Genomic DNA, 72089 nt, shown 5'->3' with positions numbered 1-72089 from the left:
TCATTCTCATTCTGTCTATCCCATTGTCTTTAGCCTCCAGGTTTTTAAGTGCAATGTGTCCAGAAGTTGTGAAAGATAAACAGATCTAATTAGCTTTTTTTTTTATCAGTTTCTCTCTCTCTCTCTCTCTCTCTCTCTCTCTCACACATCCTTTTTTTTCTTTCCTTCTTTTTTTCTTTCTTTTATTTTCCTTAGCATAGAAAAACATCAAGACAATTGGAGGGGGGGAGGGGACAAGATATACTCTTCATTGGCCCTTTCACCACGAGGACGCTCCCCTGAACTGAATAAAACGGTCTGACCGAAGCAAGACAAAAATGACTCAGTTTACCCTCCGCTCCAAAGCAATGTTGTTGTTGTTGTTGTTGTTGTAGTTGTAGTTGTAGCTGTTGTTATTATTATCATCGTTGTAGTTGTTGTTATTGTTGTTGTTGTTGTAGCTGTTGTTGTAGTAGTAGTTGTTGTTGGTGTTGTTGTTGCTGTTGTTGGATATATTATTATCTCTATACTGATCGACTTCTTGCTGCCTATTTACCACAATATTATCATAGAAACAGAGGCAACGCTACGCTGTTGCAACCCTCCATCTGACCAAGCACGTAACCCCCACCTCCCTGCACACCTAACCAAGCGCATAACGGTATTTCGAGATTTCGAAGGATCTTAATTTTACGTGTGTGTGGACGAGCGAATGAGAAGACAAGTGTTGGATGCAAGAGTGTTGAGACGGTGGGGGAATGGAATCCCAGACCATCACTTAGTGATGGCCAAGGTAAGGCTGCAAAGAAAATGGGTGAAGAGACGAAAGGGAAGACAGGAGGAAACAGCTCCTGTGAGAAGAGTGGAGAAGTTGCAAGATAGAGAGAAAATGGCAGAGACAGAGTATAAGAGCATAGTGGAAGAAAGACTGGGAAGGTATGAGTTAGAGCAGATGGAAGGGATGGATGATGTATGTAAGATATTCACGGAAGAGATAGGCGCAGCGTGTTGGGTGGTTTGTGGAGTAAGGAGGAGATGCAGGGGTGTGCAAAGGACAGCATGGTGGAATGATGAGGTGAAACGAGCTGTGGAACAAAAGAAGGAGGCATATAGTGAATTGCTAGTGAGTAGAGGTAGGGGAGAAGATGAAAGAGAGAAGAGAGAGGTATATGTGACCAGGAGGAGGAAGGTGAAGAGATTGGTGAAGAAGAGTAAGAAGAAAGTGGATGAAGAGTTTGGGAGGAATCTGAGTGTAAAATGGAGGGAGAGTAAGAAATTGTTTTGGAAGGAGGTAAAGAAAGTAAGACAGAGTGAAAGGGAAAATAGTAGGGGAGTGAAAGATAGGAATAATAGATTGTTGGTGGAAAAGAGAGAGAAACTGAAGAGATGGAAGGAGCACTTTGAGGATTTGTTGAATGTAGAGAGTGAGAGCAGTGCGAGTATAAGTGGTTGGGGAATGGCTGGGAGAAGAAGAGATGAGAGAAGGGAGGAAGAGATCGTAGGGCGGAAGTAGTGGAAGCAATGAAGATCACGATGGGAAAGGCCCCAGGAATTGATGAAGTGTGTGGTGAAATGCTGAAGTATGGGGGTGAGATTGCTGGGGAGTTGATATGGAAGTTGTGTAGATTGGCTTGGGAAGAGGGAAGGGTTCCAGAGGACTGGAAATCGGGTATAATTGTACCATTATACAAAGGAAAAAGGGAGAGAGAAGTATGTTGTAACCATACTAGTATTGCCTTCTTAGTGTGACTAGAAAAATGTATGGTAGAATACTCACTGATAGGGTTAGGCATATAACAGAAGAGCTATAGTAGCCGCAGCGAGAAATGAACGCTGTGGTGGGGCAGCCGGTCATCCGGGGATTCCCCCACTGTAGCCATATCCTCATGTCACCGACCATAGAGGTAGGATGTCACCGACCATCGGCCACCGCTGCAGCCCCGCTCCATGATCCTTACCCTGTGTCTCTGGCTTTCTCTTTCTCTCTCGGTTTCTATATAAACTGCTGTATTTCCGAAACTAATTATGAAATTATTATGACTTTTGTTCCACACCACCACTGAGGTAAAAATCAAGGAGAGTTTTCTGTATAAAGGTTTCCCCCCCCTTGTCTGAGGGCACTCTGGCGAGTGTATAATTATAGGTCAGGCGGAGGTATCGGCAAGGCCGCACTCCCCCGCTCATATGCCACATTTAGGAGGGGGTGGAAACCTTTATACAGAAAATTCTCCTTGATTTTTACCTCAAAGGTGGTGTGGAACAAAAGTTATAATAATTTCATAATTAGTTTCGGAAATACACCAGTTTATATAGAAACCGAGAGAGAAAGAGAAAGCCAGAGACACAGGGTAAGGATCATGGAGCGGGGCTGCAGCGGTGGCCGATGGTCGGTGACATGTAGATATGGCTACAGTGGGGGAATCCCAGGTCATCCCGGCTGCCCCACCACAACGTTCATTTCTCGCTGCGGCTACTATAGTTGGAGAAGAACAAGAGGGATTTAGGAAGGGAAAAGGGTGTGCAGATCAGATATTTGTTCTGCGATGTTTAGTGGAGAAGTATCTAGAGAAGGGAAAGAAAGTGTATGCTGCCTTCATGGACTTGGAGATGGCGTATGACAGAATAGATAGGCAAGGTATGTAGATGGAATTAAGAACATATGGAGTGGAGGGGAAATTGTTGAGTGCTGTGAAGAGTATGTGCGAAGGAGCTAGGGCACCGGTGCGAGTGGATGGTGAGCTGAGTGAGTTCTTTGATCTAAATGTGAGACTAAAACAAGGATGTGTGATGTCTCCATGGCTGATTAATATATACATGGATGGGGTTGTAAAGGAGGTGCAAGGTAGGGCAGTGGATGTGGGGGCGGCTCTAATGAACGAAGGTGGGATGTGGAAGATTCCGGTGTTGCTGTTTGCTGATGATACAATATTGTTGAGTGAAGATGAATGGGAGTTGCAAGGTTTGGTGAATGAGTTTGGGACAGTGCGTAGGAAGAGGAATCTGAAAGTTAATGTAAACAAGAGTAAAGTTATCGTGTTTGAGAGGAATGAAGTCACAGAATGCACAGTGAGGTAGGATGGTGAGGATATGGAGAATGTGAGTGCATTCAAGTACTTGGGTAGTGTGATGAGTAAGGATGGAACTTTGGGGGATGAAGTGCGTGAAATGGTACAGCAGGAAGGAAGGTTGTTGCTTCACTGAAAGCAGTGATGAGAAATAGGGAAGTGAGTATGGACGTTAAGAAGTCACTGCATGATAGTATTGTGATCCCTACCCTGACGTATGGAAGCGAGGCATGGACCTTGCTGGAGGGGAACAAGTCAAGAGTGAGAGCAGTGGAAATGAGTTACTTGGGAGGAGCATGTGGAGTGACATGGAGGGACAGGTTGACAAATGAAGAAGTGATGGAACGTTGTGGGGTGGATGTGGATGTGGCTGAGAAAATTAGGAGAAATACACTGAAGTGGTTTGGACATGTAGAGAGAATGGAGAATGAAAGACTGACTTAGGGGGTGTATGTAGGTGAAGTGGAGGGATGGAGAGGGAGGGGAAGACTGAGAATGAGGTGGAGGGATGGAGTTGAGAGGTATATGAGGGAGGGGAGAGTGAGCTAGGGGGAGGGCAGTCAAATAGTGGGTGACAGAGCGACTTGGAGGCGTTTTGTCTGTGGCCACCCTTTTCGGGATTAGGGCGTCGGGCTATAGATAGATAGATAAATGGATTAATTTAGCGATCGGATTGTCGCCACATGGACAAATAATGGAGGCCACAGCATGTTTCATAAATACAATTTTTAACACTAGTTTCTGCAAATATTTGTAGAGGTGAAAGAATGTCATTCTGAGTAGAAAATCTTCTATACACATATGCATTTTATGGCATACTTCAGGCGTGAGGTGGACTTTAAATATTAGGCAACGTATCAGTGTCACATCACGGAGACGAGGCGGGCAGGGGAGGAGGAGCGAGGCTATCCAGGCGCCCTTGCAACTCGGTGAAATTATGATTTTTTTTAATTATGATTTTTTATGCAAGTTATGGAATATTTCAGTACCGGTATCCTCAAATGGGAAATCACGCTATTAATAGGCATTATGTAATTCACCGATAAGGATTACACGAGGACAGTATGGTTATAATTAACGAGAAAAATAATGTAAATGTTACGTGGCAACATTTATTTGCCCCGTCATGTTGAAAAACTGTAGAATGTTCGAACATTGGGAGGTTTTATGTATGGGGAAGGGGCGCTATTATTTATTTAATATCACTACTTTGACTCTATTGGATACGTTTATGTGAAGCTACAGAAAGTGATGAATGTTTTTGGCGTATCCAATAGAGCCAGGATTGAGGGGGCTTGAATGATGAGTGAATGGAAGCGTGGCCCATTGGATTGGGCAAATTTGGGCTGTCTGGACATTGCTACTCCTCACCCTGCCCTAGGGTAGGAAAGGAGGTCCGGTGATGATGATGATGATGATGATGATCATTACTTTATTATACAGTATATAAATACAGTGTGTGTGTGTGTATATATATATATATATATATATATATATATATATATATATATATATATATATATATATATATATATATATATGTGTGTGTGTGTGTGTGTGTGTGTGTGTGTGTGTGTGTGGAGAGAGAGAGAGAGAGAGAGAGAGAGAGAGAGAGAGAGAGAGAGAGAGAGAGAGAGAGAGAGATAAATAATTACATATATATAATTATATATAATCTTCCACAGGTATACCCACTAATGTTTAATAATATTCAGCTTAATCCTGCATCATCCTTGAACATGCTTGGGGTTTCATTTACTCGGGTCTTATCTTGGAAAGATCATATTACATCTCTTGTAAAATCTGCTTCCATGAGATTGGGTGTGCTAAGCCGACTCCGTTCTTTCTTTACCCCTGCACAATTGTTGACTCTATACAGGGGTTTTATCCGCCCCTGTGTGGAGTACAACTCTCATGTGTGGGGAGGCTCCCCACATACAGCTCTTCTCAATAGGGTGGAGTCAAGGGCTTTTCGTCTCATTAACTCTCCTCCTCTTACTGACTCCCTTCAACCTCTGTCTCTTCGCCGCACTGTTGCATCTTTATCTCTTTTCTATCGCTACTTTAATGGTCACTGCTCCTCTGAACTGTCTGCATGCATTCCTCCACCTCTATGACGGGCGCGTAGCACCCGTCTAGCAGCAAACTCTCATCCCTTTTCTGTCCAACTCTCTAATGCAAGAGTTAACCGTTACTCCCAGTCCTTCATTTATGCAACAGGTCAACTCTGGAACTGTCTCCCTCTGTCTGTATTTCCTGCTGCCTATGATCTCCAGTCTTTCAAAAGCAGTGTGTCCAGGCATCTCAAAATGAACGGATCTTGAATTTGGCTGTCTCTTGTATTTTGTTTTTCTCTTGGAGGGAACTGTTACTGCGGGCTCATGGCCTTTGGTTCCTTCTTCCTCGCATAAAAAAAAAAAAAATGAAATTTTGCGTCCCTAAGAATTTTGCGCCCGGGGCAACCGCCCCTGTGGCCTCCCCCACGCTACGCCACTGACTACTACAACTACTACTGCTGCTGCTGCTGTGCTGCTGCTACTACTACTACTACTACTACTGCTACTACTACTATTACTACTACTACTACTACTACTACTGCTACTACTACTATTACTACTACTACTACTACTACTACTACTGCTGCTGCTGCTACTACTACTACTGCTGCTGCTGCTACTACTACTGCTACTACTACTACTACTACTACAACAATAATAATAATAATAATAATGGTGGTTTAGAGGGTAATTAAGGCCCTTCAATCGGACTGAGCCGGTGAAGGTCTATATCCAAGGGGTGTTTTCATTTTCTTTATGCGAGGAAGAAGGAACCAAAGGCTACGAGCCCGCAAAACAGTTCCTTCTAAGAAAAAATAACAAAAACAATACAAAAGAGTGCCAAATTCAAGATCTGTTCATTTCGAGATGCCTGGACACATCGTGTTTGAAAGACTGGCGAATAGAGGAAGTAGGAAATACAGACAGAGGGAGACAGTTCCAGAGCTGACATGTTGCATAAATGAAGGCCTGGGAGTAACGGTTAACTCTTGCATTAGAGAGTTGGACAGAAAAGGGATGAGAATTTATTGCTAGACGGGTGCTACGCACCTGTCGTAGAGATGGAGGGATGCAAGCAGACAGTTCAGAGGAGCAATGACCATGGAAGTAGTGATAGAAAAGAGATAAAGAGGCAACAGTGCGGCAAAGAGACAGAGGTTGAAGGGAGCTAGTAAGAGGAGCAGAGTTAATGAGATGAAATGCCTTTGACTTCATCCTATTAAGAAGAGCTGTGTGTGGGGAGCCTCCCCACACATAAGAGTTGTACTCCATACAGGGGCGAATAAATTCCGTGTATAAAGTCAAAAGGAGCCTCTGTGGTACAGTGGTAAAGTGTGCGTTTTCGTACACTGGAGAGCGAGGGTTCGCGCCCCACCAGGGTAAAAACTTTGGGAGAGTTCTCCTGGCCACGTACTGCTTGGCAGACATCAGGGGTGCTGTGGTTGAACCAGTGTCGCATACCATAAAGTATGTTTGCACCCAGTCGGCTTGCGTGGGCCGATTACACTTGGTTCACAAACTACACACACATCCAAAGCCACTCCAACACTACAATTACACTTACAAGCACTTCACACCTTACATACAGTCTCTACCAGACAGCCTAAGCCACATGGTAGAGATACATTGGCTGTATCGTCCTCACTTAGGTTGGGATAGGCCGGTCCTGCAGTGGATACTCAAACGGCTGATGATGATGATGATGATGATAATGACAACAACTGTGCAGGGGTAAAGAAGGTACGGAGTCGGCTTAGCACACCTAATCTCTTAGAAGCAGATTTTACCAGAGATGTAATATGATGTTTCCAAGATAAATCCCCAGTGAATGAAACCCCAAGCATCTTCAAGGATGATGCTGGATTGAGCTAGATATTATTAAACATTAGTGGGTACACCTGTGGAAGATTCTGTCGGGTCGATTGGTGTACAAACTGAGTCTTAGATACATTAAAAACAACAAGATTATTTTTACCCCAGTCAGAGATACAAGCCAGGTCAGACATTAGGAGTGCCATAGCCTCATCCCTTGTCTGATGAAGTAACTGCTGGGATGGATGTTGCGGGAATCGAATGGAAATGTGAAGGGTGGAATCATTAGCATACGAGTGGATAGGGTTAGATGTACATACAACTTAGATCATTGATGAATAAAAGGAAGAGAGTTGGTGATAGGACCCTGAGGAACACCACTGTTAATGGATCTAGGAGAAGAACAATGGCCGTCTACAACAACGGCTATAGAACGACCAGAAAGGAAGTTAGAGATGAAGGCACAGATAGAAGGATGGATACCGAAAGAGGGCAGTTTGGAAATTAAAGATTTGTGCCAGACTCGATCGAAAGCCTTTGAGATGTCAAGTGCAATGGCAAAGCTTTCGCCAAAGTCCCGAAAGGAGGATGACAGGGAGTCTGAAAGGTAGGTAAGATGATCGCCAGTGAAGCGTCCCTGACTTAACCCATACTGACGATCAGAAAGAAGGTTGTGATAGGAAAGATGCTTTAAAATTTTTCTGTTAAGCATAGACTCAAAAACGTTTGAGACACAGGATGTTAAAGCAATTGGACGATAGTTAGAGGGTTGGGAATGGTCTCCCGTCTTTGGGACTGGCTGAATGAGAGCAAACTTCCAGCAAGAAGAAAAGATACAAGTTGAAAGACAAAGACGAAAGTTTACCTAGGCAGAGTGTAAGCACAGACGCACAGTTCTTGAGGACAACAGGAGGGACTCCATCAGGCCCATATGTCTTGTTAGTGCTGAGGCCAGTGATGGCGGAAAATACATCAGCTGAAGAAATTTTAATGTTAGCCATGAGGAAGTCAGGGGGGGAAGTGAAGGAGGAACAGCACCGGAATCGTCTAAAATGGAATTGGAGGAGAAAGTCTGAGCGAAGAGATCTGCTTTATCGTTAGAAGAAATAGCTACAAAGCCATCAGAGTAGAAAAGAGGAGGGAAGGATGATGAGGTAAAGTTGTTAGAAAGGGTTTTGGCAAGGTACCAAAAGGAGCTGGAAGAATTCGAGTTGGAGAGTTGAGAGCATTTAGTGTGGATGAAATTATTTTTAGTAGAGCGAAGAACAGACTTAGCACGATTCCGGGCAGAAACATAAGAAAGATGTGATTCAGGGGTGGGTTGGCGCTGGTACCTTTTATAGGCCCTCTCCTTGTTGCAGACAGCATTAGAATAAGCGCGATTAAACCAAGGCTTTCTTGCATTAGTCAAAGGATATGAGAAAGGAATGTATGCTTCCATGCCCGAGAGAATAACCTCTGTAATGCGCGAGGCACACTCAGATGGCTCCCGGCCATGGAAGCAATAATCATTCCATGGAAAATTAAAGAAGTACTGCCTGAGGGCCTCCCAATCTGCAGCTCCAAAGTGCCACAGTTGCCATTTCTTTGGAGGGTCCACAGGCTGTACCGGAGCTATAGGATAGGTTAAGGTAATAAGGTTGTGATCGGAGGAGCCCAACGGAGAGAAAAGATTACCAGTGTAAGCAGAAGGATTAGTTGTAAGGAAGAGGTCAAATATGTTGGAGCTCTCTCCAAGGCAGCCAGGGATACAGGTAGGTTGCTGTACAAGCTGCTCTAGGTCATTAAGGACTGAAAAGATATAGGCATGTTCACCAGGTGGATCAGTGAAAGGACATTGAAATCTCCTAGAATGGAGATTTCAGAGAAAGGAGAAATGGATAGAATGTGTTCCATCATAGAAGTAAGATAGTCGAAGAATTTTTGATAGTCAGTAGATTTAGGAGATAAGTAAACAGCGCAGATATATTTGGTCAGAGAATGAGAGGAAAGCCGAAGCCAGAGAGTAGAGAATTCAAAAGAATCGAGTTCAGGAACACGCGAGCAAGTCGTTGCGTACATATACACAACAGCCACCTTTGGCTTTGAAATGAGTAAAGAGAAAGTAGGAGGATACAGAAAAAGGTTTGCTGTCAGTTGCCTCAGACAGCTGAGTCTCGGTTAAAAAGATAAGGTGAGGTTTAGAGGAGGAGAGGTGATGTTCAACAGAGAAAGAGTTAAAGGAAAGGCCGCGAATGTTGCAGAAATGAAGAAGAAGGGAGTCAGACAGTGGTTCCAGGCAACTCATGGAGTCGTCACCGGGAGAGGGGCGGATGGTGGGGGCATTTGTGGTCCCCCCCCCCTGAGGACTCCGAGGCAAGGTCTAAGTAAGCCATTTTTCTTTTAATTTAGAAAATGGAAGTGTAGTGTTTACTGTGCATGTAGTCTGGTGTAGACTATTAGAGAAATTTGTGTTAGAGAGCATGCTGGCCTACTCTCTGTGTTACTGAGACACTGAAAATTTTCAGCAAAGGGGGATGGTCGGGACCTAGTCCCGAGGGCTGATGGTGGGACCTAGTCCCGAGAGCTGATGGAACGGAAGCTCCAGCTCTCCCTGTCATCAGCTTTCCACCCACCGTGGGAGTACTGCCCTGCTCGACTGGTGCTACAGTTGGGGTTCCTTGTTCACGTAATGCCACTCAGGGATGAGTGAGGCTGGTCACTCTCATCTTAAATGTCAGGACCAACTTACCTAGCACCGGGCTCCTACGCTCCTCATGAGGCAACGTAGGATTGGATGATGGAAAGATGGATGGATAATAATAATAATAATAATAATAATAATAATAATGATAATAACAATAATAATAATAATAATAATAATAATAATAATCTCTATCTATCTATTGCCAGACGCCTCAATCCCGTTTGGGGTGGCCACAAACAAATCGCCTCCAAGTCGCCCTGTCCCCCGCCATTTCACTCCCCTGCTCCCAACTCACACCCCCCTCTCTCATATACCTCTCCACCCCATCTCTCCATCTCATCCTCGGCCTCCCCCTCCCTCTTTCCCCCTCCACCTCACTCACATACACTCTCTTCGTCAGTCTTTCACCCTCCATCCTCTCCACATGGCCAAACCATCTCAGTGTGTTCCTCATAACGCTTCCTATCACATCCACATCAACACCACAACGCTCCTTTATATCCTCATTCGTCAGCCTGTCTCTCCATGTGACTCCACAGGCTCCTCTTAAATAACTCATTTCCACTGCTCTCACTCTTGCCTTGTGTCCTTCCAACAACGTCCAAGCTTCACTTCCGTAATTATTATTATTATTATTATTATTATTATTAATATTATTATTATTATTATATTGCTACTGCTACTACAGTACCACCACCACCAACACAACTACTACTGCTGCTACTACTACTATCGGTACTTCTACAACTACTACTACTGTTCTTTGAAGACATCCTGTAGCCGAAGAGTTAACGAAACTGGCAATTTTAATTTGAGTATGACCTTGACTCTGTGTGTGTGTGTGTGTGTGTGTGTGTGTGTGTGTGTGTGTGTGTGTGACAGAGGATCTGTGGTGAGGGTGTGGGGATGACTATGAAGGAATATTCAGACTTCCCCCACCCCCCTTCCCTCCGTCTCCAGCCTCTCCCTCAGTCTCTCCCCCTCTCCCTCTCTCTCCTCCCACCTCTTCCTCCTCCCCTACTCTTCCCTCTCCCCCTTCTGCCCTCCCCCCTGGATACGTCTGTGTAAGGCCATGATGAATAATGCAGTTGAGTACACTACAACAAAAACAGGTTCTGGCCCCCTGGTGGTGGCGCCAGGAACAAGCCATGTGTTGTGCTGAGTACTCTTCTGCGTTGTACTTACATGTTTTTCGTCACGTACACACACACACACGCACACACACACACACACACACACGACTCTAGGCATAGGAACAGATCGTCCCCTGCAAATCTCCCTACATGGTACACACTCTCACATGTCACCACTTCAGCACCTATGCCCACCGTCCATATTCCTCCTTTGTCAGGGCAACAAAAGAATACCCATTCCTTCCAGGATGGGGGTGGACCCCATACGGACTGATACAAATGCATACAAAGTTTCATACATATACAGTCATGGCAAGGATATAGCCCTGGACTTCCAATCAGTATGACGTGAATTCTACCCTGCTTGGGGCCTCGTTGCCGTGTCAGACATAACTCCTGCAAGTACTGTATAGCTCGTGCACTGTGGTAAATAGATCCGCAAGAGTTCAAAGCTCGAAGGGGTGAAGATTAGACGATCCCTTGCTCCCACGCCTGAATCCTGCCTGCTTATGACTTGGTAGTACGTCGGTGCTTCTCAGAGGCAGCCAAGGTCAGCCTGTCGATGCCCTGAGGTTAGGCTACTAAATAAAGACGCTTGTGTACTTAAGATAGCCACAGACTCTGAGGACTGATATTGACGACGACGACGACGACGATGATGATGATGATGATGATGATAATGAATATTGTTGTTGTTGTTGTTATTATTATTATTATTATTATTATTATTATTATCATTATTATTATTATTATTATCATCATCATCATCATCATCATTATTATTAGTACAATCATTCTTTTACTATGAGTATATAACCGGACGGTTCCACTGCATAACATGCTAAAGCAGATGGGGTTCTCGACCGACAACTGAGATTAACGACTGTGTGTGACTGTACCCACCAATATTCCTAAGATTAACGTCAGTACGTTTGTGTGTGACTGTATCCACCAGCATTCCTAAGATGGAACCTTGAGGCGACCAACGGTACCTTCCTACCAACCTCTACCTGCATCCCTGCCAACCTTACTCCAGATCCCGCCAGACATCACTACACTCCTCACATCGCCTATACTCCTTCTACTCAAACATGGCAGGGATTTTCGTCCTTTTAGAGGTTATTCCATGTACCTCAGTGGCTGAAAAGACGATGCTACAGCTCTGCATCCCTTCCATAGTACTTCGTGATTTTGGACTAGGTTAGTAAGAAGGGTGTGGGCGTATAAATTGCCATCTTTCCATCTTGAATGCTGAACTATGGTATGAAATCAACACTAAGAGATGGTGGTGGTCACGAAGAAGTGCAGTGGAATGGAACGCTCCCTCCCACGTTACATAACTATATCCTGTTCACCTTAGCAAGTCTCTCTCTCTCTCTCTCTCTCTCTCTCTCTCACCAGCATGGTTCGTAGGTCTGGTTGTGGGGAGCATATCTAAACAAGAGCACTCACACAGCGCGTACCTCCGCTAAGGCAGCATCATCCTTCCTTTGATGCTAACCTTGACCTTTGACCTAGTAAGCCCAAAATTTGATAACTCGCTCCTTTGAACGTCCTAAATAATTGTTTAAAAATTTGTCCAATTCCATCCAACTGATTTTCCAAAAACTTGCAGAACAAAAAGACAGACAGTAAGACAGACAGACAGACAGACAGAGAGGTAAACAGGCAGACTGATAGACACGGCCAAACACAGACAAACATATTCAGACAGACAGAGAAATAGACAGATAGTAACAGTCAGACAAACAGACAGACAGTCAGATAGACAGGCAGACAAACAGACGGACACTAACAATTAGACAGACAGACGGACAGATAGACCAGATGGACAGTCACACAAACAGACAGACAGGCAGAGAATAGTAGTCAGACAAACAGGCAGGTACTCAGACAGACGCAGACAAACAGTAAGTCAGACAAAAGGGCAGACAGACAGGCGAATAGATACAAAAGCAAACAGTAACAGACATACAGATGGGCAGATAGATAAAAACGCAAACAGTAACAAACAGACAGGCAGATAGACAGAGATAGATCAAGAAGAAGAGTGACAGCCAGCCAAGCAGATAGAGAGGCAGGCAGTAACAGTCAGACAAACAAACAGACAGACAGACAGAGAGAAAGACCAACAGACAAAAAGTAACAAGCAAACAAACACACAGATGGGCAGACAGTCACCCGGACTCAATGACACCCAGGCAGCCAGCAAACGAGCCAAGCCAATAACATACCTTGGAGAGAATAAAAAATCGCCAGCAGGACAAGGCGCTCGGTGTTTGTATATTTAACCACTCAAAGCACAGCCGTTTTCTAGGTATACAGATTTAGTGGGTGTTTTTCACGTAATTCTTTCGTTGTGTCATTTTGTAAGATGTCTAAGTACTTCAGTCGCGTTTATACTGTTGATTAGGGCACCAAGAGACCACTATTCTCTATCCATCTGGCTATTTGGTATCTATCTATCTTTTTTTTTTATGGCCAGACACCTAGAAATATCCTTAGAAGTGAAGAGGCTAAGGAAGGCTATGTCTAACCCCTCCAGTTCGAAAAATCTCTCATAAGCCTATTAAAATCGTCTAGAGGGAGCAAAAGAAAAAAAAAAGAAAAGAAAAAGAAAAGAAAAAATAAAAAGAAAGAAAAAGAAGTAGAAAAGGAAAGGGAAAGAACAGAAACTGGCGATGCAAATATTTTGAATAAGTGCGTTGACATTTCCTGAAGTTTGTTTCTTATATTCCAGTATATTCATGTGTTTTTATTTGTAACTCCTACCAAATATATGACTCACAAAACAAACAGGCTAAAGAGCTCGTTCGACCCGAATTTTCTCTGAACCATAACCGCGAACAAAGTCGAGCAGAATGCGTGTTTGTACTGGGAGGGTTGTATCGGTGTCTGGTGGTTTTGTGCCTGTTTTCGGATGGCAAGTCGCTCGTTTTTTAACACTTTGGGGGGCTATTAAATTATCCGTAAGGCCTTCACTGAAAATCTGAGGCAGGTGTTTTGAATTACCTGGCCCAGGCTACTTGGTCTGGAAATAATGACGTGAGGCAGTGGCGATGAGAGTTACCAAGAAAATGTGATAAAACCACAACACGGAGAAGAAAGAGAGAGAGAGAGAGGGGGGGGGGATAGATCCTTCGGAAAATGACAGATATGATGAAATTACTAGATTTGACAATTTTGCGGATTTTTTTTTTTTTTTGGGGGGGGGGGCGAATGAACAAGCATCCTCCCAAAATTTTAAGAATACATAAGGGAAAAATTGAAGCATCTGAAACACGTACAAGTAGAGATGGAGCTTTCACTGTATTTTGCCAGTTGTAAATATTCTTAAACGGAATTGGGAAGACAACCTTTTCTTTGAGCTCTATTTTGGGATACTCTGAATACCAAGAACGCAATCAGGTGATGTGTGCGCAGCTGTTCGTGTGGTTACTCATTATTGTACAGCTGTTCAACGCTAATTTCTGACTCGCTTCCACAGCGTAATGCGCAGTTCATCGTTAATTACGTCTTAATATATATAGGCACTTAACTAATGAGGATAGCCATCATCATCACCATCTAAGCCTGGTTGCCCCATGAGGAGCGTAGAAGCACCGGGCTAGGCAAGCAGGTCCTGACATTTAAAATGAGAGTGATCAGCCTCACTCATCCCTGAGTGGCATTACGTGAGCAATAAACCCCAACCACCCCTTGGATATGGAAACCTACACAATCTCAATACGACTGGAGCACCTTAATTACCCACTAAACCACCAGGTGCCACAATTTGGCTATATGGTTACCACCCAGCTTAGTAAATGGATTCCTGGTGTACAGGAAACCATTTGGCTTGTCAGTCAGTGTAGAGTCACCCATAGGCAGAAGGAAGAGGAAAGAATGAAGGAAAAGACAGAAGAGGGAGTGTAGAGTCACCCGTAGGCATAAGGAAGAGGAGAGAATGAAGGAAAGAAAGACAGAAGAGGACGGAAGGAATGAAGGAAGGAAGAGAGGAACGGGGAGTCACCCGAGAGTAGCACTACATCAATTGAGTGGACGGTAAGCGCCCCCACCTACCACTAGAACCTGTAGAATTTCATAACTATGTGACTGTCTATTGCCAAAGACCATACCCATTACACACACACACACACACACACACACACACACACAAGGATAAAGATAAGCTGTGAAGATGGTCACACCTGGTACAGCTATTTTGGTCAGATCAGGTCAGGTTGAATCAAATGGTGGATCCCCACTCTACCCTCTCTTCCACAGGGGCAGGATGTACTGTACACTTATTTGTATGTATAAACATACTGTACATATGTACACTAGCACACATATAGATATAAATACACACTTACTACAGTATTTATATAATACCGATCGCTTCATGATGTATATCTAATCTCTTTTTTTTAGTTATTTATACTTCTGCTTTCGATCACGTTCCTAGGGAGTTTATTCCAGTCATTTACGATGAAGAAGGAGAGAGAGAGAGAGAGAGAGAGAGAGAGAGAGAGAGAGAAATGGAGAAATGAATTCCCCGAGCTAGGCAACTAAGGCCATATAGCCCCGCTGGGTTACAGGAGGGCGCTACCCCTCCCGGCAACGGTAGCCCGGGAGAGAGAGAGAGAGAGAGAGAGAGAGAGTGAGAGAGAGAGAGAGAGAGAGAGAGAGAGACTTGCTAAGGTGAACAGGATATAGTATCAATATTAGCCTTTCATACTTGCAGCTTCATGACGTTTCCTCGAGCTGTGGTTTCGGTAATAACTGTAAATGGATTGTTTGCTTCAGTATTACTAAACCCGTTAAGTATCTGATAACCTTCAATTAATTTACCTCTTATTCACCGTTTTCCTATCTATCTATCTGTATACCTAGGCCGCTTCCCCCAAGGAAAGGGAGGTAGCCGAGACAGGACGACACACACCCCATTTACTCATCCATTCAATCACATTCATTCGCATCTTAGCCCCAAAGGGGAGAACGGACAGATCCTCACCGCACCACACTGGACAAGGGTCAACTGCGCAATGCAATCAGTGACATCCGCAGCAGGGCCCAACAGCAGAACTGGTTTACCCCTGCCACATCATAACAGACCCATCCCCTTACCCGCACATGACCTGACTAGCTGATCAGACCAAATGCGGGAGAATATCCCCTCAGGGCTGCGTCATCACTTATTCATTCACAATTTCTCTCCATTTATTTCTGTCACGCACAGCCACTCTTCCTTGCTCAACAGACATCCCTCTCGCATCCAGCGCTCTCTTCACATTGTCCATCCATCCTATTCGTGGTCTTCCTCTCAGCCTTACACCTCTCACATCAGATCTAGATATCTTTTTCACCAATCGCTCATTATCCATTCTCTCCATATGTCCAAACCATCGCAACACCCTCTACTCAACTCTACCAGCCATCTCCCGAACAACTCCAGTTCTCCTTCGCACTTCATCATTTCGCACCCGATCCATACGCGTCACTCCACACATACTCCTCAGACACCTCATCTCCATTACATTCAAACTTTTCCTCTCTGCTACACCCATATTCCATGTTTCAGCCCCATATAACGCAGTCGGTACCACAACACCCTCATACAGCCTTCTCTTTACATCCATTCTAAGCGAACGACATTTAAACACTTTTTTCATTCCTCCCATCACCTTTCCTACTTCATTTATTCTAAACTTCACTTCTGCATCTATTCTTCCATCCACAGCAACATGTGACCCTAGATATTTAAAACAATCTACCTCCTCAAGCAACTCACCATTCAAAACTATATTCATCCCCCTACCATCTATCAACCTCGTACACTTCATCACTTTACTTTTATTCTCATTTACTTTCAATTTCCTCCTTTCACACACCCTTCCAAACTCCTCTACCAACTGTCTCAATCTCTCCTCTGAATCAGTTACCAGTGCAGTATCATCTGCAAACAGCAGCTGCTTCAGATTCCACTCTCCACCATCAACATTCACCAGACTCAGACCTCCACCTAAAACTCTTGCATTCACCTCCCGTACAACATCATCCATGTAAATATTAAACAACCAAGGCGACATCACACATCCCTGTCGCAGCCCCACTCTCACGGGAAACCAATCACTCACAGCATTTCCCACTCTTACACACGCTCTACTATTTACATAAAAACTTTTCACCCCTTTTAGTAACCTACCATCAAGTCCATACAATCTTAAAACAGTCCACAAAGCCTCCCTATCAATTCTATCATACGCTTTCTCCAAATCCATAAATGCCCAGAACACATCCTTGCCTTTCGCTAAATACTTTTCACACACTTGTCTCACAGCAAACACCTGATCAACGCATCCCCTCCCTCTCCTAAAGCCACACTGCTCATCACCAATCACTCCCTCTGTACCCTCTCTAACTCTCATAATTAACACTCTACCATACACCTTACCTACAACACTCAACAAACTTATACCCCTAAAGCTAGTACATTCATACTTATCACCCTTGCCTTTATACAACGGGACCACACAAGCACTTGCCCAGTCAATTGGCACCATACCTTTCTCAAAGCACACATTCAACAATCTTACTAACTAGTCAACAATAGTCACTCCACCACCCTTCAGGCATTCCACAGCACACCCATCCATACCTGCAGCTTTCCCTGTTTTCATCTCCTTTACTGCCTTCTCCACTTCCTCCTTCGTGATCAAAGAATCATTCAACTCTCCCAACACATTTATTCCTTGCACACTTCCATCCGCCACAATCTCAGCCACCCTTTCCTCCTCTACATTTAACAATCTTTCAAAATACTCTGCCCATCTCTCCCTTACTGCACCGTTTTCCAGGAGAGAATAAAGTCAGTTCCGTAAGCCTCTCGAGATATGACTTATTCCTCAGGGAAGGGGTTAACTTGGTGGCCCTGCGTTGTACAGCCTCGAGTTTCTTTATCTTTTTGACTAGAAATTGTGCCCAAAATTGAGACCCAAACCCTGAGTGTGTTCTAACTATGCTTTTGTACAGAGGGATCACAATATCCTAACTTTTATAGGGAAAATGCGTTTTGATAAATCCTGGGACTTGGTTGGCTTTATTCTCGGTAAGAACACACTGACGGGGAAATTTGAGGTTATCTTAAATTATTAGTTCTAAATCTTTAACTTGTGAGGATTTGATGATATTATGGCCTTGTATTTTGTAATCGTACTTCTTGCTTTTTGTCCCACAGTGCAGTACATGAGAGAGAGAGAGAGAGAGAGAGAGAGAGAGAGAGAGAGAGAGAGAGAGAGAGAGAGAGAGAGAGAGCTTACCTGTGTCTAGGGTGTGTGTGTTGCTTCCTAACCTCTCCTCCTTACTGGCTACTCCCACACTGAGCCATGCCGCAGCCTGACCAGTGACCTCCACTCCACATCCCTCCCTAACTCCATCTTTTCTTTCTCCCCCCTCTTCCTCCCTCCCTCCCTCCTACCTTTTCTCCCCTACCTTCCATCTTCCATCATCCTTCTCACTCCCCCCTCCATCTTTTCTCTCATCTCCTCCCACCTTTCCTCCCTCCAGCTTTTATCTCCCCCTCACCTCTCTCTCTCTCTCTCTCTCTCTCTCTCCTTGTACTTAGCTGACAGAATAGTTTTGATATAACCTTCCTTAGACCAAACAGTCACGAATGGTCTGTTGCTGTTTGCTTTCCCTTGTACTCTTTTGACTTCCTTCCCTCCCCTCCCTCTCCTTTTTCTCCTATCTAACATCCTCCAACTCTCTAGTCTCTTCCCTCTCTCTCTCTCCCTCTCCTATCTTAACCTTCTCTCCTTTCCTCTCTTCTATTTCCTCCCATCTTCCTCACTCTCTCCCTCCCTCCCTCCAACCCACTTTCTTCCCTTCCTCCCTCCCTCTCTTCTATCCCCTTACCCCTCCTCCCTCCCCTTGCCTCCTCCATCTTAATATTCCCTCCCTCCATAACTCTTTCATCCCCTCCCTCCCTCTCCTCCTCTTGTCTCTCTCCGTATCGTTTCGTATCGTATCGTTTATAAAGTCTTCAGTATGCTTGCATTCGTCGGCCTTGGTCACCTAGGCTGCGTTTCAACAGCTGGAACGCCACGGAAAGTGAAGGCACTTTCGAGAACAAATGTATGGGGGATGAAGAGGGGGGGTGAGTTGTCGCGGTCTGCGTTGCGGCTGGAACTATTAATGGTGAGCTGGGTCTCACTGGCGACATCCGACAGCTGAAAATGGTTTAGGTCACGGTTGTGTAAGGGACAACAGAACTCTAAATACCAGGGTATTTCTGTGTAATTTGAGAGAGTGAAAGGATTTTGAATACTAACGCGTCATAAATGAAAAGATTTGTTACAATACCATCTTCATGTCAATTAAGTAATATTTTTCCCCTACTGAAAGTAAAGGCTATGTGGAGGAAGAGAGTACAATCGCTCTCATGATTCCCTGAGACACCTCTGTTGCAGGGTGTTTGGCCCGCTCTGCTCTTACTGAACGACAGGTAGTTGAGTCAGACTGCCCTAACACAGTGAAGCTGAAAATGGAACCGCTTCTTATAAACGAGAGATCATGAAAAAAGAGATGGGTGGGATATAAACAATAATGATGGACAGTATCATTGCACGTATGGTAATACAACACGGAATAATTTTACTGAAATAATTCCACCTATTATTGATTACATATAGCTTGAAAGATGAAGAGATATATATGTTAAGGAGTTTGTTGTCAGCCATTCACCTCCCCAACAATTTGCTACGGACGTGTGATTAATGCATTAGTAAATTCCTCTACATACTGCGGGTTTGCCTATTAGTTATTTAGCAATAATACACGTATTATAGAAATGTATGGATATTTCACAATATCATGGTTGTATGACCGAGTCCCTTTAAGTCGTCACACTGAGTGGATCACGTAATAACATTTCAGTACTATATTTGTTAAACGTATCAGGTGTTCTACCCTTGTCATCAGTGATATTTGCACGACAAATAATGGCATCCGGGGGTACAGAGACAATCAAAGCAAAGAAAAGATATTTACTGCAGGGATAGGAAACCATTTCCCATTTCATGTAATAACACGAAAGAAGCACATAATGAAACGGTAACATGATTGTGATAGCCCTCACAAACATCCTCCAAGAGGATGAAAAGAAATAAAAAATATTCCTCATACCATATATATATATATATATATATATATATATATATATATATAGACAGACAGATAGATAGATAGATAGATAGATATAGATAGATATTTATACAGTGTATATTAGCTGTATTCTTTTTACTACAGTGTGGGTATATATAAGTAAATGCATTATTTAAATGTCGCACCTTTTACAGCATCAAAATATTGGTATCTAATATGTCGCCCAGCCTCCCACTTAATTATTGCATTTAACCTATCCGACATGGAGGAGACAAGGTTTCGGATCATTTCCTGTCGACCCCTGCAAGGATCCCACTATATGTAATCAGTAGTAGGTGGAATTATTTCAGTAAAATCATTCCGTGTTGTATTACCATACGTGCAATGATACTGTCCATCATTATTGTTTATATCCCACCCATCTCTTTTTTCATGATCTCTCGTTTATAAGAAGCGGTTCCATTTTCAGCTTCACTGTGTTGTTAGGGCAGTCTGACTCAACTACCTGTCGTTCAGTAAGAGCAGAGCGGGCCAAACACCTTCCACCACAGGTGTCTCAGGGAATCATGAGCGCGATTGTACATAATGAGGGTTTGTTTTCAGTCATTCCCGCGAAAATCATACTTCCGTGAAGTACCTCCTCACCTCCGCACAATCATCATAATCTTCCAAAGTCATCTTGTTCCACTGCAGTCTTGCACCATAGGGTCCATTTCGTCTTCAAAATCGGAGCAAATCACAGTAGGAAGCAGCTGTGGGGAAGGCAGGATATGTTATGGTTCTTCTTTACGGCTTACATAGTGGTTAAATGTTTCCAAAGTATTTCGGCAATATACATTTACAATTATATTTTGCAGACAAATATTCATGTAACTTCTTAATATTGTTGTCAATGATGCTCAAATATACATAGTCGCTATGGCATTATTCCAATTATTGTATTCTAAAAGAAGAATATCTAGAGCAAAAGCAAATTCGCGCTCAAAGTATTTGGTGGTTTCACTGCTACCCCCACTACCGCTGAACCGCTATAGGGCGCAAAGGCCTGTTGAAACTCAGCCCTGATGGCGGCTGTTCACACTGCTGAAGCTGCTTGATCTCTGGCAGCCTCCCTATTCAATCTCTTATCTTTGAGTTAACACCTTGTGACCTTGTCCCAAGTTTTTTTCTGTCTGCCTTTCGGAGCACTACCCACGACGTTCACACTTTTCACCCGCACCCAACCGCCATGCTCCACCCTCTCAGCATGCCTAAACCATCTCATCTATCCCTCCTCATCACAACACCAACACATTCCTGTCCTATCCTTCCTCTCAATTCTTCAGGCGAAATCCTAGCCCCCCCCCCCTCCCCAGGCCTAGCATTCAAGGAAGCACTGCACATCCGTCCAATCATTGTCATAATACGTTTGAGCCTGCGAAAACCCTCTCCCTTTACTGCCTAAAATACCTGCCGCCGGACTACCCACCCCGCCACCCCCCAACCCACCACCGAGCCGCTACCACACCACCACCTCAGGAGGACACAACGGCGGGGCTAGTGACCCAGGTCAAGAGGGTCACCGGGACACTACTGTCCTGAGTCCTTTTTCCCCGCAACTACCCCAACACCAGGTGAGCGGAAAGAGGCAATGACCTTGCGAGCGGGACAGCCGTCACCAGAATCGGGGTGGGACTGAACAGGATTCAGTCCCAGGTAACACCGCGTCGACGGCCACTGTACGTGACGGGGAAGGAGCGGCCACTGTACGCCCTTCAGTTACCACCCCAAGGGCAGGAGGCCCAAGGGCAGGAGGCCCAAGGCTATGGCCAGAAGTGCACACCAGGGTAAGGGGACCCTTGGCTACGGCCTTAGTGTCCAAGGAGGGCGCTGCCTCTGTGCACCCCTCTCTCTCTCCTACGGGAGCAACACCGTGTCGACGGCCACTGTACGTGACAGGGAAGGAGCGGCCACTGTACGCCCTTCAGTTGCTTTCCAAAGGGCAGGCAGGCTTACGGCTATGGCCGAAGTACACACAAGGGTAAGGAAACCCTCGGCTATGGCCTTAGTGTGTACCGGAGAGGGCGCGGCCTCTGTGCACCCCTCTCCTGCTTTTCTCTCCTACGAGAGCAACACCGCATCGACGGCCACTGTACATGACGGGGAAGGAGCGGCCACTGTACGCCCTTCAGTTGCTTCTCTAAGGGTAGATAAGCTACCTGCTACGGCCAAAGTACGTACCAGGGTAGACAGGCCCTTGGCTATGGCCTCAGTATGTACTGGAGAGGGCGCGGCCTCTTTACACCCCTCTCCTGCTTTTCCCTACTACAGGAGCAACACCATGTCGACGGCCACTGTATGTGACGGGGAAGGTGCGGCCACTGAACGCCCTTCGGTTGCTTCTTGTAGGGCGGGTAAGCTTACGGCTATGGCCGCAGTACGTACCAGGGTAGGCAGACCCAAGGCTACGGCTTCAGTACGTACCGGAGAGGACATGGACTCCATGTACCTTTCTCCTGCCTTTTCCTTCTGTGGGAGCAGCACCGCCAGCACGGCCACTGTACGTGCGGGGGAAGGAGCTGCCACTGTATGCCCTTCAGCCGTGTGCCCTAGGAGTCACGGAACCGCGTTCACGGCCATTGTGCGTGGCAGGGAAGGAGCGGCCACTGTACGCCCTTCATTCGTGGCTCTGAAAGCACTCCCAACGCAGGAAGTCCCTTGCGCGGCCGACCTCTTTCCTCTCAGCTGCGTGGGACGCCCTTTGTCACCATCCGGGAGTGTTGCCCCGGAGGTGTTGCCAGAATGGTGGCAAGGCCCGATCCCGGCCCTACCTCCTACCCCTGGGAGATCTCTGTTCCTGTCGGACACCCGACAGAGACGGTGCCGCAGCCCACCCCTGTCAGCGCCTTTCCCTACAGGCGACTGCAGTCCTAGGACTCCCAGGCCCGACCAGCAGCCTCCAGAAAAGGGCATCCCAGGCTCACTCACCCCACGGAGCCAGAGGCGACATGCCCGCCTCCTACAGCTGTTTGGCCCCAGTCCCAAGGGCCACCTCTCAGGTCGAGGCCCCCAGACAGGAGGGCCTCCCTGCACCCCACCAACGAGGCTCCAGTGCGAGGGCCTCATCTCAGGTCGAGGCCCCCAGACAGGAGGGCCTCCCTGCACCTCACCGACGACCAGGACCGGGGCAGTGACTCCCCTGCGGGTAGTGTATTGCCCCTTGCAGGAAGGCTCCCCCTAGGGCCTTCCCCTCACGCCCATACTCCAGAGTGAACTCTACCCAGGACACACGGGTAAATAGTGACGCCCCTTGTACCGAGAACAACCCAGGGGAAATAACAGTGAACAGTGACCAAGTGAAGGCCAGTGTAAAGCCAGTGACAGTTACCATTAGTCTTTAAGAACCCGATACCCGGCAGAACAGAAAATAGCCTGAACCCTAAATAAGAGAACTTATAGTGATTGTGTGAGTCTTAAATAAGAGAACTTTCAGTAACTGTGAACGGAGACTAGGGTGCGCGGGCAAATCAAAAGTCTGTGTATAAGTGCCGCCGCGACTAAGTGACTACATCAAGTGTCGCGATCTGCACCCTGTCTAATTATAGCAGTATTCACCCCACGGACTCTTAATCTTGTTCATTCCCATTGCATCTAACTAAATATATATTCTGCCTAAAGATGAAACACGGGTATCGCTATATATAACTAATAACATAAGTGTACATGTATAATACTGTGTTTCAAGTGTATCTGTGCATTGTGGTGTCAAAGGCTAACTCTGTGTCCCTGTCTCCTGTATATGCAATATCACTCTGTGTTATATTGTAACGGTGTAGAAATTAAGGCAATAGATGTGTTAAGGTATACTGCCTGGTTATTATGTCCTGTTCCTTTGTGAGTGCTTTACTTCCGGTCCGGAAAGAGGACCCCGCTCAGTCGCTGGTGTTCTTAGGATGAGAAGTCAACCTAAAAACACTCAGCATAACACTCCCCAAGTCTCACTACCCTACAGCATTACACTCCTAACACATGCTGCATACAATGATCCCTTAGCACAGAGGGAGAGCCCTCTTAGTGTCAGGAGAGGCAACAGCTCCCTGAATTTCCTCCAATCATTCCTCACGCTAACAACAGCCCTACCCCTAGCACATAGCATGTCCTAAAAAAAAAAAAAAACTTCCACAAACTCAAGAGACTCCTGCCTCCTGTCTTAACTCTCTTCTCTTCCCTTTTTTTTCTTTCTCTCTCCCTCCCTCTCCTTCCTTCATTCCTTCCTTCGTTCCTTCCCTCGCTCCTCCCCTTTTCTCTTCTCTCCCCCTTCCTTCCTCCATCCCTCCCTCCCTCTTCCCTTTTTCTTTTCTCTCCCCCTTCCTTCCTTCCCTTTCTCTTATCACTCCTCCCTCCATCCTTTCCTTGGCACTTTACTTTTCTCTTTCATCCGTCCCTTCCTCTCTCACCCTTCTCATTTACTTAGCTCCCCTTCGCCCGTCCTTTCCCTTTTCCTCTCTCTCTCTCTCTCTCTCTCTCTCTCTCTCGACTTCACTGCTCTTAAATTTTACATGACCTTCATCGGTACACAAAATAACTATTATAGTGAGTCTAGTATTGCGTTAACAGCCATGGCTAAGCTATACAAGACGCAGTCTGTGATGTAAATGATATACCCACCGTGACGAGCCACCACCAGGACGTCGCGACACCCATCCCAGGGGGAGACCACGGAGGGGCTTTGAGGGCGCGTACAATACCCAGGCAGTATGGGCCTATGTCTCCTACTACCTTACGCCCTTATTCCCTGCAACAGACACGGCGAGAACTACACAGTACTGGGACATTATCGTCCAGCCGGAACAGCCCCCGCCAGGTTCGGGGTGGGGCTGATACCTCAGTCCCAGACAGTGCCCGAGTGACGGCCACTAGCCGCACTAGGAATGAGACGGCCACTAGCCACTCACTAGCTGCATCCCCCCCCTCTGCAGAAACCAGTGACGGCCACTAACCTCACTAGCCACACTAGAGGAGTGACAGCCACCGCCTGATCTCCTTTGCAGCTGCCTCCGGGAGCTGGACCTCGGTGACGGCCATTAGCCGCACCAGTGAGCAGGTGACAGCCATTAGCCACACTCAGCCCACAGTACACCAGGAGAACCAGGCCCCGGCGACAGCCACTAGCCGTGCCGGAGGAGAAGTGATGGCCACTAGCCATGCCTTCTCTAATAGGAACTCAGTGATGGCCACTAGCCGCATCTGTGGACAGGTGATGGCCACCAGCTGCACCGCACCCTCAGTCCTGCCAGATAGTCAGTCCCTGGTGATGGCCATTAGCCGCACTGACAGGAGAGGGATGGCCACTAGCCACCCTACCCCTATTGCCCTTGGGACCTTGGTGACAGCCACCAGCCGTGCCAGGGAGACACCAGACACCACCTGGCTCTCGCCTCCTGTGACTTCCCCTTCAGAGGACGTCCCTTGCTTGGCCCACCCCTCCTGCAGCCGAGCGGGACCACCCTCTTGTTCTCCCCACAGAGGCAGCCCCCAGGTGGAACTGTCCTGCCTGGAGGAGGTCTGACAAGACCCCATCGTGACCCCGGGGATACGAGCAGTCCAGCCGGTGCCCAGCGGAGACCATTCCCTGCCGGACTCCCGACGGCGAGGATGCTGCAGGCCACTCCTGATGGCGACCTGACCCAAGAGAGACAGCAGTCCCCGGACTCCACAAGGCACCCCCAGGACCACGGGGCATGACCTCCCTGACCCCAGAGGATGATAAACCTCTCTCCAGGGTGGGTGCAGACAAGTGCGCCTACTCTCCCTATTTGGTCCCAGTCCGAGGGACTGAACGCCCCACCGAGGCCTCACCAGAGAAGGGCTCCTCTCCACGCCTCCCAGCAGCCCACTCCAGACTACACTGACCCTGAGGATGGTCTCCTGCCCTCTAAGAGAAGGCACACGGGACCCCTCCCACACCTGGCCGACACCTGTAGGAGCCCAAGACTTCAGCAGCCCTATAGAAGCCCTCCTGTCTAGAGACTGACTTTGTGCCTAGAAAGTGTATTGTGTCTTAATTGTATTACATTGTATCTAGTGGTGTAGAATTTAAGCTAATACACGTATAAAGTTGATTGACCAGAGTTTTTATGCCCTGTTCCCCTCGTGGTGTATTCTAGTTCCAGTCTCGAAAGAGAACCCCAGCTCAGCAGCTTATGTTCTTAGGGTGAGGAGTTGACCTAAAAACGTCTAGCATGACAGTAAATAGCCAAGCGAAATATGTACAGTATCGAGAAACGTATTTAATTTAGCATTTGCCGAGAAATGAGAGTAATACAAGATTAACTAGAAAGCACTCTGAGAGCGCATACCTCCGTCAATGCCATTGCCATTAAAATGGATCCGGATCCAGATCCTTGAAGATATTGTGTGGAATGCATAGGATCCAGATCCGCCTCCAAATTAAATCAACTGTTCCTTGACCCATGATCCACTCGTCCACATTTTTTTTTTTTGAAATTCATTAAGAACTTTTGGGTATATTGTGCGGGATACCCCGGATCCGGATCCAGATCTGCCCCCAAATTTGATCAGTTCTTCCTTGACCCATGGCCCACCCTTTCACAAAGGTTCATTGAAATTCATTGAGAACTTTTGGAGATATCGTGTGGACAAGCAAACAAACAAACAGACAAACATAGGTGAATACAAAACCTCCTGTAACTTCGTTGGCGGAGGTAAAAATAGCATCTAGATGTATTTGTAACTGTACACGTACTGAATGCTTTCTATGCAATTCTAGAATATTCACGGAGAATAGAAATCAACATAATTTCATTGATTAACCATGAGATCTGCTCAGCGTACTAAATTGAGGATTTTATTTCACAATAGGAGGACATTCCATAATATAGTGATGCAGTGTGTGATGCTGGTGCCCCATAACCTACTCAAGTGAGTCATCTCTAGAGAATTCCCAGAAATATTTATAACTAAGTCTCAGTCTCATAACTTTTCTCATTTCAAACAGTCCACCTCTTTGGCCACCTGTTACCAGGAAATATTTTGAGACACGTTCACGTTTTCTCAGCAAACAAGAAGCTGTCTAAAAGCAATCAAGTGCACTTGATGAGCACGTGCCGGGGCAAGCGAATGCCATGTTATCACAATTTCCTTCTGATACATAAACACTTGTTTTTTGATGAGATGATTAAAACCAGAAATGGGGTGTATTCCCTCGATGATTTCACCAATAATATATGATAAAAACGTTAATGTGAAATTATAGGCAGAATCTCTAATATTGAATTACTAGAGATGATGCCAAAACACACAGTATTACGATGGAAAATCTTATTAAATTTGATTTTAAAACAAGCGTTCACCAATTAGAGCCAAACACTTCCTCAGAAAACTCAAGATTTCAAGGGGTTCCTAAGCCTTATAGTCAAGTTTTTTGTTGATAAAATTTACCTAATGAATGTATCACATACAGGAAAAATTTCAACAGTGCTTTACAAAGGAGTAAAGTTATTGGCTTCTGCTTAGCGTGATGGTCAGGTCGGGCTGGGCCGGGTCAGGCCAGGAAGCTCATTTCCAAACTTACCTGAAAGTAAACATCACTCGCTCACTTCACTCACTCACTTGTAAATATCCTTTCTCTGAAATCTCCATTCTAGGAGATTTCAATGTTCACCACCACCTTTGGTTCTCCTCTCCTTTTCACTGATCCACCTAGTGAGCAAGCCTACATCTTTTCTGCCCTTAATGGCCTAGTGCAGCTTGTACAGCACCCTACCCGTATCCCTGACTGCCTTGGAGAGAGTTCCATCATACTAGACTTCTTCCTTACAACTAATCCTTCTGCTTATGCTGTTAATCTTTCCTCTCCGTTGGGCTCCTCCAATCACAACCTTATTACCTTAACCTGTCCTATCGCTCCAGTATGGCCTGTGGACCCTCCAAAGAAATGTCGTCTGTGGCACTTTGGAGCTGCTGATTGGGAGACCCTCAGGCAGTACTTTTTTATTTTCCCTGGAATGATTATTGTTTCCATGACTGGGAGCCATCTGAGTGTCCCATGCACATTACGGAGGTTATTCTCTAGGGCATGGAAGCATACATTTCTTTCTTATATATATATATTTTTTTTTTAAATAACAGAACGGAGGAAGGAAAAACAAATGGAGAAAAAAAAATAATCCATACACCAGATTACTGGTGTCCTCTGTTCATAAAATATCTGTAAGAATTAGACTTGAACAGTTGTAGGTTGAAATTTGGAGGAAAACAACTCTGGGGAAGCGAGTTCCAGAGAGATGCAGTTCAGGGAATGAAAGAATTCTGATAGGCAGAAGTTCTGCAATGTGGTTGAGTGACATTCCAGTCATGAGCGCTACCAGATGCCCGTGTAGCACGAGGGAAGGCATGGAGAGGTGGCACCATGGACGCAACTTCGTCTGAGCATTTGCCAAAAAAATATCTGCAAAATAATGCAAGGGAGGCAACATTCCTTCTTACTTGCAGGGGAGGTAGTTTATATGTAATGGCAGGGTTGTTAATGATTCTAACAGCTTTATTCTGAATTTTGTCTAGTTGTCTCAATGCAACCTCTCCACAACCATTCCACAAGGGTGAGCAATATTCAAGCTGAGAGCGCACATGACTCTTATAAATTATAGCTAGCTGCTCATCGGCGAAGAAGTTACGGACTCTGTACAATAATCCAAGTTTCTTTGAGGCGGTTTTAGCAAGTGATCTGACATGAGAGGTCCAGCTGAGGGCACTGTTAAGTGAGACACCAAGAATTTCAATACTTTTGGAGATGGGAATATTAGTAGCACTGAAGGTAATGTACGAATCTGGCAATATCTGTCTATTAGTAAACTGTATATATTTAGTTTTACTAGCATTAAAAGAGACAAGGTTGTTTTGTCCCCATTCACTGATTGTAGATAGATCTTGATTTATGGAGATGGCTGTATTGAGTTGAGAGGTAGAGATATTAGACTTTGTAAATGGATGTCTGAGTGTGAATGAACTATGTAGTGTTGAGTCATCTGCATATGAGTGAATGGGATTGTGAGTGACAGATAAGAGATCATTAATATGAACCAGAAATAGGGTTGGCGCCAGAACTGATCCCTGTGGCACGCCGGCGTTAATTGAGTGGAAATTCGAATATACATCATCTACTTTTACTCTTATTTTCCTGTCACTAAGATAAGAAGAAATCAAAGGAACAAAAGACGTTAGTCCATAGCAAGGGAGTTTGGACAGCAGGGAACGGTGCCATACTCTGTCGAAAGCTTTAGAGATATCAAGAGCTACTGCATGAGTTTCTCCAAAAAGATCAATTGATTGATGGATGGTATGAGTTAAGAGATTGAGTATGTCAATGGTGGATCTTTCGTGGCGAAAACCGTATTGTCTATCATTAATTAAGTTGTTGGATTCAAGATGTTTAACAATATGCTTATTAATTAAAGTTTCAAATACCTTACCAAGAGAAGATGTGATAGCTATTGGTCTGTAATTGGAGGGGTCAGACGAACTTCCTTTCTTCGGAACTGGGTGGATATTGGCTTCTTTCCATGAATTTGGGAATAAAGAAGTACGTATGCATAGTCTGAATAATTTAGCTAGGACAGAGGCAAGTTCAGGGGAACACTTTTTCAAAACAATTGGCGGAATTCCATCTGGACCTGGAGCTTTGTTGGTAGGTAAATTGTCTAGGATGGATTTTACAAATCTTGTCTGTATTTTAAGTGGGGCAATTTCGGGAGAATCAAGTTCCAGTACTGAGACATTCTGGCTGGTATCATCTATGGTAGAGTTTCTTGCAAAGGTACTAGCAAAGATATCTGCTTTCCCACGTGGGTCATTTGTAATATTGCCATCTGAAGATTTTAGTGGGGGAATGGAAGATGACTTGTTAAAGTTATTATTGAAAGAATTAAGAGTTGACCAGAATATTCTGTTGTCATTAGGGTTGTTAAGTAGTTTTGATGCTTGCTTTTGAAGAAAGTTTGATTTAGATAGATTTAATACAGCTTTTGCATGATTTCTAGCAATTTTAAATTGGGAGAGTAATTCAGGTGTTTTTGATTTTAAGTAAGAGTTATATGCTAATGACTTTTGGGCTGTTGCTCTGGCACAATTGCCATCAAACCATTTTGGAGAGTTTGATCTTTTAGTGAATTGTTGACTTGGTATGAATAAATCCATACCAGCTAGTATTAAGTCACAAATGTGGGACTGGGTAGAATTGGGATCACTAGAGAAGAAAGACTGCCATGGAACATCAGCAAGATAATTTCTAAATCCATCCCAGTCTGCCCTGTCAAAGTGCCATCGGGTCACCCTGACAGGTTCGGAATGGGGAGATATAGGAGGGTTAACTAATGAGGCTTTGATGAGATTGTGGTCAGAGGATCCAAGTGGTGACAGTACCTCTATCCTGTATTGATCTGGATTATTTGTCAAGAATAAATCCAAGAGATGGGCATTATGGTCAGGATTATCAGGTATTCTGGTTGGTTGCTTTACCAACTGGGTGAGATTAAACGATTCCGCAAACAGCTCGCATTCTAGACCAGCGTCGTCAGTCCGGGCAGAATGCAATAACCATTCAACATTGTGTATGTTAAAATCACCCAAGATGGTAATTTCATTGCCAAGGGCAAGGTCAAGGTTACTCAACTGAGTGGATATGGAATCAAATACACTGGGTTCCGAAGAAGCATTGGGGGAACGATAAACTACACAGATATATTTGGTAATGTTTTGGCAATTTAATTTATATAATGAGTAATCAAAACTGGATGAAGTGAAGTTTAAAATAGTGTCAACTGCATATTGGGATTTGATATAACAACAGGTGCCGCCCTTGTTTCGAAAGTTTGTAAGGAGATGGTAACCGGGAAAACAAAATGGAGATATATCGGTAGAGGGTGAGATTTGTGGTTCTGTGAGGAAAAGGGCCAAAGGGGATATGGACTGAAGGAAAAAATGAACTGAGTTTAAATTTGTGGTAAGGCCGCGGATGTTGGTAAAGAATAAGGCCGCACCGTCACCTCTTTGCCGATGAGCATTCCCGGAAATAGCAACAGTCGCTGCTGGCACAGTCGCTTGATAGCGACCGGGAGGACCCTGTGCCTCCAGCCCTACCCTGCCGGTGGTGGCAATCCGAGATACCACCTCATTTGATTGTGAGATTGCAGCGGCCATTACTAAAGATGTGAATAGAAGGTGTGATATGTTATGCGCATGTAGTGTGGTGTAGACAGTTGAAGATAGAGGTATCATGAGAGCATGCTGGCCTACTCTCTGTGTAAATGAATGCACTGAAAATGTTCAGAAAAGGGAGATGGTCAGGATCAAGTCCTGAGGGCTGGTGAAACGGGAGCTCCAGCTCTCCCTGTCACCAGCTTGCCATCAACCTCGGGAGTACTGCCCTGTTCGACTGGTGCTACAGTCTACTCCTTTGACTAATGCAAAAAAGCCTTGGTTTAATCGCGCTTGTTCTAATGCTATTGACAACAAGTAGAAGGCCTATAAAAGGTACCGGAGCCAACCCCTTCCCCCAATCACATTTTTTTACTTTTTATTTCTGCCCGGAATTGTGCTAAGTCTGTTCTTCGCTCTGCTAAAAATAATTTCATCTGCACTAAATGCTCTCAACTCTCCAAATCTACTTCTTCCCGGTCCTGCTAGCACCTTGCCAAAATCCTTTCTAACAACTTTACCTCATTATCCTTCCCTCCTCTTTTCTGTTCTGATGGCTCTGTAGCTATTTCTTCTACTGATAAAGCAGATCTCTTCACTGAGACTTTCTCCTCCAGTTCCACCTTAGACAATTCCGGTGCTGTTCTTCCATCACTTCCCCCCTCTGACTTCCTCATGGCTGACATTAAAATTTCTTCAGCTGATGTATTTTCTGCCATCACTGGCCTCAGTACTAACAAGGCATATGGGCCTGATCGGGTGCCTCCTGTTTTCCTTAAGAATTGTGCTTATGTGCTTACACCTTGCCTAGGTAAACTCTTTCGCCTTTGTCTATCAACTTGCACCTTTCCTTCTTGCCGGAGGTTTGCTTTCATTCAGCCAGTCCCAAAGAAGGGTGACCATTCCCAACCCTCTAACTATCGACCAATTCCTATAACATCCCGTGACTCAAAAGTTTTCGAGTCTGTTCTTAGCAGAAAAATTTTAAAGCATCTTTCCTGTTACAACCTTCTTTCTGATCGTCAGTATAGGTTCTGTCAGGGATTCTCCGCTGGAGATCTTCTCACCTATCTTTCAGACTCCTGGTCATCCTCCTTTCGGAACTTTAGCGAAAGCTTTGCCTTTGCTCTTGACATCTCAAAGGCTTTCGATCGAATATGACACAAATCTTTAATTTCCAAACTGCCCCCTAAGGTTTCTATCTATCTGTGCCTTCATCTCTAGCTTCCTTTCTGGTTGTTTTATAGCTGCTGATTTAGACGGCCATCGTTCTTCTCCTAGAACTATCAACAGTGGTGTTCCTCAGGGCTCTGTCCTATTACCAACTTTCTTCCTTTTATTCGTCAGTGATCTAAACTGTACCTGTAACCCTATCCACTCATACGCTGATGATTCCAATCTTCTCCTTTCCATTCAGTTCCCACAACGTCCATCTCAGCAGTTACTTCAACAAACAAGTGATGAGGCTATGGCACACCTAATGTCTGACTTAGTTCGCAGTATTTTCCAGACTACCCATAAATATCCTCATTTTGCTTCTTACATCTATTTAATGTCGGCGTAGATTGCATGAATAACACACAATAATATAAGAACGGAGCAAAATCAGAAAAAAAAAGAAATCGATAAGGAAGAGATATTAGTAAGCTTCATAACTACACAAGAATAATGCCCTAGGTTTTCCTTGGCATGAAGCCCTGGCTGTGAGATCCCCCCAGCAGGTGAGAGAGCAGAAGGTGTAATGGGTCACGACTGTACTGTGCAGCCAGTGAAGGTGGCTGGTGAAGGCAGGAAGGTACGGTAATGGTGATTTTTTTTCCCCTGTAAGGAGGAGAATGTACACATGGGACGCCCCCACTTACGAAGGTAAAAAAAATGATACTAATATTGTAGTAGTAGCAGCATTTGTAGTAGTAGGTATTGCTATTATTGTTGTTGTGGTAGTGATGGTGACCCTATGGCTCATGTGGACGTGAGCCAAGTGGACTTCAGGCTGAAGTTGTCCTCCTTTCTTTAGATTCGAAAGGGACTGAGGGACACTTGTATAAATGGCAAACGGAACTGCCCGGCAATATCGATACCACCACGGCAAGGCGTCCCTTTCCAGCACTGATTGTCAATCAATGTGTCAACCAAACAATCACTCGTTTTATTTTTCAGTACAATATTACAAATAAATTAGCAAAACAAAGACTATCAAGGGTGGCACTTACACAAGTACAGTAATTAAAAACTGTCGTATATTGGCAGCCAGAAATTTATATATCTATGTATTTATCCATACCCAGACGCCCTAACTCCGTACCGGTAAGGGATGGCTACAGACAAATCGCTTCCACGACGCCCTGTCCTATAATATTTGGCTACCTTTCCTCTAAATCATCCTCCCCATATATATATATATATATATATATATATATATATATATATATATATATATATATATATATATATATATATATATATATCAGGCCCGTAATTTTCAACAGAATTTTGAGCGGGCTAGACCAAATGTATATACCTCCGTAAACTTAAATTGAAGCGCTGAAGTTTGCAGACCATCCGATATTTTAAAGTTTGATTCTACCTAAAAATTGATGTTTAATGAGGCATGTATGTTTAGTGATGGAGGTGGGTGTTTAGATAAAAGACTTCACTTTCTGCCAACCTACACTTTCAGCTCAAACTGTGAATTAGTTTAATAATTTGGCCATTTTAAATTTTTGTTGCACTATGCTGCACTTCTACCAAGACTGTTCTTTCACGCCTGTGGTAGAATTCAGGTTGAAACCTACCGCCCTGCCTTTATTCTTATGGAAATGATAAAATAATCAATATCTAAGTACCATTACGATTTAGTTTATGATCAACTTGGATCAAATTTAGAAATATTTGATGAAACACCCGTACAGTAGATTTGTTTGGATTTTCAACAAAACTACTCAGAGTTTTTCTTCCATTTTATTTTCAAGTTCAGCCTTATAAGCCTCCAATCATAGATGAAGTTTTAACAAATTAATTTACAGAAGACAGTGGGGGGGGGCTATAGCCCCCCTAGCCCCCCCAGAAATTACGGCCCTGTATATATATTCACTCCATCTCTCAGTCTCATCTTGTGTCCCCCAGCTGAACCCCTCCTCCACCTTATTCACATACACTCTTCTAGTCAGTCTCTCATTCTCTACTGGCAGTAATAAAAACATTTTGTTCACAGCCTAAACCTATCAGCACATATACCTCAGTTTAAAGGATTCATTGGCTCATGATTATCTAGCACACTCAAGTTTGAAATAATAATCTAAGTACTTATAATATTAGGTGAACAGGAACAGTAATAATTATAGCATATTATAGTTCTTTCACCTTAACTTGGCCTTGATTTTCTTCCTCTTGCAGCTTATTCCACGTATCACAATTGGTAGAAGACGACAATACTGCAGCTCTATATCCTCCCTATAGAACTACTTCGTGACTAGCATCGTAGTCTAGTATTATTTTCTTGTTGCAATTTAGAATTAAAGATGGAGATGACAATTTTAGGTCAAGTTAAAGTGAAAAGAGTATAATTACATCCAATTCTCACCGACGCTAGCCTTACTTAACGACCTAAAATTAATTCTTACGGAAGTATTTAGAATTTAAGAGAGATGCTCTCTCTCTCTCTCTCTCTCTCTACTGCAGCACCCTCAGCACCTTGGGAAGACGAGAGAGAATATTAAGTGTAGCCTTCAGAACCTTCCACGTTTCTTCTTCGTTCGACTGTTCTTCTGAAAAAAAAAAAAAAAGTTAATGATTGATTTTGAAATATCAACACTATTCCATAAATATACTACTACTATACTACTACTACTAGTACTAGTACTAGTACTACTACTACTACTACTAAAATAATAATAATAATAATAATAATAATAATAATAATAATAATAATAATAATAACGTGCTTCATAATCTCTGTGCATTAGGGCTCATTTCTTTGATTGTCACGTTAGGAGTGTAACCCTTGCCACGAAAGTCCAACCTTACTGATCATTCGTCTCTCTATGGTACGCTTTTCTTTCCTCAACTTTCACAGACACCCCCCTCCTCTGCCATTCACCCATCAGAAATATCCTTAAATATAGCTGATTGAGTTCGCCTGGCTAGGTGTAGTTTAGGGCGTCACCCAGCCCTCCTCAACCAACTTAGATTTGGGTTGGGTGGAATGACATGTGAAAGGCCCACACAACATAACACACATGGTGGAGCACTGCACAACACATGCCACGCCAAGACGCAGACACAACATCAATGGTGTACGGAATCAATGTGACGACTCTACAGGAGCAGTTGTTTACCTGTGGTAGACGAGTCTGTTTGGCTAGAGGGACTACGGTTAAGCAGCAGCAGCAACAACAATAATGTTTAAAGTTTCTTTAGTCCCATATTCAATTACCATATTCATCTACTTTCTTGACTACTGCTACTTCATCTCTCTCTCTCTCTCTCTCTCTCTCTCTCTCTACATACCTATATGTCAACATTTATATTGATTACAATGCAAACGTTAAAATGTCAACCTTGATATTGTTGAGGTTCTGTAGCACTCTCAGGAACAGTGAAGATGTAAGGGGTGTCCATGTCTCTGCCCTGCTGCTGGTCTGTAGTAACGCCCCTGATCAAGATGCTGTATGATGCCCCAGGTGTGAGGGTAAGGAGGGCACTCTGGGTATACTGCATCCCTTCCTCGCCCTCCACCTCACCTGTCCACGCCTCCCGACGTCTTATCACGTCACCTGTCGCCAGCTATTTCAGAGGCAAAGAAAGCGGGTGGAATGCACAAGGCGCCTAATAAAGAAAATTTGTAAGATTTTTAGGGAGTCAGACAAGGAAACAGGCTCAGATATACAGGGTGTCCAACAAAGGAAGTGGCTCATATACAGTATACAGGGTGTCTGACAAAGAAGATGGCTCAGATATACAGGGTGTCCGACAAAGAAAATGACTCAGATATGCAGGGTGTCCAACAGAGAAACAGGCTCAGATATATACAGGGTGTCCGACAAAGAAACAGGCTCAGATACACAGGGTGTCCAACAAAGAAAATGGCTCAGATATACAGGGTGTCTGACAAAGAAAATGGCTGATATATTGTATCAGATAAAAAAATTATACAGGGACTCTGACAAAGAAAAAAAACACACGTATACAGGGTATCAGAGAGAGAAAAATACTTGCAAGTCCAACAAAGTAAAAGGCTTGGGTGTCCAGCAAAGTAAAAGGCTTGAGTGTCTGACAAAGAAAAAGGCTTGGGTGTCCAACAAAGGAAAAGACTTGGGTGTCCGACAAAGGAAAAGGCTTGGGTGTCCAACAAAGAAAAAGGCCTGGGTGTCCAACAATGAAAAAGGCTTGGGTGTCCAACAATGAAAAAGGCTTGGGTGTCCAACAATGAAAAAGGCCTGGGTGTCCAACAATGAAAAAGGCTTGGGTGTCCAACAAAGAAAAAGGCCTGGGTGTCCAACAATGAAAAAGGCCTGGGTGTCCAACAATGAAAAAGGCCTGGGTGTCCAACAATGAAAAAGGCTTGGGTGTCCAACAATGAAAAAGGCTTGGGTGTCCAACAAAGGAAAAGACTTGGGCGTCTGACAAAGGAAAAGGCTTGGGTGTCCAACAATGAAAAAGGCCTGGGTGTCCGACAAAGAAAAAGGCTTGAATGACCGACAAAGAAAAAGGCTTGGGTGTCTGACAAAGAAAATGGCTTGGGTGTCTGACAGTGGAAATGGCTTGGGTGTCTGACAAAGAAAAAGACTTGGGTGTCTGACAGTGGAAATGGCTTGGGTGTCTGACAGTGGAAATGGCTTGGGTGTCTGACAAAGAAAATGGCTTGGGTGTCTGACAGTGGAAATGGCTTGGGTGTCTGACAAAGAAAAAGACTTGGGTGTCTGACAAAGAAAAAGGCTTAGGTGTCTGACATCGAAAAAGGCTCATGTATACATGGTTTCTGCTAGAGTTCAAAAGACACTTCCAACGGTTGTTCTAGGGCAAATTTTAGGTAAGAAATGCTATCTCATTATAGGTCCAATTGTCAACCGTTTAAAAGTTACAATTACTGATGCTCTTATGGGTGAATTATGAGAGAGACCGTTTGCTCCCATAAAATTTGTATTTGTAGCTACATAACGGTTGACAATTGGACCCATGTTGACGCATAAGTTGTTACTCAAAGTTAGTCTAAGAATAAGAACCCGAAGTTTTCCAAAAATCTCATGGGACACCTTGTATGAGTATATCTATCTACTGCATAAGGGTAATTTTGCTAAGTCCTAATCTCATAGAATGCGAGTACAATCCGCTACAAAATTTCTCTCTCTCTCTCTCTCTCTCTCTCTCTCTCTCTCTCTCTATGAGGAACAGGGCCGGCCTTAGGAGTTGCGGGGCTCTGTGGTGGGGCCCCCGGGTTTACAGCCATGGTCTGTAGAATCATAAAGATATGAAGTCTGTTATAGACTTTATATCTCTATGGTAGGATGGAAAGCAATCAAAACGTGCGCTTAAAAACTGCATGTGAGTGGACCAAATAGATCTAAGCTACATTTTAACAAAATGGGATACGTGTAAGCCTACAAGTAAACAAATAAAATGTGTAGGTCACCCTTAAAAGTACATATCGGTAGTCGCAAAACTATTCGTTTTAGTGATAAATAATATAAACAGAGACACTACTGACTTTTTAAGAGCTCAGAAGAAAATTAAGATTGTTGCTGTTCTCTCCAAACCTGCATTGTGGTGTTAGGTGTACTGTATGTTGCAATGTGTTGTTGCGTGTACGTGACAAGACTATAGTACTGTAGATAGCACCCTGGCGCTGGGCCTCAGCAACTGGTCCAATTGGCTTAAAGCCGGCCCTGCTGGGGAACATGAAGAAGAGTTAACTTTATGCCTATGAACTGCACAGGGATCATTTAGGCAGTCAGTCAATTTTTACTGAGTCTCAGTCCTCCCCTCCATGTCCACCATGGTCGGACCAGCTATTGTTTCTGCTCTAGACGGATCATATTATTCAGAAGAGAAAGGATCACTGGAGGCTGTCAGAGGTACACTATCGGTAAAAAGTATCAAAACGCTGTAAACACTATGAATTTTGAAATATATGAGGGAAGAATAAAAAAAAAAAAATCGTCGTGTATCTTATGTGTATGTCTGTTGGTAATGCTGGTTCACCATACACCAGTGCACCATACATCACTGCACCATACAACAGTGCACCATACACCAGCATAATGGTTTCAGAGGACATCATTCCAGAATCAGGCATGCCAATCATTCACAGACGATACTGTGAGGCTGCATATTAATCACACCCATTATACTCAGGTGTTCGGGCAACACCGTACAGAATTAAGTAGGCTACCAAGCACAAGTGTCTCATTTTATTTTAGACAGATAGATAAACAGATAGATAGATAGAAAGATAGATGAAAATGTGTTCTAAATGATTATCCCCCCAAACGTAATATATCTTCTGTTTAAGGTTACGCTTTTTGGTAGTTTGTCTCTGTTCTGTCTATATCTATCTATCTATTGCCAGACGCCTTAATCCTGTAAGGGATGGCCACAAACAGGTCGCCTCCATGTCGTCCTGTCCCCTGCCAATCCACTGCCCTACTCCCAACTCACAATTCCTACTCTCATATACCTCTCAGCGCCATCCCTCCATTTCATACTTGGCCTCCCCCTCCTCTCACCCCCTCCACCTCACTCACATGCACTCTCCTCGTCAGTCTCTCCATCCTCTTCTTGTCTTTTCATTTTCATGAAAGAAATATCTGATTTATTCAACTGTTATGGAAAATATGTTAAGCTTTATGTCCTTCATTTACTTATTATGAACATTATTTTTTGAAAATGCAGATATTCAAGATGATATATAGACAGATGTAGACAGGTAGACAGATATATGGATGAATGGATGGATGGAAGTAGATATAGATAGACAGAGTGATAGATAGATAGATAGATAGACAGATAGATGGATGGATGGATGTAGATATAGATAGGTAATTTGATATAGATAAATAGATAGATTGATGAATGGATGGATGAAAATATATTTAAATAATAGATAGATATGTAGGTAGGTAGGAAGAAAGGTAGACAGAGGTAGACCAGTGGTTCCTGATCAGGGGGGGTGAGCAATTTCTAAGTGGGGTGCCAGGACTTGAGAAAAAATAGTGGCATGAACAAGTGTGTGTGTGTGTGTGTGTGTGTGTGTGTGTGTGTGTGTGTGTGTGTGTGTGTGTGTGTGTGTGTGTGTGTGTGTCGTAACGAACCAGTAATTTATATTCAGTTTTTATATTCCGTCAATGCTTCGTCTTTCAAAACACATCTTTCTTTGTATGCGTGTGATACAATTTTTTTTTTTTTTAGATCTCAGCCACCTGGTCGCCTTCCTGCTCTCTCTCTCTCTCTCTCTAATTTGATCGAGTTAAAAACCTAAAAAAGGCTTATATTTCAAGCTGGATCTCAACCCAGTTAGAATATAAACGTCTCCTAACTCCTCTACCCGTAAGATCCGAGAAAGTTGATAGTGGAGTACAGGGGAAGGAAAATTCAGCCTGTATTCACCTGAGTTAGCGTCCACCTCAACCTGCAGCAACAATAATAACAACAATTCAGGAATAGGTTTCTAGAGTTAGATGATAGGGGAGAAGGCGTGCATATATGGACCAAAGGTAAGGAGGACGCGACCTGAAAAAAGCTGAGAACCACTGAGATAGACAGACGAATAGATAGATAAAGACAGACAGACGGACAGACAGACAGACAGAGTGATAGATACATAAATAGATAAATAGATAGATAGATAGAAGGTGTATCAGAAAAGTGTGTCTAACTTCCTGCCATACCTACCTGAGTAAAAGTAATATCAGAATAGGCCAGGGGTGCCAGGCTGTCTATCTGCCACGTCACGGTGAGGGCTGACGGCTGCTGCGGGTGGGGCTGGGCTGACAGGACCAGGGCAGGACCAGGGGCGGCTGTCAGCTTCACTGTGGCGGAGTCATGGTTGCCTTTAGTATACACGTAACACTGGTATTCGCCCAAGTCCTGTGGCCTTACCTCACCAAGCTGTAGGAGAAGGGAAAGAAGGTGGACATTACAGTGATAAATAAATAATTAAGTAAATAGACAAACAAATAAATAAAAAAAATGCCAAGTTTCGTCTGATGAATATTGGGAACTGGCGAAATGCAGTGAAAATCCCATCTCTGCTGTACTCGTTTCACCTACCTTGGGCCAGATTTTCGTCCTTAAGCAGCATATTACACGTACCTCACTGGTAAGGCAATGCCACATCCCACAGATTTTTCGTGGCTATTTTTTGTGACTAGCATCATATTCTAGTGTAAATCTATAGTTACAGTTCACAATTCATGAAGAAAGATGGCAATTTTAGGCCAAGTTAGAGTAAATGGAGTTTTCACATATACTTCACACATTCATTCATGGTGGTAGGTGGTGGCGACTATCATCCACTCACTTGATGTAGAGCAGCCTACTTTTACCGTCATTTTTATCATTCTTTTTCTATTTCTCCCATCTTTCCTGTCACCTTTATTACCCTCATTTCCTCTTCAGTGAGTGACAGACCAATTGGTTTCCCTGTAACCTAGGAAACCGTTTATAACTGTGGATGGTAACCATATAATCAGGTATTGGATTGATGTGGAGGCTACTATGGTGTCCTTATTGACTAGGGGAAGAGACGCAATGCTGCGTCCATCCAGGAACCAAAACTCCACTCTCTTTCCCGCGCCTAGCTGTGACAAGGTATTGTCTGCAGCAAGGGGACATCTATTCACTGCACGGGACGACTCTACAGAGGCGAATGCTTACCTGGGATTGAGCGGCCACTCAACCAGCACAGTCATTCCAACACTCTCACATACTGCTTACTGAAGTGCCACCTTCACCCTTGACACAAGATGTACATAAAAGTAGATTTATATGTGAAGCCTGTCAAAAATTAGAACCGGAACAAAAACATCAACAAACATAGACACCACGAAAAATACCTACCCGTCTGGAGGTGGCAATAATAAATCAATAAAAAGAGACATCGGAAAAAAGGGTTGATATATACATGTTTTAGAGTACAGAAGAATCTGTATCTTACGTGTTGTGGGAACAGTTCAGTCTGCTGGTGTGGGCGTGGGTGTGGCAATGGGAATACGAAATGAATAAATGCTGCAGGACAGACATGCTGCGAGGACGGCTCAGTCTGCTGGTGTAGAGGAGGGTGTGACAATGGGAACAGGATATGAATAAATGCAGCGGGATAGACTCTGATAACACTGACCGAGCCGTCCAAACAACACACGAGAAATTTTCCGACGGAGTGGAAGATAAGCATTATACAGGGTGTCCCAAGAAATATCTATCAGACTTAAGGAGATTGAACCGGGGTGACGTTGAGTATTAAAAAAAATATATCAACATAGGTCCAATTCTCAACCGCTACGGAGGTACAATTACTAGTGCCCTTGTGGGTAAATTATGAGGGAGGCCTTTATCACCCATAAGGTTATCAGTAACTGTAATCTTAGTGGCTGGGAACTGGAGGTGCAGAAAACTTTAAACGAACGAACGACCGATAAATATTATATGATATTTACCCAGAGTCCGTGAGTTAGCTCTTTAAGCATGGGAGACGTTTATATATATATATATATATATATATATATATATATATATATATATATATATATATATATATATATATATATATATATATATATATGAGAAGAGAGTGGTTGGAACATGAATAGTAGGTATTTCTGTTTGTGTGTGTGTGTGTGTGTGTGTGTGTGTGTGTGTGTGTGAGAGAGAGAGAGAGAGAGAGAGAGAGAGAGAGAGAGAGAGAGAGAGAGAGAGGTTGGAACATGAATAGCAGGTATTTGTGTGTGTGTGTGTGTGTGTGTGTGTGTGTGTGTGTGTGTGTGTTTGAGAGAGAGAGAGAGAGAGAGAGAGAGAGAGAGAGAGAGAGAGAGAGGTTGGAGCATGAATAGTAGGTATTTGTGTTTGTGTGTGTGTGAGAGAGAGAGATAGAGAGAGAGAGAGGATGGAACATGAATAGAGAGAGAGAAAAAGCTGGAATATGAAAGGAAAATATACCATCCAGTTATCAGTTACGAGGTAAGACTAAAGGCTATTTGTTTACATAGAGGTGATGCAGGTCCTGGGTAGAGGGCGTTGTTTGCTGCTCCACCACGGCTCTGTTGTGATACCAAACCACCTGCAGACAGAGAGCAGTGTAATGGTAAGAGTAATATCATCATTATTATTACTACTTTTATTGTCATTTTCATTATTATCATTATTAGTATTGTCGTCGTCATCATCATCATCATCATCATCATCATCATCATCATCACAATTTTTCCAGTCTACGGATGCGTACAGTACCAGTAATCATAGGCAAATATTTTTCTTAGGCATTCTTTGAACTTATTAATTTCACTTATCTTATTAGCATTATAATCTCTATCCTTCCATGTTAGACTTATATTTCATTCTCAAATACAAATATAAATGAATGATAATAAATTACATTAATTGCGCAATATTGAATGCAGGAACAATGTTAGAAAACCATATTTATTAGTCTCTCTCTCTCTCTCTCTCTCTCTCTCTCTCTCTCTCACCTGTGGCTCTGGATGCCCTCTAACTCTACAGGTCAGCTGGGCTCTTCTCTCTTCGCTATCCACTACCACCAGTCCGCTCTCCACCTCCACCTCCAAGTCTGAGAGAGAGAGAGAGAGAGAGAGAGAGAGAGAGAGAGAGAGAGAGAGTGAGAGAAAGTTAATAATGAATATTTATTAATGGCCTAACGTTAAATACCGGACAGTGAAGGGGCATTGACTTACACCTATAGTCCTTTCCCCTTAACTGGTCCAGATTTTCCTCCTTTTGTGGCTTATTTTAACGTATCTCAGTGGCAGAAAAATACTATGCTATGGCTCTACATCCTTTCCATAGCACTACTTCGTGACTAGCACCATATTCTAGTGTTAATGTATTACCAAAGCTCTTAAGAGAATGTTACGGCTCTATCCTTCCATAACACTTCTTCGTGACTTGCATCGCATTCTAGTGTTAATGTACTGCCAAAGCTCGTTTGCGTGGAAGCTGTGTGAGTGAAGAAAAGAAAAAAAAAACGGTCATACGCAAAATACAGTATTTTCCTTTGTATTCCAAGACCACGCAAAATGAGATTAGAAAATATAATGAAAACACACCACAACAAAATGTAAGGAAAAACGTACGTACATACATATTTACATACATTTATACATACATACAGAGAGAGAGAGAGAGAGAGAGAGAGAGAGAGTAACACCAGACAGGTGAAGATGTCTCTTCAGATTAGACGGTACACCTGTACTAGTCATCAAATGGACTCCTAACCTCACGCACACACCTCCCACCCCACCACCCACCAATCACAAGCATTCCAGTGGGAAGAGAGTGGGATGAGCTTCGCCACCTCTCGCTGTCGCGACTATAAAGCTCAATGAAGTTTTTAAAAATGGCATCAAACTTCCCCAGGCTTTAAACGATGGCCTATGACTCCAGTATAGCTCGTATTTTAGGTGCTATAGGACACTTCACATCATCTCTTCCCCAGTGATTTATTCCATCCTCACACGCGACACAGCGGTGGGATATTGCTTTGCCCTGCTCATGTGTTTGTGTCTATATGTGAACAATATAACTCAAACAGTTTTGATCCAGTTGTGACCATGCTTAGTGGAACGGCTGTATAACAGCTAAAGGGATTCCCAATTGTTTTTGAGAACAATAGGTCAAAGATCGAGGTCAGACGGCAATGTCATCTTGAAAGGTTTTGACCCAGTTTGCACCAGCTTAGTGGAAGGTTTGAGGGTACAGCAAGCATAGAGTTATTCGATTTTGAACAATCAGGTAAAGGTCAAAGTAACAATGCAAGGTCAAAGATCCTACCAGATGACATGCAGTTTTGATTCAATTTTGACCAAACTAGGTGGAATGGTTAAGGGACAAACATGGATGGCGAGACTGAGAACAATAGGTCCAAGGTCTAGGTCAAAGTACAATATCAGTTGAAACAGATTTGATCAGATTTGGACCGAAGTTGGTGGAAGGGCTGAAGGTCAGCAAGAATAAAATGTTGTTGGTTCTAAAATTATATGTATTATGTAAAGTAAAATATCAAAGAGTAAAAAGCATAATAAACGCCCTTAAAAAGGTGGTACTAAACCTTACACTACGGTTGTGGATAGTTCTTCCATCTGGTGGCTAAGCTCGAAACTAATCGATGTCATGGGAGAATTCGTACCACTTTTTTACAGCTAATTTCTTTGCATATTTCACCTTTATATTGGTTTATGTTCTGCTTATGCCTTTCTAATATCGACATAGTGTGCACCAGCGACATGAAAGAGGATAATAAGGTTTAGAACAAGATATAATGGCTAAAAAAGGAGGTTCGTACTATGAAGCTTTCAGTGCCGCAGGCGCATGATAACATCTTAACATTGCAGACGTGCACTCCAGCCACAAGTATTTCGGTAAGATGATTAATATTTTTCTTAAAAGTTTACTCTCCATTTGGTATGTTACATGTGCGGTGGTATAACAGTCTGATGCTTAAGAAAGTTTTGCATCTGCTGATCACTGAGACGTGAAATATAAGTAGAATAGCAGTGTTTGATAAGGTGAGATACATGACTCTGCTTACCCTAAAAGGTCTGTTGCTTTTCTGCAACTGATGGATAATATTACTGTATTACACTCATTTTTTTTTTTTTTTTTTTTTTTCCGAGGCGAAGATGCACTTGACAGGTTGGTGATGGTCGGCTGAATGCAACATTACCTCATGCTGTCTTTACTCGTTAGCATTATTCATGGCAACATAATCTGAGGGTAAAATTTGGATTAGTAAATGTTATTCGGACATGTTGCATTCAACCAGTCATCACCAACCTGTCAAGTGCATCGTCGCCTCGATAAAAAAAAAAAAAAAAAAAAAAAAATGAGTATAGTAGCAGTAGTAATAGCAGTACCACCTTGCTGGATAATTGAAAGTCATATCCAACCCCATTTAAATAAAATAAAATCGAGTTCCAAGTCAGATGATGCAAAAAGGTATCGTACTAAAACTTAGACATATCAAGCTGGCAACTAAAGAATTCAGTGCTAAAAAAAAAAAAAAAAGCTAAAGTAAAGGGGCCTTCATTTCTTATTCAGATCTGCAAATTGTATATTTCCATGGTTATTTGCGTTGATTTATTTATCCCTGTTAATTTTTTCCGTTGTTCATTGTTATTCATATATTTTATTTGGTGTTTTGAGTTTTTCAGTTTTATTATTTTTTTTTTTATTGTTTGAAGTCCTATTGACTAGCCACTGTTCAGCTGTATTCATTTTGTTGAAAGGGTCTTATCCAATTATATGCACTTATTCACTTTTCCACGTACTTACATTCCACCTGTAGAGTAAATACGGCAGTCTGCTCCGGCGATATTCCATTATTGACTACACACACGTAGTTCCCAGCGTCCTGCCCCACCACCCCCCTCAGTGCCAGTACCTCACCCTCGCTCAGCACCTCACCCTCAGAGCCCTGGGAAAGTAAGAGAGAGAGAGAGAGAGAGAGAGAGAGAGAGTGGGGGGATGGAGGGGTGAAGGAAGAACATATCGTTAATTCTTTACATTAACACAATCTTTTCTGTTACCAATGTAACACTTATAAAATCATGTGATAGTATTATTACATATTCTAAAAATGGTATATACGGGTACATTTTCTTATCACACACCTCCATGCAATTTGACATGCATCAGGTTACGGTAGGTTAGGCTGGTTTTCTTTAATTTAGATTAGGTTAGGTTAGGAAGGTTTGGTTTAGTTAGGTTTGGTATGTTTAGATTTGGTGTGGTTAGCTTAGGTTATACTAGGGTACGTTAATTAATTCGGGTTAGGTTGGTTAGGCTAGGTTAGATCAAGGTAAGTGAGGTTATGTTAGGTTAGATTTAGGTAGAGTAGGTTAGAGTAAGTTAGGTTAGGTTGGTTTAGAGTCTGTTACAACCTTCATGCGTAGCCTATATCAAATGAAATAGGTTATACTTCGTTATATTCTTTTAATTTAGATTACTTTAATTTAGGTTAAGGTAGGTTAAACTACTGTGTATTAGGTTAGGTTAGATTAGTTTACTTCGTTAGGTTAGGTGTCATAGCCCACCTCCTTATGCCAGGTTACATAGGGTTGTGGATTGCCCCAGGCCCTACAGGTGAAGGTGGCACTGGCCAGCTCCCGCACACTGGCACTCCTGCTGGGCGGGTCATAGGCCACCTCCAGTGTTGTGGCGTCTTCTGGCTCTGGGGGCATAGGAACAGGCGAGGGTGAGGAAGAAAAGTAGAAACATGAGAGGAGAGAGTTACTAAAATACACAACCACTTATTTTGCCACTATTTTTTTTTTTTTTTACAGAAGATAAACAGAGGAGGGAAAAGCAAATTAAATATACAAACATTCATACACTCGATTACAAAATGTCTTCTATTCATAAAAATTCTGTAACAGTTGGACTTGAACTGCTGTGGGGTGAAATTAGGGGGAAACTAATCTGGGGATTGCGTGCATTACACAACATTTTTATTCCACGGCAAATGTAACATCCCTTTCCATCACCTTTTCCTTAGGATGAGGTGAGGGTATGAAAAGGACAGAAGAAGATGGACGGGGAAGGACAGAAAAACATAAATTATACCCATTTTACCCTAACATGGAATAAAATTGCCATCTGTCCACCTTGATCACAGAAGTGTAATAAGAGATTGGCACTGGATGTGATGATAGCCACTAAGATGTGTCACGGAAAGGGTGTAGAGAGCCATAGTAGTGTCTTATACTGCCACTGAGCTGTGTGACGTAAACTGCCATAGGACGAGAATACGGGCCTTGATAAAATAAAGGGAATAAAGGGAATATACAGTAGTGCCTAGCTGTTCTGCAATACACCTTGGTCCGTATTGTCTGCGATGAAGGAAGCGCCCTAACGCTTCTTTCTAAGTGATTTATTTTGCTTGTTACCCCTTACCGTTCTCGCCTGTGTCATTTAAATCATCCTAATACCACCATACTCATCATAAATAATATACAAATTCATATGAACTAGCCGTATTAAAAATGAATCGGTAAGGAAGAGAAGTTAGGGATCTTACTTAAACAACGGGTATACGGACCTAAATCCCCTTCAGGAGTGTACAGTAGGTGTCCGGGGCTAGGCTATGCAATCCAGACACTGGTGGCGAATGACCAGTTATTCTTCACTGAACGGTATTATATGAAAAATAAATACCACCCATTCCTAAGACATAGGCCTACTCTTACATGGGTCACGTCGTCAGGTTGCCTTAACCCACTAGACCACCAGGTATGCATTTCTTGGCAAACACACACACACACACACACACACACACACACACACACACACACACACACACACACACACAAACTGTTGTTAAGTGTTGAGATGAAATTTCGAAGTTTTAAGAGTACTGTGTGTATGGACTTTTAATACTGAAAAACGTTTGAATCATTCACCAGGATATTGAGGTGTAATATGCTGATTAAATCGCAAAGGGAAAGGTGTTACAGCATCTATAAATCCACCTAAAATATGCGCCAAAGTGTCGTGGTAAACTGTTCTTTACTCCTTTTACAATAACTTGGCCCAGATTTTCGTCCTTTTGCTGTTTATTTCACGTAATTCGATGGTAGAATAAGATAATTCTGTGACTCTATAGCCTTTACCATGGCACTTCTTCATGACTAGTAACATTCAAGATGTAGAGATTGTAATATAAGGTCAAGTGAAAGCAAAGTGTATTAACGTGCAAATTAATATTAAGCTGTAATATGCAAAACAAATCTCTAAGGAAGAGATGGAATGAAGTCTCCTATGCCAGCTAAATTAATACACCTTAGTATCTATGGCGATGCAAGAGTGATATAAACAGAGTACATCACTAGAGGCCCTGTGCTTAAACCTTGAATCGTAAAGTGAAAGCAGTCCCCTAATTCTTTATTGTCATTTTTGGAACGCCTGTGGTTATTAGGTATGGTCAGCCTGCATCCCACATTACAGAGTGGAGTCAGCAACAGTATGGGAAAGCTAAACACATTCCATCTGACTGACTTGCTTCAAAAATTATCGTCAAAAATAGGGTGTTTGCATTCCACTTTGCAGGTCATACATCACCCACAGCGTAGAAAATATAGTCGAGAAGCCAATGATTGTGGCCATGTGTTGTTTCATTCAAGGTCCGTACAAAAGCAAGTTATGTAGATGCGTTGACTGGAATATTTCGCCCCCAGTTCACTCACTTTTCCTTCACCGCCTACCTCTGCCAGGGGGCCTTCTGCTTCCCGGATTTTGGGGGGCTGATTTTAGTGCGATTCTAAGATGATAATAAATGGGGTGTGCCAAAAAAATTTGCATGTCTTTGTACTTGAAAATAAAAACACAGCTGTCATCATAAACCAACTAAAAGCGGTACCACACTTGCCGCTAGGTTCTAGTTGCCTCAGTGTGTGACTATGGGTAAAAGTTGTACCACAGCCATCATCAAGACCACTTTGCCTCTAAAACTGTTATTATTGGCCAAAAAAAATAATACCACAGACTCCTCTAGGAACAGGTTGCGTAAAATAATGTGACTACAGGCAAAATGCATACGGAGGCACCCATTTTGAAAAGTATTGATCCAAGCTGGTTACACACGTTACGGGGAAAATAATTTACAGGAAAATGTTCAGGTGTATTCACATCCTGTGGCTAAGGAAGAGGTACAACAAAGCCCTGCGAACTCCCAATTATTTATTTATTTTTTTAAATGCATATATAAACCGTGGCAATGACTTTCCTCCAGTCAGGGGTAAGGGTAGAAGGTGAGAAGGAGGAGGAGGAGAAGGAGAAACAATACGACGTGGTAAGACAGATAGAGAGATAGACAGGTAGATGGATGTATATACATACATGCAGGCAGTCAAACAGACAGAAGGAAAATGAGTGGATGAGGAACAGAAGGAGGAGGGGGAGGAGGAGGAAGAAGCAGAAGAAGAACAAGAACAAGAAGAAAAGGAAGGAGAAAAAAAAAAGAGGAGGAAGAGGAAGAAGAAGAAAAGGAGAAGAAGAAGAAGAACAAAAAGAAAAGGAGGAGGAAAAAGAAGAGGAGGAGAAAGGAGAAGAAGAAAATTAGGTGTAAGAAGAAGAAAAAGGGATGAGGAGAAGGAAGAAGAGGAAAAGGACGAGGGGGAGGAAGAAGAGATGAACGAAAAGGAGGAAGAAGAAAAGGACGAGGAGGAGGAAGAGAAGAAAAAGAAGAAGAAAAGGAATAGGAGGAGGAGGAAGGAGAAGAAAAGGAGGAGGAGGAGGAGGAGGAGGAAGATGAAGGAGGAGAGACGTGAAGTCAATATGAGGGAGAGGAAATGAGGCGAGTTTTGATATTTCTGTCAGAATACTCTCTGTCTGTCTGTCTGTCTGTCTGTCTGTCTCTCTCTCTCTCTCTCTCTCTCTCTCTCTACCTGTCCATTTATCTATATACTATATATATATATATATATATATATATATATATATATATATATATATATATATATACGGAGAGAGAGAGAGAGAGAGAGAGAGAGAGAGAGAGAGAGAGAGAGAGAGAGAGAGAGAGAGAGAGAGAGAGAGAGAGAGAGAGAGAGGGAGGGAAAGATTTGTATTACGCGTTTGAATTAATATTACAGTATATCGATACAGTATACAGTATATTGATATGTGTGTGTGTGGAGGGGGATGTGTGTGTGTGTAGCCATTGATGTCTATCTACCCATCTATCGTCCGAATCTTAGCTGTGTATGTCTCACACACACACACACACACACACACACACACACACACACACACACACACACACACACACACACACACAAAATTAGGTTAGCTATAAATATTTTTCTTATAACTTTCATGTCGCACGTCTCTCTCTCTCTCTCTCTCTCTCTATGTATCGATCGACTTTCTATCTGTTATCTGTCACACACACACACACACACACACACACACACACACACACACACACACACAGAATCAGACTAGCTATAAATATTTTTCTGATAACTTTCCCACCCCACGACTCTCTCTCTCTCTCTCTCTCTCTCTCTCTTGTGACCTCTCAACGTGTGTGTGTGTGTGTGTGTGTGTGTGTGTGTGTGTGTGTGTGTGTGTGTGTGCGTCTAGCCTAAGTCAAGGTACAGGTATAGTTCATCTGTTTCTCTGTCTCTGTTTATCTTTATCTGTCTATCTCCGTATATCTGTCTCTATCTATCCATCTTTCTGTCTATCTCTGTATATATGTCTGTTAATCATCATCATCATCATCATCACCATCATCATCATCATCATCATCATCATCATCATCATCATCATCATCATCATCATCATCCTGCCTCGTTTTCCCACCTGCAGGTAAGGTACAGAAATCCAGAAAAAGAAAAGATTATGATAGTGGGAGAACTAATCAACAGAATACCCAGTGAAATGGACCGCTCACCCATTTATTCACCATTCAAGCCCCCGGAATCCTGGCTCCTCCTGACAGATACTCCTTTCCACATATAACTTCATATTTATGAGAGTCAGTTTGAAGCGTATCACTGTTAAAAGAAAGGGTGCCAACCTCATACACTTCTCCGTACAAAATTCATCTGCCCAGCTCAATCCCTTGTCATTTCCCTTGTCTCGTCAGCTTCCATACCTCTCTTTCTCACACATCATTTACTGAAGTCGACCATCTATTTTGGCCTACCACGCCTCCTCACATCTTCAGACCTATCCACTCCTACCTTTTTCACCACCCTGTTTATATCCATTCTTTCCATATGACCTTACCAACAAAGTCACACTGTTTAACTCTATCATCCATGTACATTTGCCTCCACATCTTTCGCGAATAACGTTATTCCTTACCTACTTTCTGTACTCCACTCATGTTTCTCAAGAATCTCATCACCACTGCTCCAGATTTTGACCTTTAGTTTTCCTACCACGCCAGAGTCTCATATCCATACATTAGCCTGGGTACTAATACTCCCTCATGCAAGCCTCTCGCAGCTGCCTCGCTCGTGCCTCTTCTCATCAAGGCCTTCATTGCACAATCCACTTCCCTTCCCTGTGCCACTCAACTTTCCCCCTTCTTTGCACATTTACATCTGTTTTTTACCTGTCTCTGTCCCGGATGGGCTCGGGGAAGGGTTTTGTTTTTACTCGGTTTGTCTGTCTTTCTCTCTGTTGACAACTTTACGCGAAAACTACTGGTGCGATTTTGACTAAAATTACAGGGATGATGGGCTATGACCTTCTTATCACTTTATTAAATTTTGGGCCAAATTGGGCCAAGGCCCAGGCTGTAGGCCCCCAAAATATTTTTTATTTATTTTTTCCATACATCCTTTCAAATTAGTCATATCGACATGAAACCAAAGCCTAAATGTGCGTCTTTCAAATCTGCATCCAATAACATGCCTCATTACATCAGGGGGGGGGTCACCCCCAGCTAGCAGTAGGGGGTCAATGTCAGATGGGTCAGGCCTAAAATTTCATATGGGCATAAAATCGTTAATTTTCACCCGATTTACTTCAGATTTGATATGTGACGTCTTTGACTAGATATCCTGTTGTGTTTATACGACAGCACTAAAATGACTGCAAGGGAGGGGATTGATGTGCCCTGCACCTCTTCTTGTTTTCACTGCTCTCAGGGTATGGGTATGGATTGAAACATATCCTCCCATACTAGATTTATGTGGTTCATAAAATTCGCCATGGCGTAGTGATATCAGTGAGTGGCCCCTGTCTAGGAGTCTTGAGTTCGATTCACAGCTAAAGCGTTAAAAACTTTCCACATATGTCCACACATGTAATGTATGGCTCGGCAATATACATACATACACACACACACACACACACACACACACACACACACACACACATATATATATATATATATATATATATATATATATATATATATATATATATATATATATATATATAAATATATATATATCACAACCAACTTCCCTTTAAATGTTTTATTTTTAACTCTCTCTCTCTCTCTCTCTCTCTCTCTCTCTCTCACCCACCTGTGACCGTCAGCGAGTGTGTCACTTTCTGTCTGGCCCAGGTAAGGGTGCACGTATACTTGTCAGCGTCTTGTGGAGTCAGGTTGTTAATGATTAAATTCGTTCCCTCCGTTGCCATCTTGCCGCTCTGCACCACCTGCAATGAGGGTGGCGGGGAGTGGGGGTGGGAGGTGTAGTAAATTAGCTACATGATCAATATTACTATAACCACTAACCAGTTTTCTCATTTTGTTGTAGTGTGTGTGTGTGTGTGTGTGTGTGTGTGTGTGTATTCTGTATAAAATATTTGTAGTTTGATGAAGCTATTTTGTGTGTGTGTGTGTGTGTGTGTGTGTGTGTGTGTGTGTGTGTGTGTGTGTGTGTGTGTGTGTGTGTGTGTGTATTCTGTATAAAATATTTGTAGTTTGATGAAGCTATTTTGTGTGTGTGTGTGTGTGTGTGTGTGTGTGTGTGTGTGTGTGTGTGTGTGTGTGTGTGTGTGTGTGTGTATTCTGTATAAAATATTTGTAGTTTGATGAAGCTATTTTGTGTGTGTGTGTGTGTGTGTGTGTGTGTGTGTGTGTGCATTCTGTATATTACATTTGCAGTTAGATTAACTTATTTGCTTTTCCCATACTGATGCCTGCAGGAAAGATATGTAAAAAATATGTATTCACAAGGAAATTATTATTTGTTCATAAATCAGCTATATAAAACAAGAAAAAATACCATAAAATGAAGAGATTCTCACTAACACATGAACATTACTCTAGAAAAAAAAAATTAGATTAAATACTACATCTCTGATATTTGTAAGTAACTGCTAATCTAGGAAATTTAGGTAGGTTGATTATGTTATTCCTAGCACTTACTCGAGTCATGGCTATCAATATTGTGTTTACTGTGAGAATAAACAGTTTCGGCTCTAGTGTAGGAACCTTTATTCTTGCTGTCGTCAGGCGATTTTATCAAGCTTAGATGGAGTTTTTCGAATTACAGGGGATAGATATGGTCTTAAATACGAGGGGTCTTGTTAAACTGAATTTTAAATAAATCGTGTCGAGATGGAAAGGACTCGAAAACAAGACGTTATCGTATGCTGAATAAACACAATTTTAGTATGCGAGCAGTAGTAATAGTAGCATTAGTAGTAGTAGTAGCAGTAGTAGTAGTACTAGCAACAGTTGTAGTAGTAGCAGTAGAAGTAGTAGTAGTAATAATCGTTGTAGTAGTAGTAGTTGTAGAAGTGGTGGTGGTGTTAGTGGTGGTAATAGTAGTAGTAGTAGTCGCAGTAATGGTGTTGGTGGTAGTAGTAGTAGTAGTAGTAGTAGTAGTATTGCAACACCAGGCAAATCTGAACGTGAATCCTGTGGAGTGCAGGCCTAAGTTACCCTTATTCCACAGTCCACCAACCTTCTTTCGGGGGATAGGGAGGGAACTGAGAGACATTTATATAACAGGGAATACAGCCTGGTCATATTGGTGCCACCACGTGAAGGCGTCCCTCTCCAGCACACAATATGAACAGCTCACGACCCTAAAATAATGGCTATTTCTCGACGTAATCTCAATGACGAAGGAAATTCTTGTGGCCGAGTGACTGAACTGAACAATATACCAGTAGGACGTGACGCAATACTGTGTGTGTGTGTGTGTGTGTGTGTGTGTGTGTGTGTGTGTGTGTGTGTGTGTGTGTGTGTGCTAGGGTGAGATTCTCGAAGAAATTTACAATGGATTTCTTGTTGTAACTTGGATTTATTTATTTATTTATTTATTATTTGCGGTGGGAACGAGAGACAGGAATATTTTACGTTTTCCTTCCATTGTCGTTCCCTCTAAAACAAATATATAAACCAACGATAACTTTCACATCCAAGGTTTATTTATTAATTTATTTATTTAGTTGCATTTTTTGAAGGAACGAGAGATATATGGGATCACTCGGCTCTGTCCTTTACTCGTCTTTCCTGCAATTAAAAAAGAGGAAGAAAGAAAGGGAAAAGAAAATGGGAATATGCAAAACAAAGATAAAAATCACGGTTATTGCATGGGACTGATAGGAAATTGGTTTGTGAATCTGGTGTCTGTTTATTTGCATTGTGGTACGTATATATTGCTACACTGTGATAGGAAGCGTTAGGAGAAACACACTGAGGTGGTTTAGCCATGTGGAGAGGATGGAGAGTGAAGACTGACGAGGAGAGTGTGAGTGAGGTGGAGGGGGGAAGTGGGAGGGAGAGGCCAACAATGAGATGAAGGGATGGAGTGGAGAGGTATCTGAGAGAGGGTGTGTGAGCTGGGAGCAGGGCAGTGAAATGGCGAGGCACAGGGCAACATGGAGGCGATTTGATTTGTGGCCACCCCTTACTGGATTAAGGCGCCTGACAATTGATAGATAGATAGATAAACAGACTTCCATTCACCCGGGCCATTTCTCGCGTATTGTAGGGACCGCTCAGTCAGTGTAATTAGTATCTACCTGCGTCATATATTATTTTCCTTTTCCAAATGCTAAAATCACGCCCACACTAGCAGACTGAGCCGTCCCCTTAACGCATAAGGTAGTGACATGAGTTTCCAGTGTAGCGCTATTTCAGGACCACCTTGTATGTGAGGTGTGGATGGAAGCCTGGTGAATATTGTAGTTTGAGTGATGGAAGTGAAGGCTGTGTACATTTCAACCAATAGGCTACATAATCGTTTATTTATATACACTGGCCTTCAGGGGGTGTATGCTGTGTGTACATTGCCTGAGAGAGAGAGAGAGAGAGAGAGAGAGAGAGTTTCTAGTGCAGCGCTATTTCCAGACCACTCTGCATGTCTCTCCTCACCGGCTGGAACTGCTTAGGGACCACAAGCCGCCTCCTGACGCTGCGGATATGCATAATGATGGTTCCTGTGCCTGCCTCCGGTCCCTTCATCCAAAACACTGACTTGCGACCTGCGGGAGAGAGGGATTAGATGGATGGACGGAGGGATGGATGGATAGACAGGCAGGCAGACAGACAGACAGACAGATAGGTAGGTGGATAGGAAGGTAGACAGACAAGTAAACAGATACATACATAGGTAGACAGACAGGTAGCTAGGCAGGTAGGTAGGTAGACAAATAAACATATAGATAGTAAGTAGACAGATAGATAGATAGATAGGTAGGTAGATATAGACAGGTTGGAAGGTAGATGGAGGGATGGATGGCAGGTAACTGGTGGGATGGAGGAATATTGGTAAGTAGAAAGATAGAGCTGGGTAGGGAGGTAGACAGACAGACGGATAGATAAATAGATAGACAGACAGGCATAGGAAGGTAAGTAAATAAACAGATAGATATATATAGATAAGTGGATGGCTGGTTGGATAGATAAATAGATAGACGCATAAATGAATGAATAACGAGAAGAGAAACACAGACATCACATCAGACACGGACTTGTCGCTTGAAACACGGGGAGAGAGAGAGAGAGAGAGAGAGAGAGAGAGAGAGAGAGAGAGAGAGAGAGAGAATCAACCCTCTTTTGTTACAGTCCCTTCATGCAGAACACTGACTTGCAACCTGGTAAAGTTATGAGCAAAAGTTAGCTGACATTTCTCTGCTGATTTTGGCTTTAGAAGGAATTACATGAACTATATTTATGTGATAGCACTATGAAGCACACATCAAGAGTATGAGAAGGAAGTATACTCTGTCTGGGAGGAGTGAGAAGTATGGAAAGGTTTAGGAAAGATACCGGGCCGTTTGGAGAGGAATGAGAGATATGGAAGGCCAGACACAACGCAGGCAGAGAAGATTGTCAATTAATCTTTGCTCATTGCTGTATTATACAATGGAGAATTATTAATACTTCTGAATCTGTGTGAAATATGAATGGCACCATTTTTTTTTTTCATAGGGTTATCAGTAATTGCAGCTCCGTAGAGGCTGAGAATCGGACCTTTGTTGGTGTAGCATTGGGTACTCAAAATTAATCCAAGCATAACCTGAAGTGTGTGTGTGTGTGTGTGTGTGTGTGTGTGTGTGTGTGTGTGTGTGTGTGTGTGTGTTCCTTGTGTTTGTGTTTATTTATTTATTTATATTTGTGTACGTACCAAGGTTATTGATAACACATGGTAGGGTGACGGACCCCCCCACCTCCCCTTCATATTGCCCTGGGGGGGTTATTATCTGCGGTGGCCTCCCTCTGCCTCGCTGCTGACCCCTAATGCCATCTGTAATAATAATAATAATAAAAATAATAATAATAATAATATTAATAATAATAATAATAATAATAGTGATGGTGATGATGAAGATGATGATGATGGTGATGGCGATGATATGATGATGATAATGATGATGATGATAATAATAATAACAATAATAATAATAATATTAATAATAATAGTAATAAATGTATGGATATATATATAGGAATTTATGAAAATGAAAAATATAAATAGCATGAACACTCAGATTCCCATCCCTTCATTACGAGCGCTCTTTCCTAAACTAATAGGAAATATCTAATTGTATAAAGAATGAAGATTAAAGCATGTCATCGTAGTGAAATGGTCAATGGCCCTTATTCTGGCCATTTATGGAGGCTCCCTAACACTTCTTCCTCAGCGATTTATTTTTGGATATGGCTGGTTAAATATCCTTATGTACGTTATTTATGCAGAGTATGGAAATGTTACAAGGGGTTATTTAACACAGAATATAGCAGTTAGGTATGAGCAAATAAATCGCTTAGGAAAAGGTGTTAGGGGGCTTCTTTAACCTTCTGTAACATATTTCCTGTAGCTCATTGGCAGAAAAAGACAGTGCTACGGCTCTACATCCTTTCCGTTAGCACTTCTTCGTGATTAGCATTGTATTCCAGTGTTAATAATACAACCCAGAATTCAAGATACAGATGTCAGTAGGTCTGGTGAAAGGAGTATACTTAGGGGATTTTACCCGGGATACCTCCAGACGGTTTTATTCAGCTGAGGGTGGTGGTGGCCAGAGGGGTGGAGGGTGATCTGCTGTCCGAAAAGCCGGGGGCTCGATGGCAGGCTTGGGCAGAAGAGAATTTTATGAGATCAATTCTGTGGACATATTCTACTATACTCTGTTCACTTTAACTAGGCGTAAGATTGCCGCCCTTGTACCTTGAATGCTGAACTGTGCCAAGAGTTTACCACTATATAGCCCTAGTCACGAAGAAGTGCTGTAGGAAAGCATGCAGGGCCGTATGGTTGTCTTATTCTGCCATTGAGCCACATGAAATAAGTAGGAAAAGGACGAAACTCTCCAACTAATTGTAGTGCATGAAGAATACTGTCCCAGAAGACCCGCCAGCATGTCATGAACACACCTTCAGTCCTGAATGAGACGGTGGGTATTAGCGCCAAAGTGGTGACGTGTGAAGGTGTTTGGTACGTTGGAGGAGTTTTTTTTTTTTTTTTTTTTTTTTTTTTTTTAATGTGTCCGACTCTGGGCACAGGCTTCACAGCCTGCTCTCAAGGCCCAGTAGTCCTCCTACATGCCATACACCTCCACATGTAACCGTTTCGGCGCTAACACCCACCGTCCATACTGAATACATGCTAGGGCTGTCTCATACAGGACTGGTGTATTGGTATTAGCGGGGGTATTTTTACATGTCGGCGGGTCTTCTGGTAGATCAGTAAAGTCTTATTTTATGAAATTCAAATCCTTCAGCTGTTCCCTGCCCCAGCGGGGATTTGAATCTGGTTCCTGTAGGACTGTAGGCCACCTCTCTACCGATTGAGCCACCGCCTCCCCTGGACCTCAGGGAACGGGCAATCAAGTCTATGCTGCGAATCGGACACACACACACACACACACACACACACACACACACACACACACACACACACACACACACACACACACACACACACACACACACACACACACACACACACACACACACACACATACACACACGAAAGCAGAGACAGGCCATCAGAAAGTTGTTGTTGCATAACCCAGTCCATCTGAACAGGCCCATCAACCGCAAGAAAGCGATGTGTGGTGAACCGATGTTCATTTTCGGTGGAATGCTCCTCACCACACTGAGGTACAGGAAGAGTAAGGAGGTTTGATTCCTGGATGGACGCCGCGACTGAGTCTACACCCAGTTAACGAGGGCCCCATTGTAGGTTCCACATTACCCTGTTATATTTGGTTATATGGCTACCAGCCAGCGTTGTAAATGGTTTCCTGGGTTACATGAAACCAGTTGGCTTGTCACTCAGTGTAGACACTCAAGTGGAAGGAAGAGTAATTATAAGATGACAGGGAAGGAAATTAGTATCCATGCTTAGAAACACGGGTAGAGATACAGGGTCGTATTTTTTTTTTTTTTAACAGATAATGAATGGAGGAAGGAAATACAAAGGGGAAAAAAAATAAGTCCATGTGCCTAAAGGCATCCTTCATTCATAAAATACCCATAACAACTGGACTTGAACTGAAGTGGATCAAATGTTTGTGGGAAACAACTCCCAGGAATCGAACTCCAGAGAGTAGTAGTTCTGGGGATAAATGAATTTTGATAAGCAGAGGTTCTGCATTGCGGGGGAGAGTGTGAATTCATGGGCGCTCCCAGCTGCCCGAGTTTTTCGGGAGAAAATGTGAAGGGGAGGAACAATTGAAGCCAGTTCGTCTGAACACTTACGGCAAAAATATCCATAAAATAATGCGGGAGATTTCCTAACACCTCTTTCATAGCGATTTATTCTGCATATTGTACATCTGTATCCTCTTGTAGGTTGTTGTTGCAAACTACTCTGATATTAAAACTATAGTGGTAGTAGTAGTAGTAGTGGTGGTGGTTACAACCCCAGACTCATCTGAATGTGAACCCAGTGAACTGCAGGCTGACGTTGCCTCTCATGCAGCCCACTGTCTTCCTGTCGAGTAATGGCGTGTAACTGAGGGACGTTCGTATAACCAGACAGTTTCACCTCCCAGTTATATCAGTGCCACCACATGAAGGCATCCCCTTCCAGAACCATGTTAAGATGTAATAGGAAAACAAATCGCTAAGGAAGAGGTATTAAGTAATCTAACCTCTCAGTCTCACTCTCACTCTCGGCTGAATTCTATGGACAGGTGTTAAGGGGAATAAATACTGTTGGAGACGGAACCATGACAAGTTTAATTTCCCCATACCTATGAACAAAATATAAACACACACATGAGACCAAGTGAAACAGGACATAGATAGCATAGGAGGCTTCTTAGCACCTCTTTATCAGCGGTTTATATTACATATTACACCTTGATATTGCATGCTGTTGATGTTACTGTATTTTGCATTAATAACATACAAGATGATACTAACTCGGCCTAATGTGAGAATAAATCTCTGTCACGAATCAATTCGCGACATTTCCTTTTTGTGAGAAGCCACGAACTATTAGTGGAAAACTCACTGTGTATCGCTCAGTTAACCGTTTCTCTCTCCATTTCGGGGTATATTTTTCAAATAATTCGTCACCGTTTTCAAAAAGTGACCGATTTAATGCACGTCACTAAGTGCGCTACTGAGCGATACAATTATTTCTTTATCGTTTGCCTCTGCTTCCCTCAACCGTTAGCCACGCCTTGCGTCCTGCCCATTCAATGTATTTGAATTCAGTCTTGTGTTTGCTGTGACGGAGAAAGGGTCTGTGCTCAGAAGTGGAGAGGTCAGCTAGCACCCCAAGCTCCATTAGTACAGTTAATCCCGGTACTCCCACCTTAGTGGTGATACATAGTATTCATCGACTGGTATTTCTTTTGTGTATTTTGTAGTTTTAAGAGCTTAGTTAAGGTGTTTTTCCTAGGCGTAAGTATTTAGCTTCTGTGTGAGTGAGCGAGTGCGTCTCATTGATTTGATTTGAAATGTAATGTTAAATTTATTTTTGTGATTAATAAATTTAACAGTTCTATTTCTTGAGCTTAATGTAGAGTAAAAATCTTGTTTCATTTCTCCATTATTAAGCTTATTTCCCATATAGCTCCTAGCTTGCATAAACGTTTGCCTTCATAACTGGTACTTAGACCAGTCTTGTATTAACTTAAAATCCGTTGTGCCAGGAGTTAATGCATCAGCAAGAACCTGATGTTATTATTATTAGTATTAGTTATTTATTGTCAGGGGTGATGTAACTTTCTCCAGAGGCTAACAGTACAGTAATTCAGCAATTGTGAGTAATTAGTCTCTGCTGTGTACTGTTGAGAAAGTTTATAAACTCTCGTTCTTAGAGAATCTTAGCAAATCAGCGTAAAGTAATCGTTGCTTGATGTAGCAAGACAATCATTGTCTCTGCTCTTCAATATTATTGAATATTATTATCAATTTAAATAATATTTAAACCATTTATTTCAAAATTACCGTGATATTATAAAAACCCCGTGACAATTGGCGACCTCATTCCAGGATATTAACTCCTAGCTCTAAAGCTATTCACGAGATAGTGCTCACTCATTCATATTTAGGTATTTATCATTAAAGTTTATAGGCACAAGCTTACTGGTGTTTACCCTTAATTTAGCAAGTGAATTTTGCTTTATTAATCAATAGAATACTTAACTCTAGTTTATTTTTGGTAACGCCAGACGATTTTATTCGCTCCTGGGAAGTCGCTGTACCCATTGTGTTTATTATTGAGTCTTCCCAGTCATTTACATTTTTGATTTATTCTTTGCCAGTTAACTAGATAAGACTGGTCACCACTAGCTTGTGTCTGTATTCTTTACTTGTGTTTATTAGTATTCGTCGCTAAGCAGTCAGTGCTCAATTTCGGTTACTTAGTAAATTGAGCTAGCATCATGGCTACAGCTGTATATGTACAGGAAGCCAAAGATATTGGTCTCACAGACCCAGAGAAAATACAGAGTTACGTTCTCTCACGGTTCAATTACGAGCAAGAACGTGAGAAAGATGCTCGTGAAGAGCGTAGGATTCAGCGCGAATGCGAGCGAGAACAGCGCGAACACGAGCAGAAACAACGCGAGCTCGAGTTAGAAAAAGAGCGAGAACAGCGCGAACACGAGCAGAAACAACGCGAGCTCGAGTTAGAAAAAGAGCGAGAACAGCGCGAACACGAGCGAGAACAGCGCGAATACGAGCGTGAACAACGAGACAAAGAACGAGAACATGAACTTGAAGTGCTGAAGCTCAAGCGAGATTCCTTGGCTTCAGACACGTCTGGTGCAGTTGGTCAAAGCTCCACGAGCGTTCTCCCTGCACATGTCCTGGCGACCCCACGCATCAAGCTTCCTTCATACAAGGAAAGGAGCGAATCGAGCCGTACATAGCTCGTTTTGAGGACATGGCAGACTTATATCAACTGGATGAGGCAGCTAAGCGGCTTCAGTTTCTTAGCCTCATTTGAGGGCCCTGCCCTCGATATTCTCCACAGAATTCGTGGAGACAATCTCACATATGAGATGATGAAAGCTGCACTCATTAAGGCGTATGGTCTCACAGTAGACGACGCCAAAGTTCAGTTCATGCGAGCTCGTCTCCAAGACAAGGAGACAGCTGTTCAGTTCCTTGATCGTCTCACAGCTTACTTAAATGAGTGGATGGAGAAAGATGAAACTCCTTCCACGCGTGAGGGGATAATTGACCTTATGCTGCGTACACAGCTAGAGAGGTCGTGGCCTGCTGAGCTCATAGCACAGCTTAAGATCTGCCAGGTGAAAGATGCCAGCCAAATGGCAGAGAAGGCTGACGCATTCTTACTGCATACGGGTATCAAGCTCGTAAGCAAAACACCTGGAGCAGAAAAGATACTGCCAAGTCTGGGAAGCCGTCTCAGACTGAATCCCAGCACCAAGGCCGTTCTCAGAGTAATGGTCAAGGTCCAAAACCGCAGTGGAAGGACCAGGGGCAAAACACTCAGAAACCTGAGTGGAAGCGGTACAACAAGTACCCTAACCAGCAGCAGTATCAGCCACGCAACCGACCGTCGGGACAAACTTTTCCACCACCAGCTCAAAAGAGGCAGGAAGCGAATGCAGCCTTCATTCCTCAGCAGCAGCCTGGTGGTCACGTCCCTACCAGTGTGGGTACTTCCCCACAGTTCACAAGTCCCACAGTGACAGTGAACCCCCCTCCACAGATGGCCAATGTTCCATCTTCCCAATATAAATCTCAAGGCACAATGTTTGCCACATCAGTTCAGCAGCCTCATGAGTGGCTAGCTGCTTCCTCCACAGGCCCTCCCACAGGTGACAGTACCTTCCTTGTTCAGCCAGGGTTTGTGGGAGGCATTCCTGTGAAGGTCCTGAGAGACAATGGTTCCTCAGGTTGCTCTGTTAAGCAGAGTTTAGTTCGGCCTGAGCAGTATACAGGTCGACAGATCCATGCAAGCCTTATTGATGGATCAGTGAGATTGTTCCCTGAGGCATGTATCCAGGTGGCATCTCCATTTTATACTGGTATGACACTTGCAGTTGTCATGCCAGAGCCTCTATTTGACTTGATAGTAGGCAATATTCAAGGAGCCAAGGATAGTTGCTCCGATGATGGCGCCACTCAGACTTCGGCTGCTGCGGTAACACGAGCCATGGCTGAGGCTCCAGATTGTGTCACCCCAGTGATCATTGAATCGCCGCAAGATCTGATGTGTAGTCAACTTGTTGTACAAGAACAACATTCTGACCCGACACTTGCTACCGTGCGGAACAGACAAAAGGGTCGAGTGATAAAGTATTCACGGGGAGGTCGAGCCAAGTTCCTTCGTAAACAAGGACGGCTCTACCGTGAGTCACGAACACCCGAGGGCGAGGTTCGACTGCAGTTTGTCGTTCCCGCCAAGTACCGCCTAGCAGTGTTACAATGGGGTCATTGTTCAGTCTCAGGAGGTCACATGGGCAAAAGGAAGACCCAGGGCCGTATCCGAGCTGACTTTTTCTGGCCAGGGATGGGACGAGACATAGATAGTTTTGTCCGTTCCTGCAGTGTGTGCCAAAGTATCACCACTAATCAGGGACATGCCCTTCCTGTGCCATTCATAACCACACCTGTAATCTCTGAGCCAGTTGAGAGACAGGGTAGTGGTGAAGTGGGTGCAGACCTGACGTCTCGCCCATTGGCCCCACAGGACACATTATGTCCAGGGCCTGTACATACATGTTATGTACCTTAAGTTAAGGGGAAAGTTGAGAGGCGACTTGAGGCTATGGAAGACCCAAGTTTGCATAAGGATTCTCAGCTTCCCGGTACTAATAGAAGTACTGTAGGTTAAGGGGGAAGTTCGAGAGAGAACTCCGCAGTGGCGACTTGAGGCTATGGAAGACCCAAGTTTGCACAAGGATTCTCAGCTTCCCGATACTAATATAAGTATTGTAGGTTAAGGGGGAAGTTGAGAGGCGACTTGAGGCTATGGAAGACCCAAGTTTGCATAAGGATTCTCAGCTTCCCGGTACTAATATATGTACCGTAGGTTAAGGGGAAGTTGAGAGGCGACTTGAGGCTATGGAAGACCCAAGTTTGCAGAAGGATTCTCAGCTTCCCGGTACTAATAGAAGTATTGTATTGTAGGTTAAGGGGGAAGTGAGAACTCTGCAGAGGCGACTTGAGGCTATGGAAGACCCAAGTTTGCACAAGGTTTCTCAGCTCTCCGATATTAATATAAGTACTGTAGGTTGAGGCACAGGTTGAGGACCCGTGTGCGGTTCGAGGCTATGGAAGACCCGAGATTGCACAGGGATTCTCAACTTGCCGACCATAATCGTGTGCTATAATTAATGGCGACCTCGAATGTACGTCGTAGCACTGACTGCTAGGCAGAGAGAGTAATTGTAACATAATAAGAATTTTGTCTCATTGACACTTTTGATGCTCCACCTTAATTGGTTTTGCAGGTTCAGCAATGGGTGTAGCAGTTTTGCTGTGCGGGCCAGCTGATCGTCTGCCGCACGCTGCCGCCTCTTCTCTGCCTTCGTCGTCGCCATATTGTTATTTACTGTGTCATTTTACACGTAGGTACAGTTACACTACAACTGTCACACCTACACCGTGTATTACATACACCACACTACACAACAATTAGTTGTCAGTGTAAATGTAGCGACTTTTCGCTCAGTTTGACCTGAGTACAGGATTTTCACCGTCGTCACGGAGTTTTTCCCTCAAGCTTGCTTCTATTAACGTAAATACGAGGTTTTTTCGCTCACTGGCGACTGCGACATACTCCTGTAGCAGGATAGCACACACACCACAGTGTGAATCTTGTGTGACTGAGTTAGGATTTATATGTATGTATATTGAAATCTTTCTTCTGAAGGAAGAAAGATTTAATTTTCATGGGGCGTAATGTCACGAATCAATTCGCGACATTTCCTTTTTGTGAGAAGCCACGAACTATTAGTGGAAAACTCACTGTGTATCGCTCAGTTAACCGTTTCTCTCTCCATTTCGGGGTATATTTTTCAAATAATTCGTCACCGTTTTCAAAAAGTGACCGATTTAATGCACGTCACTAAGTGCGCTACTGAGCGATACAATTATTTCTTTATCGTTTGCCTCTGCTTCCCTCAACCGTTAGCCACGCCTTGCGTCCTGCCCATTCAATGTATTTGAATTCAGTCTTGTGTTTGCTGTGACGGAGAAAGGGTCTGTGCTCAGAAGTGGAGAGGTCAGCTAGCACCCCAAGCTCCATTAGTACAGTTAATCCCGGTACTCCCACCTTAGTGGTGATACATAGTATTCATCGACTGGTATTTCTTTTGTGTATTTTGTAGTTTTAAGAGCTTAGTTAAGGTGTTTTTCCTAGGCGTAAGTATTTAGCTTCTGTGTGAGTGAGCGAGTGTCTCATTGATTTGATTTGAAATGTAATGTTAAATTTATTTTTGTGATTAATAAATTTAACAGTTCTATTTCTTGAGCTTAATGTAGAGTAAAAATCTTGTTTCATTTCTCCATTATTAAGCTTATTTCCCATATAGCTCCTAGCTTGCATAAACGTTTGCCTTCATAACTGGTACTTAGACCAGTCTTGTATTAACTTAAAATCCGTTGTGCCAGGAGTTAATGCATCAGCAAGAACCTGATGTTATTATTATTAGTATTAGTTATTTATTGTCAGGGGTGATGTAACTTTCTCCAGAGGCTAACAGTACAGTAATTCAGCAATTGTGAGTAATTAGTCTCTGCTGTGTACTGTTGAGAAAGTTTATAAACTCTCGTTCTTAGAGAATCTTAGCAAATCAGCGTAAAGTAATCGTTGCTTGATGTAGCAAGACAATCATTGTCTCTGCTCTTCAATATTATTGAATATTATTATCAATTTAAATAATATTTAAACCATTTATTTCAAAATTACCGTGATATTATAAAAACCCCGTGACAATCTCTAAGGAATAAGTGTTAGAAATCTCGGACGCCACGACCCAGAAACACATATGGGTTTGGTAGCCCGCCAGCAAACCTCGTTTCACTAGGCTACGACTCGTGAGAATGTAAACAAAACAAAACAGCTGGCGCGGGATGTAGGAAGAACTGGGTTGTGTCTCATTACTATTTATAAGGCGCAAATACCACCACTACATCACTATACAGTACTATCTTGGCATAAAACTGATATCTGTCCGTCCTCAATGCTCCATTGCAACTCGGAATAGTAGATTATGATGCTAATTTAGTCTTATTATGCCATACAATTACCCGACTGCAAAATTAAAATTTTGGCCAAGGTGAAAAAAAAAAAAAAACTACATCACAGCACCTTTATAACATCACTAATACCACATCATACCACAGCATCCCTACACACGACTATTGCGCATTTGTTGTAGTTTTTATTTATTATTTTTTATGTGCTCTACTCTGGGCATAGGCTTCACAGCCTGCTCCCAAGGTCCAGTAGTCCTCCTACATATCATTCACCTCTACATGTCACCACTTCGGCGCTAACACCCACCGTCCATACAGGACTGGTGTGTTGGTCTTAGCTGGGGTATTTTTACATGTCGGCGGGTCTTCTGGTAGATCGGTGAAGTCTGCTTTGCAGGAAATTCAAATCCTTAAACTGTTCCCTACCTCAGCGGGGATTTGAACCTGGGTCCGGTAGGACCGCAGGCCACCTCTCTACCCATTGAGCCACCGCCTCCCCCAAATGAACCCTAACCCTTTTCTATTCAGTCGAAAGCAAGTGTAGATTGGAGGTTTAACGACTACTGTATAGCTCGTTTGTTCTAACCTGACAAAGAACTTTAACCCCTTTCAGCTCTATTGATGAAAAAAATATAACTTAGCTTGAAGGGTGGCTTTGACTAATAGTCAAGGAGACTGATTCCTTCATCATATTTTATGTTCATCGAATCGCAACATAGATTTCGAGTTGTGGGAGTAGCCTAGTTCCTTCAGGTGATAAACAAATCTACTTTACCACATCACTACATGCGGCAACACCACTACCACATCACTTCATGCAATTACACCACTACCACATCACCACATCCAACCACACCACTACCACATCACCACATCCAACCACACCACTACCACATCACTACATGCAGCTACACCACTACCACATCACTACATGCAACCACTACACCTCTACATCACTACATACAACCACAGCACTACCACATCACTACATGCAACCACACCACTACCACATCACTACATGCAACCACACCACAACATCACTACATGCAGCCACACCACTACCACATCACTACATCCAACCACACCACAACCACAGCACTACTTCCAACCACACCACTACCACATCACTACATCCAACCACACCACTACCATAAAGAAGATCAACATTACCACACTACCATACATGCAATCACACGAGTACCACTACACTACACACCATCGCCGCACAACAACCACATAGCACATTCAGACACTTAGTACATACCACAATACATCCAAGACACATTATGGCACCATACCAATAACACATCACCACCACAACATAATACCACAAATACTACCACACCACAACCACACGTGATTACCCAAACACTACAGCAGTAAAGTATATGACACCTCATAACTACTACAGCACATTATCACACAACTACCACATTAATACCATAGGCAGTACATGCAGGTACATCACCACTACACAGCATTACCACACCACTACCACAACGCGTTTCACCACATCACCACACTACACAGCATTACCATACCACTGCCACAGCGCAGGTCCACCACACCAGCACATCACCACACCACATCACTATCACCATCACACCATCAATCACACCATACCACACCACACTACCACAACACCACCCCACCATCACCACCAATTTATTACATCAACCACCACACTACCACGTCACTGCGTCACCACAACACCACAACATCACACACCGCACCACACCACACTACAACAACTCACACCACACCACATCACAACAACTCACAACACCACACCACACCAAAACAACTCACAACACCACACCGCACCACAACTCACAACACCACACCATTCCAACACCGCACATCACAAACTATACCACCATAAATCACACACCACATGATCACAACACCACATATCACACACTACATTCTTCTATAAAACCACACCACTACACCACTACCATAGCACACCACTCCACAATACCACTACACCACTACCACACCACACCACTCCACAATACCACTACACCACTACCATAGCACACCACTCCACAATACCACTACACCACTACCACAGCACACCACTCCACAATACCACTACACCACTACCACACCACACCACTCCACAATACCACTACACCACTACCACTCCACAATACCACTACACCACTACCACTCCACAATACCACTACACCACTACCACACCACACCACTCCACAATACCACTACACCACTACCACACCACACCACTCCACAATACCACTACACCACTACCATAGCACACCACTTCACAATACCACTACACCACTACCACAGCACACCACTCCACAATACCACTACACCACTACCACAGCACACCACTCCACAATACCACTACACCACTACCACAGCACACCACTCCACAATACCACTACACCACTACCACAGCACACCACTCCACAATACCACTACACCACTACCATAGCACACCACTCCACAATACCACTACACCACTACCACAGCACACCACTCCACAATACCACTACACCACTACCATAGCACACCACTCCACAATACCACTACACCATACCACACCACACCACTCCACAATACCACTACACCACTACCACACCACACCACTCCACAATACCACTACACCACTACCACACCACACCACTCCACAATACCACTACACCACTACCACACCACACGCCACTCCACAATACCACTACACCACTACCACACCACACCACTCCACAATACCACTACACCACTACCACACCACACCACTCCACAATACCACTACACCACTACCACAGCACACCACTCCACAATACCACTACACCACTACCACACCACACCACTCCACAATACCACTACACCACTACCACACCACACCACTCCACAATACCACTACACCACTACCACAGCACACCACTCCACAATACCACTACACCACTACCACACCACACCACTCCACAATACCACTACACCACTACTACAGCACACCACTCCACAATACCACTACACCACTACCACACCACACCACTCCACAATACCACTACACCACTTACCGCACAAAACCAAGATCCCCAGACATATCGTTAACCAAAGCCTCATCATATTTCCTGGAACGTCTCAGGTCACGTCACTTAACAACTCTACACTTCCTTTTGTCCTTCTCTAACTAGCCTGTAACTTTCTTTTCCTGTAATAATTTTGTCTTGGCTTGAGGGAAAGACAATAGTTGGGTTTTATTTTATTATTTATTTTATCTATTTATTTAGTGTTGTATCTAGTTTCGCTTTGCTTTATTTTTTGTTGCTAGTCTAAGTTTCAGTTTGTTTAGTTTGCGTTTTTTTTTTTTTAATTTTGTTTGTGTTGCGTTTTGTATTACCAGCAAGTGTTTTTTTCTTTTCTGCTGTGACTTCTTTTTCTATATACACTTTCTAGTGGGAAGGATTTTTTTTGGGGGGTTTACCTTGTATTATTTGCAATTTATATCTTTCGTTTTGTTGTGGTATCCTTTATTTTCGTGTATTTTTTTCTTTTTTACACTGTTTATGGTTATATTTCCTTTAGTCTGTCAGAGTTTCCGGAAATAATGATTTGTTATGCTTTCATTTTCTTACTGTCTTTTTCTTTATCGTGCTTTCCTTTATCTTTGGTCCTTTCTCCTTTGTATAGTTTGTCCTTTCGTGTGCATGGTTCGTTTTTCTTTTCGTGTCTCAAGTACTCATCTTCAAGTGGTGCCCTTTCCTTACCCACCACAGTCGCCACCACACTGAGCTGGCCAGGCGGCGGTGGGGAGGCACCAAAACACACGAGTATTTTAGATTTCCTTGTAGCTGAGCCAACAGTGGTGCTGTCCTTGCCGCTAAATCCCTTGAATCCCGTGGCTTTTTTTTTTCTTCTAATTCCTACAACCCTCACACGATTTTATTACTCGTACCCCCCTCCAAAGAATTTGGACGGAGGTTAATGTATTCACCCGTGTCTGTTTGTCTGTACAGGATAGGGAGGTTAATGTATTCACCAGTGTCTGTTGGTATGTATACAGGATATCTCAGAAAGTTTTTATCGGATTTAAATTGGACAGGTGGGCAGTGGGTCAGATAAGGTGGATCTGGATCCGGATGCAGGAATATATCATAAATTTTATTGGCGTTGACGGAGGTATGCGCTGTCTGAGAATGTGTAACAGGGCGGATAAAGACCGTAAAATTATCTGACAAGGGAAAGCATAAAAGTATTGGTCTGGGACTGATAGGAAAGAGGCATTGCAGCAATGAATTATAAACTGCATTGACGTTGGCGGAGGTATGCGCTGTCTGATGGTTTTGTATGTCTGTTAAGGAGTGTTTTTTTTTTTGTTTGTTATTAAAGGTATAGATAACCTTCATTAACCCCTTTCTATACGAGAGGTGTATGCTAACTTAATTTAATCCATCCGGAGGTGGCAACAATAAAAAAAAATGCCACGGGATTTAAAGGCCTGAAGTGAGACGTTAATCGCTGTTTACTGGGGAAAAAAGGGAGAGTGATAAAATCCGAATGTGTGTCTCAAAATAGCCCGTTGATGGCTCTTGCCATGTGGCAACGCTCCTGTAAGATTCCTGACTCCTGAGTATATTTTTGTAGATATAAGATATTTCACTGAATGAATGGGTGTGTGGCTTATTCCATTGGCCATGCTGTTGATTAGCTCTTCCACTGTCGTATTCTTGTCTTTCCCTTCCATTGTGGACCCTACTTCACCCACCAGAGGATGGGAGAAAGAGATGGGATGATGATGATGAAAGGCACAGTTCGTAAGGCACATGTGAGTGATAAAAAAGTTCAGAGGAGTGATGAGATGTAAAATGTAACCATGGTAGCAAAGAATGCATGATAGTATATTGATTCCAACATTAACGTTGTTGTTGTTGTTGCTCAACCCCTATCACGTCTAACCCAGCAAATCCATCTACCGCAAGTAAACAGCTGCCCCCATGGAGTCATCCCAGAGGATTTGTACACCGCTGATGTTGTGTTTGTATGTTAGTGTGGCGTGTGGTGTGCAGTGGTCCATATGTGTGTTATATTATGTGGGCCTATTCTACAAGCAGGGAATGTGCCATATGTGGTTACACCCAACACCAACGTACAGTAATGAAGCGTGGACGATGCCTGAGGGATATAAATGAATCCTATTAATCCGAGGACGTATATTCTTGTTTGAATGTGGCTACGTCTAGACTATTTCGCTTAACTTAGGAAGGCCCTCCCCTAGTTCAAAGAGCCTGTGACAAGCTGAATAAAATCGTCTGGTGGTGTCAAGAATGAAGGAAAATGTGTTAAGGGTGAAGGGGTTAAGTGTTTGTGGAGTAACGAGGAGATATAAGTGGACACAAAAAGGATTCGTGAAGATTGTGATATAACGTACCTTGTGACGTTAAAACCTTCATTCCAGTGTCGTCCTTTATCATGTTCTCGTTATCTCCGGACACTTGTAGTCAGTTTAGCTATAGCAGAAATTTTTCGAAGTTTAGTAGCAGCAATAGTAGTGGTGGCTGAGGAAGTAATTACAACTCCAGGCTCATCTGAAATGTGAAATCAGTGGACTGTAGGCTTAAGTTACCCACCTGCTATCCACCATCCTCCTTTCGGGTGATAAGGAAATAACAAAGGGACGTTTGTGTAACCAGGCAGATCAGTCACCTGGTTGTTTCAGCGCCACCACATGAAGACCCTTCCCTCCCGCATCATTTGCGGACTTAGGAGTTGCATATAGCCTTCATTACCCCCCCCCCTCCCCAGAGTCCCCACTACAAGAGGTCTGCACAAAGCAGAATTAAATAGTCTGTAACTAGCAAGAATAAATCAGTTATTGTTGTTCTTGATACCCAGTTTGTCTCACCGAACATACCCGTCGACCGCAGGTGCTTCTGTGGGGCGGTCTGACAGGTACAGTACCGTGCGGACATCGCGTAAGGATCCGTCGCCCCCTTGTGGTAGACAGCGCCTAACTAGTGCCGGGGGAGCCTTCCCATGACGAGGTGAGGGAAAAAATATGAGGAAGTTTGGCTCTTGGGTGGACGTCGCTGCTGCTTCGCTCCATTCAAGATACACAGAACCACCACGTGTAGGCTCCTCGTTAGTGCTAGAATATATTAGTAAATCAGGTTAGAACTAAAGGGGTCAAACCATGATGGGCTGGAGTGTGTACACAGTGTTGGCGGCAAGCAAATTGAGATTCTGTAATATATCCTT

At 43.3% G+C, this 72089-nt stretch overlaps 1 protein-coding gene across 2 annotated transcripts; it reads right to left on the bottom strand.

Annotated features, from left to right (window-relative positions):
• Positions 1 to 33280: 33280 nt before the first annotated feature.
• On the bottom strand, positions 33281 to 69607 carry LOC145418567 (protein amalgam-like). Of its 2 annotated transcripts, none has more exons than XM_080286934.1 (11): positions 68912 to 69607; positions 56347 to 56466; positions 55092 to 55201; positions 52282 to 52417; positions 46330 to 46466; positions 45569 to 45710; positions 42751 to 42848; positions 42267 to 42341; positions 39959 to 40174; positions 35629 to 35854; positions 33281 to 34836 (listed from the first exon to the last, which is right to left on the bottom strand). In XM_080286934.1, the coding sequence occupies exons 1-11, from the start codon at positions 68958 to 68960 to the stop codon at positions 34742 to 34744; spliced, it is 1404 nt and encodes a 467-aa protein (XP_080143060.1). In that variant the 5' UTR covers positions 68961 to 69607; the 3' UTR covers positions 33281 to 34741. The 2 variants fall into 2 exon arrangements, with proteins under 2 accessions (XP_080143060.1, XP_080143061.1); XM_080286935.1 differs by having other exon boundaries at positions 69319 to 69607.
• Positions 69608 to 72089: the final 2482 nt, after the last annotated feature.

The sequence above is a fragment of the Coenobita brevimanus genome, chromosome 115, assembly GCF_032717465.1.
Source record: "Coenobita brevimanus isolate Jiangsu-jjx chromosome 115, ASM3271746v2, whole genome shotgun sequence".
In the NCBI taxonomy this organism is placed as follows: Eukaryota; Metazoa; Arthropoda; class Malacostraca; order Decapoda; family Coenobitidae; genus Coenobita; species Coenobita brevimanus.
The sequence above is the reverse complement of the archived record's forward strand: the minus strand, read 5'-3'. Positions and strand labels throughout refer to the sequence as shown.

Excerpts from the sequence above, each read along its gene's own strand:
- LOC145418567 (XM_080286934.1), bottom strand. The coding sequence starts at position 68,960 with ATGATGAGGCTTTGGTTAACGATATGTCTGGGGATCTTGGTTTTGTGC. Across the intron at positions 56,467-68,911 it reads GGGGATCTTGGTTTTGTGCG|ATGGCATTAGGGGTCAGCAG; the intron begins GTAAGTGGTGTA and ends TTATTATTACAG. Across the intron at positions 35,855-39,958 it reads CTGATATTACTTTTACTCAG|CTGGCGACAGGTGACGTGAT; the intron begins GTAGGTATGGCA and ends CCTCTGAAATAG.